Raw genomic sequence first — 72,089 nt, forward strand, 5'->3', positions numbered from 1 at the left:
TATCTGGAGGCCATTTCTGTTCTTTCGGCTCTTGAAAGAGGGTGTGCTCTTGGATGGAGTAAGATAATCCGTGAATTGAATTCCCAAGTGGTTGTGGATATGTTGAAAAGATAGAGGATGGATGATGTTGATTGGCATCTAGTTGTGGTGGGTCAATAAATTATTAGCTTAGGATATTCTTTGGAATTTGTCTCCTTTCATTATGCTCCCCGAGAGTGGAATAGAGCTACTAATTGTTTGGCCAAGTGGGCCTCCATTGGATTGGATGGTTGGAATGTTGGAGATTGGGGTCAATTGCCCCTAGAGTATATTTAGGATTTGAGTAGGATTGTCAGGGAGGATATGGCAGGTTAAAGGTGATCCTTTAGGGGGCACTCTTTGTGGGTGTCTTAGGTCTTATTATTTCTTATGGGCTTGTTTTCTCTTAGCTTTGTACTCGTATTTCTAAATTAATAAATTTTTACCCCTTTTCCTTAAAAAAAATAGAAGGATTAGGATAAAATAATTAAATAAATAAAATATCTATTTAATTAGGCTAGGACAATTTTAGGTGTCTACATTTTGCCCCTCTTCGAGACAATGCAATTTATCATGTTGTTTCAAAGAAAAATAATAATTCACTGATACAGAAGGTTACCCTTAGTAAGGATGATGACATTCCCCTTTGAGAGATTAGGTGAAAATTTCACAAAATATTCAAACAATCTCTTGACAAAAACAAAGTAAACATAGGTGTGTTGGCAAACAGATCAAAAATTAATATTTGAGACTAAAAATTAATATTTGAGACCAACTAATCAAAACACAACAAAAGAGAATATACAAAGATGAAAGCATGATATTAATTCTCAATATCATGGAGAAGCATGTTGGCTGATTACTTGATCATGATGAACTGGTATTTGGTGTAATGACATCTCTATGAGGCATTATGTCAAACAATTACCACGTACTTGTAGAAGTTGAGAAAGCCAACTTCACAGACCCCGAAGATCACCTGCATGCAAATAACCTGTCACAGAAAGAAGAGATGGAGACAAACAAGCAAGGGTGCTCTGAAAGCTGAAAAATGTATTCATCCAAGAGAGAGATAAATTACAATGATGAATCCTTATAAAAGGATATTGTGCAACCCTAAAAGAAACCCTAATAGGTAGACATTTAATAATTAATATAATTATTAAATGTCACAAATGCAAACTAAAGTGAAATCTTAAGAGAGGAATAAAGGTAATTTAATCAACATGATTAAATTAAAACCTTTACTCTAACACCCCCCCTTAAGATGAGCAAAAGTGCAGTTACAAACATGTGCAAGAAAGCAAAGGTAACTACAATGCAAGAAAGTAAACTTGGGTCCCGGCAACAAGGCCTGATCAGGTACCCAATTACAACCAAATCTCTGTAAAGTGGAGAAATAGAGAAAACCTCATGGGAAAAACTCTACTCCAAAAAGAGATGAAAGAAATAAATGCACTAATAACATAAGGATAGGAGGTGGATAACATGATACCCCCCATAGACAACTTCTATCATATAAGTACATATACAATGGTCTCCATAGGAGAAAAAGAAAGAGACTAGAAGCCCCCCCCACAATGAAGAAACTCCTGTCGCACATATGGATGCCTGAGGTAGAATCCAAAAAGAGATCCTGAAGCGGCATATAATATTCCTCCCCTTGGGAAGAAATGGATCCAAAGGACGAAGATGAAGAAACCCTGTGAAGAGAGAAGAATCAATCTGTCTCAAGATGTGTGCCATAATAGGATGCTGAAGAATCCCTCTGTCTGAACTGAAACAAAAGATGTCAAATCCAAACTGAACTGAAGACTCAAAAACTGCAACCTCTGAATGCACAGATGATGGTGGGCTAACAGCTGGAATATGGCTGTCAACAAAGAGGAGCTGAAAATCCTCAAAGTAATCCTCCAAGTTTGCAATATAGGACTCTACAAACAAAGACGAAATGCCTGCAAGATAAGAATCCCAAGTAGCCATGTCTGAAAGATGTATGATGTCCTGCTTAGCTGAATCAATAGGAGCCAAAGAAGAGGCAATATCAAACTGATCAGGAACAAAAGGAGATGATGTTGATACAGATATAATCTCAGTCTGAAGAGTAGGAACTGTGAGACAATCCTCTGATTCATCAGAATATGTAAGGGTGTCTAAATATTGAAGTTCCTTCAAAGTAGCATGATCAAAAGGTGTGTTATCTCTCCAACCAATGGGTACAAGACAATCTGAAGCAGGATCCTTTGGGAATGGAGAAAGACTGGGGTCTCCATAGATCTCCCAAAGACGTGTCCAAAGTGAGTGAGGACAATCAATGCCCGATATAGCCCACACAGTGTCAGAATCAACACTAGACAAAATAACTCCTACTATGTGATTTCTAATGATATCCCAAGCTAGTTTTCCCTCTAAAGTTGCTGGTTCAGGTATGAGATCATACAAATAAGGCAAAATATTAAGCCACCTACAGTGTGTAAGTATGCCCTTTGCCCATGACTCATAATTACCCCGTTCTAGAAATACAACTGAAGGGTGAGTAGAAAAACCCATGACAACTCTTCAAATTAACAAATCTGAGACTAAATGACTTTAATACTGATAAAGCAGATCAAATGAAGCCATCCCATGCAAACAAATTATTTCCAAGTCTGAAACGTCCAAGTAAGTGACAGATGTGTTAAAACACAAAGTACTGAATAAAATGTACCTGGTGCAGACTCTTGAAAAATACATGATAGATCTGGAAAGAGCACAGAACCACCTTTCTGACGCCTATTCGCTTTCGAAAAACGGAGTCCGTATGCAAAAGATATGGCTCCTGGAGTGCAAAAAACTTGTTCTGACTTCGACTGGCAAAAAACACTACAAAACGGAAAAATCAGAAAAAAAGATCTTCATCTTTTAGATCGGGCTCAGAACCAGCTTTCCAACGCCTATTTTCATTCGAAAATCCGAGCTAAAATGCCCGAGTTATACCCGATTTAGTAAAACTGCTCCAAAAAAGCCCAAATAGGCCCTTTAAGCCCTCAAGGGCTTTAAAAAAATAAGCCCCTGGTCCTCTGAGCGACCAGGGGCGGGCGCAGGGGGCGGCGGCGCGGGGGCGGGCGGCGCACTGGCTGGGCGCGGGCGGCGCGCAGGCTGGCGGCAGGCGGCTGGCGGCGCGCAGGCGGCGGGTGCTGCACCGGCGGAGCGGCGGAGGATACCGCGGGCGGCGGCGGTGGCCGGGCGAGGGGCCGCTTGGAAGCGCACCGGCTGGGCTGCGCGTTTTTACACTGGCTGCGCTTTTTTTAAACAAAAAAATTGCGTTTTTTAATTTTTTTTTTTGAAAATCCGCCTCGGTTTTCGTGCCCTAGGGCCGTACGGCCTTGGGGCCAAAAAAAATTTGCCTCCTGGTGCAACTGTGTCCAAATCGGACGAATTTTATATGGAAATAGGGGTTTTTGGGCGCTACGAGCTCAACGGTGAGGTCCGTTTGGGCTCAAAGTGCACCGAAAAAAATACCTCCTATTCCAAAATAAAAAACAGAAGACAAACACAGATCTGATGCAACCAAAACCTGAAAGTCAAATCTAACCCTCGTAGCTCCAAATTCTTCAGAAGACGAACAGGAAGCAGCAGGTCTGGAGCTCTGATACCATGTAGAAGTTGAGAAAGCCAACTTCACAGACCCCGAAGATCACCTGCATGCAAATAACCTGTCACAGAAAGAAGAGATGGAGACAAACAAGCAAGGGTGCTCTGAAAGCTGAAAAATGTATTCATCCAAGAGAGAGATAAATTACAATGATGAATCCTTATAAAAGGATATTGTGCAACCCTAAAAGAAACCCTAATAGGTAGACATTTAATAATTAAATATAATTATTAAATGTCACAAATGCAAACTAAAGTGAAATCTTAAGAGAGGAATAAAGGTAATTTAATCAACATGATTAAATTAAAACCTTTACTCTAACAGTACTTAGAAGATTTCTAAAGCCTTTTTACCAATTCTATTATGAGCGTATTTTTCAGTCATTGTTGGTTGTGAAATGGTGTCATCTGGAGGCATCTTTCAAATGGTTTGCATGTTGTCTATGATTCCACATTTAATGGGCATGTCGATTCGACATTTGCAGCAGCAACATCTAATAAAAATTCCCACTATTATTATGCTTTTGTAGATGTTCATACTAGGTTCGAAAGTTCCACAAATTGGCAAAGGTTATGGCATTAAATTAACATTGCCAACTACATTGACATGAAAGTTTCTGAAGTCTTAACCATCAACATATCAATTTATGTTTTTATCGCAATCTTGGCAGTCATGAGATATCATTCTACCATACGATCCATATTTGTATACAATCTTCAGGCAACAAAAGAGAACATCCACACAAAAGACACACGTATGAAGGTCAGGTAACTGAAATATGTATAGCTCTCATCCTCAAGAACAAAGTTTACACTGAGAGGGTGTGTTCCTGAGAGCTTCATTAATTTAAAGAATTTGAGAACTTCCTTGCAAAATACTTCTACAATCATCTTATTGTGAACCTTGTAATGATGTCTCTTTGAGGTGTGCTATCAAGCAAATTATGGTCCTTGTATACATGTCGACCAGATCATTCCAAACTATTCTGATAAAGTCACCCTATCAAAATGCTTTGATGGATGCCCATGATTGGTTCTAAAGCTTCCATATTGATTTGCGAGCAAAGAGGGTGCCTGGTAAGGTTGTAGAATGTGGCTTTACACTTGTTGCTTATATTTGTTTGAAAGCTTCGAAAGCTTTTTCAACAAAACATTGTGTGTTTATCCTGCAATCGTTGCATTACACGAGATGACATCTCTTTGAAGCATTTTAACAAACAGTTCGAGTGCGTTGTCTATGCTACCACATTCTCACTTTATGCATGAAGGATGCTAGCAGGATCATAGGTTTTGGCTTCGCACTTGAGACCATATTTCTTTTCGACATTTGGTCAAACAATTGACATGGAACAAGGGTGGTTGTAGGTACTAGAACATAAGTTGGTGAATCTTTGTCTTTGTTGCCTCCGCTCTAGCTTGCTCTGCTACTTATGCAATCGCAACTCGCTCATTTTTTTAAAACCTTCCTACCGACGCATACATTGTCCAGTGAAAAAGGTTAGGAATGCTCCAAAATGGAGCATTTCTAACCTTTACATGTAACTCATAAAGCAGGCCCACACAAGGTTAGAAAGGAATGTTAGGGTTCAATGATTAAATGATTAAGATAGAAATAGAATTATAAGAAATGATGAAATATTAGTTCAGAAGAAATGCGATCAGATTAATTAAATAATTAATCTCTTTCTTCTTTGAAATAAAGCGATAAACTACATTGTCTCAAAGAGTGGCAAAATGTAGACACCTAAAATTGTTTTAGCCTTATTAAATAAATATTTTTCTTTATTTAATTATCCCCTTTTCTTCTATTAATTAAATGAATATTTGTTTGTTTAATTAATTTATTGAACCTTTTCTAAGCCCTTTTTTAATCCTAGTTTAAATAAATATTTAAATTATTTATTTAAATTTCCTTTTTTCTCAAATTAAATAAATATTTATTTATTTAATTTATGTGTCCCTTCCTTTATTAATTAAATAGGTTCTTTAATTGCCCGTTAAGGGGCTTGGCTGGGTTAATTCGTCTTTTAAGGTGCTTGCTGATGTTGTTTGGAAAAAACCATTAGAAGGGTGGTGGAAAATCAACTTTGATGGGGCTTCCAAAGGAAACCCAGGGCCATCAGGAGTTGGCTCCATTGTTCTGGATTGGGAAGGTAGCATTTTGGCCCTGGGGGCGAAAAAGTTGGAGGAAGGGATGAATAATATGGCTGAAGCACTAGCGACTTTGACATCTATCAAATTTGGTAAGAGGTTGGGTTTCACAAGAATTCATTTGGAAGGGGACTCTCTTATCATTGTTTAGGCAATTATGAAGGGGGGAATTGATGCCTAGCACCTTCAAAATACCATTGCAAATATTGTGGAGGAGTTGACAACTTTTGAAGACTTTCAAATAAGCCACGTAAGATGATTTGGGAATTTGGAAGCAGATAAGTTCTCAAAATGAGATTTAACCTTTGATAGGGTTGGTGAAGTGCAGTTTGAAGACTTTAGGAATGTAAGTTTAGAAGGGAATGTGTGTAGGTATGCAACATCAATGAGATTGCAGAAAAATCATAATCGATGTTAAAGTAGCTTTTTGGAAAGGTGGCGACGTTGTTTTCGTACTTGGCATTAATGACAAATTTAGGTGTTTGTGGTGGTTGTTTTAATGTGAATCCATTTTGTTCTTCATTCTCGATGCTTGGGTTGAGTGTTTTGTGGAGAAAAAGACGTGAAACAATGAAGTGGAAGGTAGTTTCTTTGCAGAATAAGAAAAATGGAAGCAAATTTCATGTTGAAGACAAGGAAGCAATTATGCTCATTTCTTGACCTTGTGTCAGAAAGAAGGCTTAAATGAATGTTTCTGTACAAGGATGACAGATTGGTGAAATATGTTAAACTGACTTTAGGTGAGGGCTTTGGTGATTTAAGACACAAATATCAGACAAACATGGATGTGTATTCCTTTATAATGCCATGAGGTTTGGATTTGGAGAATTTGGTGGAAACTGTGAAGGGTGCAATGGTTGTAATTGTACCTTAGGATTACTTGGAAGAGATGAAATCACTTGAATTAGCAATTCATAGAGTTGGGTTTGATGTGCAGGAAGGCATAAAAAATACAAACCATGAAGTTTTTGAGAAAAGTATTGCCTTCGTACGGTGGTAGGAAGTGAGGTACAAAGCTCATTCCAGAGAGGAAGCTCAGCGAGGATGGGAGACATTGAAGGTTTTCGTGCAATTGATGGAGGTGGAGGTGGAGCTAAACCAAGCACGGTTGGAGGTGGGACTCATGGAATGCAGAGCTTCTCGGCTATGCAAGAGGAAGATGGTGGATCTGCAAGCCTGAATTTGGTCCCAAGAAGATGGCTTTGTTTAAAAAAATTATGCTACGAATTGTATTTTGGTTTTTTTTGGGTGGTTGTAGCCTTGTAATTGTTTAGGTTGTAACTGCCTTGATCCAGGGCAAGACTATGGGGCTCTGTTAAATACTCTGTAAATTTCGTATCTTTGAGCGGTTTTTTGAGCTCATGATGCCATTTTAAGCAGTTTGTAGGGGGATTTTTTCCTTGGGTGGTTTAGGAAAGGAATGGTTGGTTTTGAAAGTTGGATGGTTTGATGGATGAATCTATGGTTTCGTAGACTTTTGTGATGTATCTTTCTCTTTACAAGCATTAAAAAGTACTCTTATTATCGGCCAAAAAAAAAAAAGGTTCTTTAATTCATTTACCTTTTTCCCTTTTCATTTGTCTAACTGACAAGTAGCCCCTTATCCATCTTAACCACTTCCCTTTTTTATTATTTCCTCCACCTACCCTTCAATATTAGTCGGCCATATCTTTAATCCCACCTCTTAATCCTATCCCTCAATTTTTAAGATGTTCTCTATATAAGAGGCTTCATCCTCTCTCTTTTCATCAATTGAATCTTAGCGCATACTTACATTTTGCCGAATTGAATTTAGCCTACATCATCACAACGACATTCATTCTGTATTGTGCTCTTGTGCAAGCATAAAAATATGAGAGCAACATATCAAAAAAGATCAATGGAGATAGGAGAACAATGAAGATCAAGTTACCCATTTGAATGTGTGGACATATAAAAATGACCATATTCCTAAATGAATATTTTATGTTCATTTCTCTATTTAATTAAATCCAATTTAATTAAACTATCCACATTCCTCTATTTAATTAAATAAATTATTCAATTTATTTGAATTAAATTCACTATACCATTTAATGAATAAATCATTTTATTCAATTAAATCCCCCTATCTACTTTTAATTAAATTCAAATTTAATTAAATAGTTATCCTAAATTGAATAAATCTAATTTATTTAATTTCCCCAAACTTCAACCAAATTGAATGAAATTATTTAATTCAATTAAATCCTATTATCTCTCCATCCACTTGCAAAATCCCAAACCCCTTCCTAATCCCTTCTAGAATCTTCTGATCGCTTCTAATTAACCTAACCCTCCTCTAAACTTTGTCACATCCCTAAGCAAAGGGAAGTCACTTCTCAAAAACCTTAAAGTCTTTGATAACCATTAAAGGTTTTCAACCTTCAACCACTAAATCCTCAAAGTCTTTGAAAACCATTGAAGGCTTCCAACCTTCAACCACTTAATCCCCAAAGTCTCCAATAACCATTAATGGTTAATTCAAACCCTCCCACATGGTTAAAACATTTGTTTTGACTCAACCTCTACCCAACCCAAAGGTCTCATCAGGCCATTAATGCTTTGACCATGATTATTTCTTAATCATTTGCACAAAGGTTTATCCTTGGATTAACTCTTAATCCATTGGGTAATCCTAATCTAGACTTGACCCTTAGCCTTTAGATAACCATGAGGTCTTCTCGGGCCTTTAATGCCTCCAACCTCTTCTCTCAACCCAATCCTATGTTGACACTTGCCACCATTTTATTGGTGCCAATTGAGCACATGGATCCCCAACTTTCAAACATGGCCCTTGATTAAACCATTCAATCCTGACCATCCATTGCCCTGTTTGTGCTATAAATAGAGCTCTCATTCCTCCATTCTTAACAATCATCTTTCAAATTTGAAGCATTATACTTATGCTCAAATTCTTTCAAGCTTTCTCATTTCATATATGCTCCTCATTTAGCCTCTTTTAGATCAGGAATTAGACTAAATATGCATGCTAGAGTACTTTCTTTATCATTTTAGCTCAATCATAGACTAAATATAGCATGTTAGGATAGTATTCATACTAACCTTGTCATCTTATCATCTAGTGTATTGCATTTTAGAATCATACATAGCTTAATCTCCATTTCATACTAAAATCTATCAAAGGCATCTCTCGTTCTCATATTTGCCATCCCTAAACCATTTTGCTCAGTGATCTGAGAGCAAAAACATTGGTTTGAGGGACATTGTGAGATAGAGAACCATGGGACCCTCCTTGGGAAGCTGAGTAACACTACGTTACTCCATAGCTTGCATCAAGAAGCCCTGTGTGTGTGTGTGGACTAGTATTAGTAATATTTTCACATATTAAGTTTTATTCGCCCACTTTTCCCGCATACATTTCTGGCGTCCACCGTGAGGCCCGTCCCTAAATAACAAATCGATTTTTTTAATTAATGACTTTTGCAGGTCCGCGGGAAACAGGAATCGGTGCGTCGGCAACATTCCATAGCGCATCTGATCAACAGCCTAGCGCATCCAGCTCACTGTTTAGCGCGTTAGCCCTATTCTTTAGCGCGTGAAGACATTATCTTAGCGCATGACTCTTTCTAACATTTTCCTGTAGGTCTCGACGCGGGCAAATCACAGAATAACGCAGACAATCACCAGAATAGCGCATAAGATCCACAGTTCAGCGCTTATAGTCTATCATGCAGCGCGTGCAATTCAAGCATTAGTGCATCAAATTCAAAATTTTCCTACAGGTCTCAGCAAACCCACAGAACAGCGCTTCGAACTTGCAGAATAGCGCATTCATTGAACAGTGTAGCGCAGAGGAAAATAGTTGTAGCACATCCTGTCTCTATTGTAGCGCGTAAAAGCCATTCTGTAGTGCATAACAGACAGAGGAAAATTTTAAAATTGTAACTGAAAAAGAAATTTTAGACTTGTGGAAGTCCACCAAATCAGCTAACAATTTTTTTGTTTGCTTGCAGGACTTTGATAATTTCTTGCAGGTGGAGCGGAGACGCTTTTCTTTTGTAAATCGATTTCTTTTGTTGACCTCAAAATCGAACATTTGCTTTGTTGACCATTTCCCTTTCATAAATTAGAAAATCATTGATTTGCCCGGATAAAATGAACATCATGTTTTGTGGAGCAACATCTCCACATAGATTTTAGCAAAATCACTGATTTGAAAGGATAAAATACAATTGATTGCTCTGTCTCGAAGTGGTAGGAATATGCTCTCCTCTTAACTGGGTGATCAAAAATCCAGCCCACTCTTACAGCTTTCATTATTTTAAGCATCCTTTAGCAGGCCTGCCTTCCCGAGGAGTTGCAATCAACTCTTAAAGCCGTTTATGGCCGGTGTGAAGGGAACAACCTAAGTGGGGAACGACTTTGATGCCAAGAATTCCAACCCACTATAATCAAATGTGGAAAGTGATGAAAGTCCTTTTCAACGGTTGCGCGCAGTGATTAGCCTTCTCCTAGTATCCTAGAGATACGTAAAGCCTTTGTTCTAAAGGTTGGGAAGCCTCCTGAGGGAGTTTATCACTGACGGCCGAACGAGAAGCCTGATTATGAACCATAGAATTAGAAGCTTTGAACCGAGTCAGTAACCAAACATTTGTAACATCATAGTGCAAGGGTGGGGAAGAATCCGCCCCCAAGATTACTCACCATATATCTCCCAAGATAACTACTCAACTGTGAAGCAATTCACTTTGAGTTAACTTCTGGCAAAAGGCAAAAAAACGAGTGCCCCCTAGGGGGTGACACGGCTGTTTGAGCTGACGGAGTATCGAGACTAGTGGGCTATGATGTTATTTATGACCCTTGAATAAAGAGTCTTTTTGAAGTGTATTACTTGTATCCAAACCTATTAAAACATTGGGGATTTGAACACATCCTCGTAGAACATACACTTTTTGTTAGATTAGGCAAAATGGTTGTACTTTTTGTGTCATGCTTACATTTATTACTTTAGAAAATCATCCATCGCACTTGAAAAATTTTCAACAAAAATCAAAAATCTCAAGAAAACACCCAAACCAAAAAATCAGGGCAGTCTAGCGCATAAGAACAACATCTTAGCGCGTGGAAGACTTTTGCCAGCGCATCCAAGCCTCAAATTAGCGCGTGGAGTTAAAACAGTAGCGTTTTTCCATTAGGCACACCAGTATACAACACAGTCTAGCGTTTCGCAGCAACCTCTTAGCACGTGACAACCAAGTATTAGCGCATAAAACAAAACAGCGTCTAAAGCCCAGTGTAGCGCGTGACTTTTTCAAAAAAAATTCAATAACCATTTTCAACAATCCTACTTTCAGCACGTGGTAGCAACAACTTAGCGCGTAGCATACATACATTAGCGCATTCACTCAAACAGTTAGCGCGTATCAAGCCCAATGTAGCGCGTAGCTTTTTCAAACAAAATCCACAACAAATTTCATTGGTCCTAACTTTAGCGCGTGGAAGAAACATCTTAGCGCTTAGAAACCATATTTTAGCGCATTTATTCCAACAGTTAGCGCATTTAAATCTCAGTCTAGCGCGTAGATTTTTCACCAGTTAAACAAAAAATTTCCAAAAACCAAACTTTAGCACGTATCTTGGGGCAGATTAGCGCGTGGGCTCATTCCTTTAGCGCATCCGGTAAATTCAGTAGCACATGTAAACTCTGTTTTAGCGCATGATCTAAGGCCGAAAAATAGAGAGTCCAAAACTGAAAATTTTTGAAAATTTCAAAAACATTTTAGAAGACTTTTTTTCATCAAAAATCATCTTTTATCAAACCAGAGTGACAAAAACAAACTATTAAAAACTTTTCTCAAGCTAAATTTGTGTTAAACAAAGTTGTTCGAATCCTAAACAAATCACACAATAGAGGATGTCTCTCCTATCATAATCCAAAAAAATTTCATCATCAGTGTCATCAAAATCCTTTACCATCTTATGGATTTCTATCTCAAAACACTTGTTTAAAATTCTCAAATCGTCAAATCCAGTTTCCAGATCGGGAAGCTTTTATCCATATCATTTGACACACTTTATCATGAAAGGGCAGCCTTCACTTTGATAAAGTAAGATTTGAAATTTCCAAAACAAGAATCAACTGAATCCAAACCAATCAAAGAAAATCATTGATCACTCTTGCATGACTAATCCCCTTATTCTGAGAAGAAAGAACCTCTATCGTAACATCACGTTAAAGAAACGACAACCTAGTTTTTCCAAATTCATCAAGAGAAATAAGTTTTTATACATCAATCGTCAACTCTTCAAATCTCATCGGGTATTCCTTCATCACGTCAAACATTATATCCAAAACAAATCTAGCGAATTTGACAAGGAACCCTTGAAGACAAGAGCATAATGTCAAAAGTTTGCTTTTAATCAAACCATAAACCACGGCGGAAAAATCAATCCAACATTCTTACCCGACGAGTGCATCACATATAACACATCTCGACCAGAACCACCAACGCCCGAACAACACATCGAGGAGGCTTTTGTCCCTTTCATCACTGAAAGTTTCTACTAAAATGCCTGTCACTCGCTCTCAATGAGACAAACAAAGCGAGACACCCGTTGAGTCCAGTATGAATTGAAGATTATCAAATCCTTTTGAAGTTCCACCCATAGAAGAACCTGAAATTACTGAAGCCCTTCTTAGAGAATGTCAAGTAAATCCCGCCTTCCAAAAACTTGTCGAAAAGCTCATGGAAAATGACAAGGAAAAATATCTGTTGATGCTCACAAGTAAGGGCGTTAAACTTCCTGAAGATTTCGACCCAAATATTTTTCAAACCGGATCTCGGCAATATGCATATCAAGAACAAAACAGAGAAGAATAAACTCGCATACCTGAACAACATAACTTTGAACAACACATTCTAGAACAACGCATACCAGAAATGCATATACCTGAACTAGAAACACCAGAGCAACATATACCATTTACCACGCCTTTTCAACTAAGAACCAATACAAGGCAAGAACTTTTTCCCCGGCAAGACAATGCACCTTTGATTGCTCTTACTCAACAAATGCAAATGTTGCAAAGGCAAATACAGGATATGCAACAGGGGACAACAGTGCAGTACTCTTTAAACAAAATCTGTCCTTATCCATTTGACAGAAGCTTGAACATGGTGCCTTTTCCTCCAAACTCGGACGTTCCCAAATTTGATAAATATGATGGGAAAAGTGATCCCCGGGATTATGTTTGAGAATTTTGCACACTGAGCCTTGAATTTGCTCATGATGACACCTATTTGATGAGATTATTCCCCAGAAGCTTGGGAGGGCAAACCATGGAATGGTTATCCAAAATTTTGCCACCTGTCAGATCATTTGATGAGTTGGTTAACAAATTCATCACCCACTATTCCTACAACGTCCAACATGCCATAACCATGCTAGATGTTTGTAACACCAAATAAAAGAACAATGAAACATTCATGGCATTCCTTCAATGCTGGAGACGCATGGTCTCTAGATATCCTCGAGATATTCCTAAAAAAGAGAAAATGGAAATCTTCATTGATAACTTGAATGGCGAAATGAGTTACAGACTAAAACTTCAATGCACACCATCTTTCGCTAAATTAATTGAAAATGGCATTCAAGTAGAGGAAGCATGTGTCAAAAAGGGAACACTTAAATTCTACAAGGAAGGAACAAACTCATCAAACTACAATAACCAAAACAACGCCAACTTTGACAAATCTCGATTTTGGACTCGAAACAAGAACGAAGGCAACAACGAATCACATGATCCCAAATCTAAACAACCAGTGCTTGCATTATCTGAAAATCCTCAGAACACGAAAAATCCTAAAAATGCTACTCCCAGTGCTAACACATATGCGCCAAACACTGATCAAGGACAATTCAACACAAACAACACCAACGATAATCAAGGTAAAAACATAAATCCAGGACCTAACAACAATCCACGCAACAACATGAACAATTTCCAAAAGCGTATCTTCACACCACTGGACAATCACTAGAATCTGCATTCAGAGAACTTTTGGCAAATAAAATTCTTTCTTTACCGCCACTCAACAATTATGAACCCCCAATCAAACCACCTTGGTGGAATGATTCACACTATTGTGATTTCCATCGCAACAAGGGTCATAGAACAAACGAATGCATGAGATTGAAACATATAATATAGGACATGATTGATTGAGGTGACTTAACGGTCGATGGTCTCAAAACAAATGGTGATCATAGAGCCTTTAAAAATCCTCTCCCAAATTACAACAAAGATGGAGCATCTACTTCAAATGATACGCGCGGAGCTCGTATTAATCACGTCTACAATAACACTATCAACCATATATCAGCTGAAGATCATCAAATCAATGTCATCACTATCCGAGATCAGCGTGATCATGAATCTGTCAATGTAACAACCCGCACTCAGAAATATGTCTTGAAGGGACATACTACACCTACAACCGCCACACCAAAAATCCAATATGACTTGGTTAGCCAACTACGCAAGACTCCAGCTCAGATATCTATCCTGGAATTATTAAAACTATCACCCAAGCACAAAGACATATTGGAGCAAGCATTATTGGAAACAAATGTACCTCAAAATCTGGATACAGACAGATTTCAAGCCATGGTCGCCCATATGACAGGACCTCATAACCTTACCTTCTCAGAGCATGACAATGCTTCCTTGATCCATCCACATAATACTCCTCTCCATATTGAAGTCATTGTTTGCAAACACCGAGTCAAAAGAGTCCTAATAGATGGAGGAGCCGGCCTTAATATATGTACTTTAAAGCTTATCCGTGCATTAGGCTTCTCAGAAGAATCTATCGATCCTTGCAAAAAGATTACCATAAAAGCATATGATGATGAGGAAAGGTCCTCTAAAGGCACAGTGATATTACCTATTCAAGTAGGCCCAGTACAAAAGGATACTATTTGTCAAGTCTTAGATATTGATCTAACCTACAATATTTTGTTAGGACGACCCTGGATACATGAAATGCAAGCAGTACCTTCTACATATCACTAGTGTGTCAAGTTTCCTTATGATGGACAAGAAATCTCCATATCTGCTGATCACAATCCATTTCAACATTGCGATACAATGGGGGCAGCCCAAGACAGTTTGGTTCCTCATAATAGAGAAAAGCAGCAATCTTCAACATCAGATCCACAAACAGCAAAATCCAACTCCTTATGGGGAGACTTCAAGTAGAAAACGCAAATCAAAGACCAAGGCATGGGAGACTACTCTTTGGAGCCTTTATGTTTGGCAAAATTGCCGACCTCACCTAGATCACATGGTTTGCCTACTACATCAACACAACTGGCTACTCAGCCCATCACTAAATTTGATGGTACCTTCATCCAATTGGGTACTCTAGCACATGAATCAGAAGACAAGGATGTTCTTAGCTGGTTATACAAAGATGAAGAAGAAAATCATAGAGCAGCTGCTCTGGACATTATTCTACCAACACACATGTATGGAAAAGGCTACTTAATCATGAAGCAAATGGGATATGGCAGTAAAGGACCTATGGACAAATGCAAAGAAGGAGTCACTGAACCTATAGATCTTCCTTCACAACCTAGCAGAAACAAAGCAGGATTGGGTTCTAAACTCACGTTCCTATTGAAGCGGCTGCCTCACCTACCTATCAAACCTCAATGGAAAGTAAAGACACCATATAAAGAAGAATCCTGGCAGGAAGCACTTTTTGAATCAACAGAAACAATCCGCAAGGCACGGGAACGTCAAGATTAGAAGTTACATCAGGAAAAGCTTCTAAGTCACAAGAAGGCCCTATCTGCAGCAGTAGCTCATATTCAAACACCAATATCTCAAGAACAAATCAGGTCATCTCCAGATACCTTTATTTCTCCCCGAGAAAGTACAGTCTATGAATAAATCCAACAAGTAAAAGACGGATCTGATACAGAATCTACAAAAACCATTAAAATGGTATCCATCATCAAAGATTTGTTTTCACCATACAACACACCTGTTTATAGCACAGATAGAATCTGGGATGATGCCTATGAGACAGATTCCAATGAATATGAATGGGGTACCTGCTCCAATGCTACTACTGATATCCTGGATGATACTGATTCTATATCCCTTTCTCAGGAAGAACATAATGCAGAGGATAGACCTCTTGAATTTGGACCGCAACATATCTATGACGCTCAGGAAAGTGAATAGAAACATTATGAACAAGTCTATGTGGAAGATGATACCATCGAGGACCTCGACGAAATCTTAAATTTCTTTAAACCCAAGACCCATCACGATGAAAACTCTATCCTAACACTTACGGTAGCCGAACTTGATCCACCCAATGATTCCTTACCACTTGTCTTTCCTGACCTCATCGACTGGGACGAACCTGAAACAAATGATATACCTATTTTCCCAGATGATGCATCTATTGTCCATTACCTATGTACCATAAATCCGGAAACAGGCTCTACCAGTGAACGAAATAATGATATCTGTCAATTAGGGAGTGCCAAGTCTCTCAGTCGCAAAAATGCACCAAATAAAGAATCTAATGCTGAAAACCAGTCAATGGCAGCTCTAGATCATAAAAAAGTAAAAATAAAGGACGCATCGGAGGGTGAAAACCTTTTTGAGGTACCTAACGATAGGAGACTTGACACTCTTCCTGAACACTTTCATGAGCGATCGCCCATATTGATTGAGCCCACTCAATTAATCAACATTGGTACTACAAAAGCAGCCAGAAATATACATCTTGCAGAATCTCTGATAGAGGAAGAAAGATCGACATTCATCATCTTCTTTAAAAAATAGCAAATCAACTTTGCTTGGTCATATGTTGATATGCCCGGAGTAGATCCACACTTAATTATGCATCATCTATCCATCTCTACAGGAGTTAAGCCAATCAAGCAAAAGCTACGACAGATAAATCCACAGGTGGCATTCATGGTCAAAACTGAACTAAAGAAATTATTAGACGTCGGATTCATCCGACCCATTGACTATGCAGAGTGGATATCCAATATCGTTCCAGTATCAAAACCGGATGGTAGTATCAGAATATGCACTAACTTCAGAGACGTTAACAAAGCTTGTCCAAAAGATGACTTTCCTCTGCCAAGTATCGACATAATTGTAGATCTCACAGCAGGCCATGTAATGCTCTCACTAATGGATGGTTTCTTAGGCTATAACCAAATCAAGATAGCTCTTGAAGATCAAGATAAAACAACATTCACCTGTCCTTGGGGGACGTACTGTTGGAATGTTATGCCTTTCGGCTTAAAGAATGCAGGGGCCACTTATCAAAGAGCAATGACCACAATATTCCATGACATGATGCACACATTTATGGAAGATTATGTGGATGACTTACTAGCTAAATCCTTCACCAGAGCAGAACATCTTGGCATCCTAACAAAGATTTTTGATCGATTGGAGAAATTCCAAGTCAGGCTTAACCTTAAGAAGTGTGTCTTCGGGGTTACATCAGACAAGTTACTAGGCTACATAGTCTCAGCTAAGGGTATTGAAGTTGATCCAACAAAGGTACAAGCCATTATGGACATGCCACCACCACAGAATATCAGTCAACTCAGATCTCTACAAGGACGACTTCAATCAATCAGGCGATTCATCGCTCAGCTAGCAGACAAAAGTCTACCATTTAACCATTTGCTCCACAAAAATGTACCATTCAAATGGGAGGCTAAGTGTGCAGAATCTTTTTATCAAATCAAACAGTACCTGATGAATCCACTAGTTCTAGTACCACCAGTCGCTGGAAAGCCACTTATTCTATATATCTCAACAACAGATATTTCACTGGGGGCATTATTGGCACAAGAAGATCAACAAGGAAAGGAACACACCATATATTACATCAGTAGAACATTGAATGGCTATGAGCTCAACTATACCTTTATTGAAAAGGCTTGCCTAACAGTGGTATTTGCATCTTAGAAGTTCCGACATTACATGCTAGCACACACCATTAAGCTAGTTGCGAAAATTGATCCTCTCAAATAGCTACTCAGCAAGGCAGCTCTTACAGGCCGATTGGCTAAATGGGTCATGATTCTCAGTGAATTCGACATCCAATACACAGAAAGATGAGCCATCAAAGGACAAGCAATTGCAGATCAGTTGGCCGACGCACCGCTACTAGGCAAACAAACCATGGAGATCGAATTTCCAGATAGGGACGTTCTTGCTCTTTCTACTAAACAATGGACCCTATACTTTGACGGATCCTACACTCAACATGGTTCAGGTGTCAACATTCTGTTCATCACTCCTGAAGGACACACTATGCCAAAATCATACAGACTTATGTTTCCATGCACAAATAATGTGGCTGAATATGAAGCACTGGTCATAGGCATCAAAATGGCCGTAGAATGGAAAATCACAGAGTTAAAAGTCTATGGAGACTCACAACTGGTCATTAATCAAATCAATAACAACTATCAGACAAAGGACGACAAGCTACTACCTTACAAACGAATGGTGGATGACTTCAAACAGTATTTTGTGCACATCACCTTCGAGCAAATACCAAGGTTGAACAACAAAGCAGCTGATGCAATGGCTACAATCGCTTCGCTACTACAAATTCCTGAGCAATAGAGTCGTTATGAGTTCCTGGTAGAGCAACTAATCTCCCCCGCCTATGACCACTCTGAATCCCATGTTATCTATGCCTTGACTGGTTCAGATTCTCCGTTATATGGACCAATATACGACTACCTCAAGCATAATATCTTACCCATTGACCAATCCCGTAACCAAAAACGTAACTTTATTCGACAAGCTGCCCGTTACATCCTTACCGCTGATACTTTATATCATCGAGGTCTCGATGGTACTCTTCTTCGTTGTCTTGATCATAATGATTCCGATTTGGCTTTACACGAGCTTCATGAAGGTATTTGTGGCACACATTCAAGTGGCACTACTCTTGCTAAAAAGCTTCTAAGGATGGGATACTACTGGCCTACAATGGAGAAAGATTCATATCACTTTGCCAAGAAATGTCCTAAATGCCAAATCCATGGTAATCTAATACATGCACCAGCACAGGAACTGCAGCCATTTACAACATCCCGACCCTTTTGCCAGTGGGGATTGGACCTAGTTGACAAAATTCATCCGTCCTCTTCAAATGGACACAAATTCATTATAACAGCAACATAATACTTTACCAAATGGATAGAAGCAGTTCCCATGACCACGGTGACCGGGAAACAAATTGCCTCTTTTATCCTCAATTATCTGATCTGCAGATATGGTATTCCAAATTCAATCATCACAGATAATGGACGGCCCTTCAAAAATCAAGATGTCCAAGAACTATGTGACAAATTCAAAATCCAACATAGGTTCTCTACACCATATTACCCACAAGGAAATGGACAAGCGGAAGCATCTAACAAGACAATATTGAAAATCCTCAAGAAAACGGTGAATGATGCAGGCAAAGATTGGCATGTACAACTCAATCCAGCACTTTGGGCATACAGGACCAGCATTCGCACACCTACAGGAGCAACACCATATTCATTGGTATATGGATCTGAGGCTATTTTACCCCTGGAAGTAGAGATCCCATCTCTCAGAGTCTCTTTGAAAGGCTTAATCCCAGATGAAGAGTATCGAGTTAATCGTCTACAAGAACTTGAGCTATTGGATGAATGACGCCAACATGCTTATACTCATCTCAAAGCATATCAACAATGCATGTGCAGGAGCTACAATCACAAGGTCATTCCCCGCAACTTCAAGGTTGGTGACCTGGTCCTTAAAAGAAAATCCAAGAAATCAGCAAGATCGAGAAAAGAAAGGGAAATTTGAACCTACCTGGTTAGGTCCCTATGTTATCATGTCCGTTTATGGATCAGGTGCTTATCAGTTAACCAATTCTGAAGGAGATGTGCTCGATGACCCAACTAACAGCATCCATCTGAAAAGGTACTATACTTAAAGTAGCCTAGTACACGGAAAAAACCAAAAACAAACAAAAAAACCCCAAAAAAGAAAACAGTAAAGTACAATAAAAACAAAGGGTGAAAACCTAGTAAACAGGCGCCCTTGTGAAAGAACGGCTCCTCTATCTATTTCCATACCATGTTGTCCATACAAACACTATCGGCCATCGCCCGACACTTAGCAAATATCCATTCAGGACATACTTAGCATAGTCAATATCCCGATTTCTCTATAAATATCCTCCTACCACTAAAACACCATGGCTTGGAATCACTGTATGTATTCGCATCAAGAGGCACACTCAGCAAGGGGCATGTAAATCGTATCAATATTGCAAACATTCAAGACATCAAGACTAAATGCAAAACTCACCAGCATGACATCCAACAAACAACTACGCTTCATTGCCAAACAAAAACTACACAAAACACAAAAAACTACTAAGGATGGATGGATGATTTTTTGAAGTACTGAATGTTGCACTATAGCATAAAATCTTAAACTAGTTTTGCATTTTGAACTTTGTGCATTATTGGATTCTCTTCCTTGTCTCACTAAATGCTTCACAGCTAGAGATCGTGGGAAACTTCCAATATTTTCTTTGTTTTCTGTCTGGGAGGCGATCACTTGTACTGTGTGAATACATGCCTCGAGACATGATACGTCCAATATCACTGAAGGCTTGATTCCACTTCACACATACAAATGATCAAATCTTGTCTGTTTACGCAATACGCACTCAGGTCGTCCTGGTTCAATTATACCTTGACGCTTGTGCTATCTTGCAAAATCAAATATCATGTAAATTTTTCTCAGGTCATTATGGTTCAATTATACCATTATGCTTGTATAAATTTTCAACATATCCTAAACAAATCAATGCTCAGTGATGATCTTTACAAAGAAAGCAAAAATATGGTTATATTGGATGGCAAATACAGAATGAGGGATGCTCCAAAAATAATTAGTTGCATATCATTCTACAAATAGTTGCACATCATTTTACAATTAGTTGCATACACATCATTCCATATCATTTAAAATCATTTACATATTACGATACATTTAGCAGCATATTAAAAACATACATCTCATTTTCAAGATACATCTTACAGCATATAAAAAGCATACATCCTGCATCATAACATTACATCATATATTTAAGCATTGCATCATCACATCAAATAAATGCATCCATATCAACACATCACATGATCAAAAATGGTGCCGTATATATATCTCAAAACTGATCAAAATGTACAAAATGTGTCCACACACTGTGTCCAGTACAACAAATAACAAACTGCTCAAAAATACAACAGAGACCCTGTCTCTCAAGTATGACTATCTCCTGACGGAGATGGTCTTGCTCCAGCTGCACCCGCCCCTAGATCTCGAGGAGGGTCCTGTCTCGCTCCAGATACACTCGCCCCTGGATCTCCCGGAGGGTCCTGTCTCACCGGCCCCGTCACACCTCGGCTCTCAGATCGTGTCCCAGCAGTTCGAGATCGACTCGATCTCGACTGTGCAAAGCTCTCCACTTGTCGATCTCTGGGTACTGCAGCCTCATAATGCCGCCTATAATACTCAACCTCCTGCACTCTCTGCGTCAGCTCTCTCAGGGTGTCTCTCATCGGACCACCCGCCGCTGCTCTCTGCACACTCGCCAAGGCCTCCTCCGCTCGTCCTCGCCGCTCTATCTCAGTATCTCTCTCAGTGGTCAACTGAGAAATCTGCCGCTGATAGGTCAAAATCTGCGTCTGCAGCTGCTGAACGGTAATCTGCAGGGTCCGGATCTGTGCATCCTCCACATGACCTGGCACTCGAACCCGCAGTGGTACCTATGCTGGAGGAACCCCTCCCACTCGCCCTGTCCTCGGTACTGGAGGTGGGAGTATATCTACCCTCCTCCTCTATGCTGGTCTAACCATCTCCTCCTCACCCCCCACTGCAGCCAGCACCTCCGTCACTCTCCCCTCTCTCCCGGCTCTGATAGCCAATCCTCCTCTCCCCCTCTCAATCCTCCCCTGCCGTACCGCTCTCTCCACACCTCTACCTCCCCGCCTCCCTCTAGCTCCTCTACCTCCTCCATCCTCTCCATTATCTCCATCATCTCCCCCGTCTCCCTCCTCCCCATCCGAGTCAAACGCTGGCCTCATCTCCTCTAGATCTAAGATCCTCTCCACTGCCCGCGCAGCAAACAGACGGGCGAACTCATCTGTCATCCCGGTGTCCTGAATCTCTGGGGCATAGTCCCAGATCTGCCCAGCTATCCCCACAAACTCCTCCATGGCCACCGCACTGTCAATAGTTGGCCCCCAATCGGCCACATCCTGCTGCCTCTGTGCATACAGGCACGCTCCCTAAGGAATCCCCTGCTGGCGTCCGAACTGTCGCAAAACTCGGGTCACCACAAACCGCTCAATAACGAACAGGGTCCTCCCAATCAAATATCGGGTCATAAAAACAAAGGGCATCTCCAGCCCATCCTCCGCCCATACCTCACAACCTATATACGGTCTCCAGGTGACCGTATCTATATCATCGAAAACCCTCCTCCAATGCTCTAGCTTGCCCAGCTTACACTGGACAATTAGACCTCTATAACCGTAGGCATATGCTGCACCTACGGGCCTGTCTCTGTCTGCCAGTGGCCTAGCTACTAGAATGTGCTCCTAGCACCATACCTGTAATAGGGTCACTCCTGCTGACAAGCTACTGTAACCGAGGTATACTACCTCGTGTAAACTCCTGTATAAGTGCGCCAGCATCGCTGACCCCATGCAAACCTCCTGCCCTGCGTCACCATCTCCTCCAAAACCAGTCCCCATCCCACCGAGAATCCCTTTGACTTGCGATCAGGACAAAGGAATCCCCCAATAAATCTTGCCAATACAGATGGCAGCGGTGCATAACCCAAATCCAAAAACTCCTGCCAGGGAATCTCGTACCCATAAACTGTGTCATCCTGGAAAATCTGGTGCAGTGCCTCTGTACCACCCTCCTCTAACTACTCATAGGGAAGTAGTGCCCCTACTACAGGAATTCGCAAAATCCGGTAGCAATCCTCTGGTGTCACTGTCATCTCTCCTGTAAGAAGTGAGGTCAATCTACATCTCTCTATGATATCCAAATCTGCCTGTGATAGTCTCGGTATCAACGTCCACGGTCTCGGGAATCTCTCCCTCAACTGAACAACCCCCAATCGCTCCTGTCAAAACAAACAAAACATATCCAATATCAGTTTCCACATCCACACAAAGATATCAAAATCAAACTTACATCAACAACATGAAACAATTTGCTCATCTACATCAAGTTCAAAAACCTATCATTTCATATCAACTTGTAACACAACTCAAGTTCTCAAAAACTATATCAAAACTTGTAAAACAACTCAAGTACCAAAATCACATAAACTTGTAAAACAACTCAAGTTTCCCACCCATATCAGCTTGTAAAACAACTCAAGTTTCCAACCCATATTGGCTTGTAACACAACTCAGGCTTTCACATACATTGAACTTGAAACTGAACACGCAACTACATCATTTTTGATCAACACAACAGATTGATATCTATACATAACTTGGAAAATTGCACATCAAAACAAGTTATACATATACTCATCTTGGATATATTCATCAAAACACGACAGACAAACAAAACAAAATTTTCAAATCAGCCAACACTGCAAAATTTTTTCTGATGCGCTAAAACAGATCTTCAATGCGCTAACACACCCCCACGCGCTAGGCTGTTTCTCCTACGCGCTAATCTACCTGTTTTATGCGCTAGACTCTGTCTATGCGCTACTCTTTTCCTTCGTTGCGCTACCTGACCCATCCTATGCGCTAGACTCTGTTCACGCGCTAATCTATCCCTCCTAAGCGCTACCCTTTTAGCCCTATGCGCTAGGTTAGTCCTACGCTCTAAACCCCCTTCCCTATGTGACCCTCTGCGGTCCTTATGCGCTAGGTCAAACCTATGCGCTACCCCATTGACGCGACGCGCTACCTCATACCTCACATGCGCTATTTTCCTTGCACGTGCTAACCTAAAAGTTTCATGCGCTAACCTACAATTTTCGGACGCAACTCCTAAATTTAAACTTGATGCGCTACTTCACACTTCGCATGCGCTACTGTGGACCTTAGACGCGCTAAAACGTAACACCTGAACTTTGAAATTCAAAAAATGACCAAAAACGACAAAACAAAAAATCAAAAAGGGGTCAAAAACGTTGACTTACTGGTGGTCCACGTGCTACAGGCCTCCAGTACCTCCGAACGCGCTCGAAACGATGTCTGTGATAGGGAATCGACATTTTCTCTCCAGAGCAAATTCTCTTTCTTCACAATCAACAAAGCACAAATAAACCTAAATCAATCCCTAAATCTCTTTTATAGGAGGAAAATGAAATTAGGGTTAGCCGTAGGGACCTGTAATATGGTCGCGGTCTCCCCTATACCAAAACAGTTGTAACTTATCGAGAGATGAATCAATCTGCACACTTTTTACTTGCACGAAATCATACACATCATATGAACTTCATCAAATTAAATCAAAAATTTTCAAAATTGATTCATCTCCCGAGGGGGCATCACACATCGAATCTGGGGCACGACTTGCAAATCAAAAGAGCGACACAAAAATTGCATTTGATCATAAAATCACAAAAACACATCATTTTCTTTGAAATAACATGTGCACACACGTCACTTCAAAGAGAGGCAAAATGTAGACATATAAAAATGACCATATTCCTAAATGAATATTTTATGTTCATTTCTCTATTTAATTAAATTCAATTTAATTAAACTATCCACATTCCTCTATTTAATTAAATAAATTATTCAATTTATTTGAATTAAATTCACTATACCATTTAATGAATAAATCATTTTATTCAATTAAATCCCCCTATCTACTTTTAATTAAATTCAAATTTAATTAAATAGTTATCCTAAATTGAATAAATCTAATTTATTTAATTTCCCCAAACTTCAACCAAATTGAATGAAATTATTTAATTCAATTAAATCCTATTATCTCTCCATCCACTTGCAAAATCCCAAACCCCTTCCTAATCCCTTCTAGAATCTTCTGATCGCTTCTAATTAACCTAACCCTCCTCTAAACTTTGTCACATCCCTAAGCAAAGGGAAGTCACTTCTCAAAAACCTTAAAGTCTTTGATAACCATTAAAGGTTTTCAACCTTCAACTACTAAATCCTCAAAGTCTTTGAAAACCATTGAAGGCTTCCAACCTTCAACCACTTAATCCCCAAAGTCTCCAATAACCATTAATGGTTAATTCAAACCCTCCCACATGGTTAAAACATTTGTTTTGACTCAACCTCTACCCAACCCAAAGGTCTCATCAAGCCATTAATGCTTTGACCATGATTATTTCTTAATCATTTGCACAAAGGTTTATCCTTGGATTAACTCTTAATCCATTGGGTAATCCTAATCTAGACTTGACCCTTAGCCTTTAGATAACCATGAGGTCTTCTCGGGCCTTTAATGCCTCCAACCTCTTCTCTCAACCCAATCCTATGTTGACACTTGCCACCATTTTATTGGTGCCAATTGAGCACATGGATCCCCAACTTTCAAACCTGGCCCTTGATTAAACCATTCAATCCTGACCATCCATTGCCCTGTTTGTGCTATAAATAGAGCTCTCATTCCTCCATTCTTAACAATCATCTTTCAAATTTGAAGCATTATACTTATGCTCAAATTCTTTCAAGCTTTCTCATTTCATATATGCTCCTCATTTAGCCTCTTTTAGATCAGGAATTAGACTAAATATGCATGCTAGAGTACTTTCTTTATCATTTTAGCTCAATCATAGACTAAATATAGCATGTTAGGATAGTATTCATACTAACCTCGTCATCTTATCATCTAGTGTATTGCATTTTAGAATCATACATAGCTTAATCTCCATTTCATACTAAAATCTATCAAAGGCATCTCTCGTTCTCATATTTGCCATCCCTAAACCATTTTGCTCAGTGATCTGAGAGCAAAAACATTGGTTTGAGGGACATTGTGAGATAGAGAACCATGGGACCCTCCTTGGGAAGCTGAGTAACACTACGTTACTCCATAGCTTGCATCAAGAAGTCTTGTGTGTGTGTGGACTAGTATTAGTAATATTTTCACATATTAAGTTTTATTCGCCCACTTTTCCCGCATACAGAATGTATGAAGGTATCATTTGATTTATTTTATGATTTTGCATGTTTAATGGTTCTTCATTGATGTGTTGTTAAATTTCATTATAGATCTAAGGATTTATGGTTGGAACTAGGGTTTGCAATATTTAGGGTTCAAATTCGATATATAAAATAACAACATAGAGACTTAAGCCAACAAGGGTTTTAGACTTTAGATAAACCGTTAAGGATATAACCATCAAATTTTTAGAAAATTAAAACAATTTAATAGGGTCAATTCAAAGCAATATCATTGTGAAGGCACAAGAGTATCAAAGACACTAACTCATTGTAGTGTCAATACCCTCCTTTCAAGGTTATTCCCTTAATAATTTTCTAAAAGATTGAAAGAGCCACACTACTCCCATCTAATTGAAGTTATCAAAAGTCATCTTGCTCACCCAAACAAGAGAGGACACAACAAATGAATGCATCTAAATCATGCAAATTAACTACTTTCAAAGAGAGTTGAACCAAATAGACTAACTAGAGTTCAAGCTCACTTAGAAACAAATTGAAAAATTAAGAGGGACTAGAAAACTACTAAAAATCTTAAATCAAAAGAGGTCCCCATTTTTCTTGTGCAACTATGAGGTGTGTGTGCACGATACCTTAAGATCGATCCCACATCTAAAAATTTGACCCTTGAAATTCTAAAATTTAAATTCAAAATTGGTCAACTCGTACCCACTTCACTAGCCATTATGAATTGGATAAATAAACATTTATGTGATTTATTTTCATTTCTTCACATTAAAAGGCATTTAATTGCATTAATTCATCAGCCAAAAGCATTAACAATTACCATTTCCATTAATGTACAAAAACATGCTAGAATCACTTAGATGGGTACTCTAAAAGGAATTAGAATTTGCATAGTCATTCTAGAACACTTCATGCCTAAAGATCACTATCTTTAATCATTTTTTTGACCATAAAAGTTGGTCCTAATAATGGAGTTAGTCTAGGAGATCATGACCCTTGCAATTTGGTAATCTCTCCTAGGTGTTATAAACACCATTAGTCTAAGACATTCAACAACACATAAAGAATCAAGGAATCAAGAAATAAGGGGCACATAAATAGCAAGATCAAATCCACATGTGTGGTAATGATCCAAACTCGTAAATTTGACTAGGAAATGATGAAAGTTTAGCACAAAAATTTAAATAGAGAACACATCCAATATACCTATTTTTCTATACCAAACAACCAAAATTTACATCACATCTAATTTATTCTATTAAATTGATTACAAAACTAAGCATATTTCTCCTTCACATTTACTTTTCATTACTTACATTTCATTATAAATTATCTACACCACAGTTACTTTTTCATTACTTACATTTCATTATAAATTATCTACACCACAGTTACTGTTCATTAATCTAATTTAATTAATCAATTACATCAAAAAATAAAGAAGAAAACTTTATTCTTCTTTGCCATAAGATAAAAACAATACTCCCTTGAAAATACCACTCCCATCCATTGTCTTTCCATAAAGAGAAAAAAAGAAAACTTCTTCAATACATCTGATATCTTTTTTAATTAGATTCGCATAGATGTTTTAACGGATTGTATGTTTTTTCTTCAGTTTCTATTTCCACAAGATTTTAACCATATACTAAACATTATCGATGAAAAGCCCATGCTCTTGTATGGTTCTCTTGGAGATTTGTTTAGTACAAACGTAAAAAATTAAAAAATCATTTTGACACCCCATCCCCCATGTTTGTCTTATTGCCCACACTAATTACAACTGTGGACGTGGAAATCAAAGACATTTCGCTTTCGACGAAACAATACCAACTTCGACCAAGTTGCTATTATCGACATTTTTGTCACAAGCTCTTGACTGGTAGCAATCATGGCCGCACCATTTCCTCCGAGATATCGTCGATCACATCTACTTGTACTTCGAAACTGCCATCAACGTTGTTAGTAAGAGCAGGTCCTGTACATTTAATGCCCAACAACAAACAGTGCGTGTTGGAGGAAAGAGGCTCGAATTCATGCAAGGCTTGCAAAAGAGTGAGTCGAAAATGGGGAGATTGCAGGCGTTGCTGGAGATGGATGAGAATGTTATGGCAAAAACAGAACACCATCATCATCCAATTCCTCCTGCTTCTGCTTCTTCTTTTCCCGATAATAAGCCAGAGCCGCGTTGGAACGGACAGGGCCTGGAGTTCCAAGATTTGTCATACACTGTTACCAAGAAAATCAAGAAGGACGGCACAAATATTTCCAGGGAAGTCGACCTGCTGCATGAGATTACCGGCCAGGCTCTGCGAGGACAGGTCTCGGCCGTCATGGGTCCCAGTGGAGCCGGTAAATCTACCTTTCTTGACGCTCTTGCCGGTCGAATCGCCTCTGGCAGCCTCCGAGGATCGGTCAGCGTCGATGGCAGACCGGTAAGCGCCATGACCTTTTATGGTTGATTATCTTATAATTATTGAGTGTGATTCGAAATGTGCAATGAAAAATATATATATGTGATTTAATCTAAAAATTTGTTCAATAACATGTGTCTTAAGTTTAAAGTTTGCTTCAAAAGTCACAGATTTGGGAGTGTTTCATGTACTTTTTGAATTTGGTTGAGATTTGTGTTCCCTTGCATTTTGATTGAAGTTAGGTTTGATCATAGAGGTTTATAGTTTTTTTCTTTTCTTTAAATTCGAAAATAATGGTCGGGGTGTCCAATCAAAGGCTATTTATCCAATGTGGAAAGAAGTTATTAGAGAATTGACAAAGCAGATCACATATTTTGTATGACTTCAAATTTTTTTAGATGATTATGTTATTGTTGTGTAGATCTTTTGAGAATTAACCTCGTAGAGCTGGTAGTTGAGTTGAGCTTAAAACCCACATCTCTAGGTTTTATAATTTCTCCCCAAAAAAATTAACAGGATTGTTTTTAAAAGTAGTGTTACTATTGAAATAATTTCATCAAAATCATTACTGTAATTTTTTTATTTTCTTTTTTTTATAAGTCATAGCCAAAGCGGTATTTTTTAACTTTTCCCTAGAGCTAAGAACTAGTCAAGTAGACTTAAACCCAAGACTTCCCATGTAGGAGGCTCGCAGCTAACCATTGTGTTGTGGAGTCATCTCCCAATAATTTTTCATTTTTATAATAATATGATTATGTAATTTTATCAAAAATCATTCTTCTATAATAAATTTTGATTTATTTTAGGGTCATCGTTTGGTTAAATATCTTATATATATGTTAATTAAGGCATATACTTAAAAATATTCTAATTATGTAAGACAAAAAAGATTAATTAATATTATAATGTTGTGATCTTGTAGATATTATGACAAACAAAACAAGAGAAACGTTGACTTTTTAATAAAGAATACAATTATGAGAAGAAAAAAGAAAATAATATGTTACAAGTAACCAAGCTAATATTATGGAGATCTTTCATGGACATTACTAATCTCTCTTTGTTGATCTTTCTATAAATGACCCGTGTGTTCCTAACTTGAAAGACATTATGCAAAACTATATTTCTAAAAAATGATCATGACTATAACCAATTCATTAACAAGCTTTTAACTATTAAGAAAATTTTCAAAGTTCCTTCTAACATGACTGGTGATCTACCCATGAATTTCTATAAAGCTTTTTGATCTTAATATTAGAAAGAAATTCCATTTATTTTACATAAAAGGACTTAAATTAACATTTTTAGTCTTATTATTAATCAAAGTCTCAATCATCACATTCCTAGAAAAAAATGATCTATCATGTTGCTAAATTATACATCATTTAGATGCAATAATGTTATAGTTAATTTACAATTATAGGCAATATTGTGATTAATATTGACTTGAAACTAGCATATAGTTCAATCGAGATAACTCTTATCATGATATATGTGTGTTTTTTGTGCAGGTGAGTACAAGCTACATGAAAATGATATCGGCATACGTAATGCAGGACGACCAACTTTTTCCTATGCTCACCGTCTACGAAACATTCCTGTTTGCCGCCGAGATTCGTCTCCCTCCTTCTGTGAGCTCTGCTGAGAAACGAGAGAGAGTTGAAGAGCTGGTTGATGAACTTGGTTTGAAGGTCTGGATAATTGACTCATATCATTGTTATTATATATACTGGTCTACTATATTGGATAGACATTAATTTTATGACAATTTGATAGAGTTTTATGTTATTTTTAGATTAATGTGTAAGTGTTTTATCAATATTTCAGATTACATTTTATGATTTATTATCAAAATAAAAGAAAGTTTCTTTCATGTTGATGATTAACCATAATATGTGATTTAAAATATTGATCAATCTAATCCAAAAACATTGTAGAAATCTTATATCATTAATTGTTCGACAGAGTGCAATGCACACGTACATCGGAGACGAAGGCAGGCGCGGAGTGTCCGGGGGAGAAAGGAGGAGAGTGTCGATAGGGGTGGACATAATTCACAAGCCCTCTTTGTTATTCCTCGACGAGCCCACCTCTGGACTCGACTCTACCAGCGCCTTCAGCGTCGTCGAAAAAGTGAAGGACATTGCAAAGAAGGGCAGCATTGTCATCATGACAATCCACCAGCCTTCCTTTAGGATTCAAATGCTTCTCGACCGCCTCATCATTCTTTCAAGGTATTACCAAAAAAACATAAGGAATGCTTCTAGTTCTATCTAGTTAAAATAGAGCAGATCTAGTTTTGAATGATCAAGAATTAATTATTGATCGTGAAAGTGAAAATTTGACATCATTAACAATTACTAATTGTTTCCGAATATGATACAGGGGACATCTGTTGTACATGGGCGGTCCGAATAACGTTCAGGAGTACCTGTCAGGATTTGGAAGGGAGGTACCTGAGGGGGAGAATACCATAGAATACATGTTGGACGTCATAAAAGAGTACGAGGGATCGACTGTGGGATTGGATCCACTTCTTGCCTACCAAAGAGATGGAACCAAACCTAGCGAAGCTGCCAAGACACCACAACCGAGAACACCAGCCCGCAGAAGCACAAGGGCATCGCATGCAAAGAATACCATGCAAGGAGGGTTGAAGACAACGCAGCCAAAAGTTCCAGAGCAAGGAGGGCCCAAGATAACCCAACAAAAAGTGCCAGAGCGAGGAGGGGCCAAGACATCCCAACCAAAAGTACCACCAAAACTCATCATCCCAGACGATTCAGAAGAAGATTCAGACCACTCTCTAGAACGCAAATCATACCTGCACAGTGGTAGGCCACCTCGCTTGGCCTCGGACTTCTACAAGGGCTTCTCGAATGCGGTATGGCGCACGCCTGGGCATGCACCCAACTGGTCGACACCAGGTAGGACACCCGGTAGGACACCGGGCGTAACTCCAAGGCGAACACCACGCACAACCTCGAAGCGATCTACAACCACTCCAGGGCGATCGACCACAACCCCAAGGCGATCTGCAACCCCGGGGCGGTCCGCAATGTGGTCCGCCACCTCATGGCGGACACCCACCCAGACTCCTAACCAAACCCCGTTCTCGAGCTACATGCTCAAGACCCCTCAAGAGTCACCCATCTCAAAACAACACCCAACTGCAGTACCGGTCTTCTCCGTACAAAAGCAACCTCAGGATGAGTTCATAAGCATGAGCGACCTAGGCGAAGATGATGATGATTATTATGATGATGGTGATGACTATTATGACGATGATGATGGCCTCGACCACGGCTCCAAGTTCGCCAACCCGTGGGTCCGGGAAGTAGCCGTGCTGTCATGGCGCAACCTCCTGAACGTGATTCGAACCCCGGAACTCTTCCTCTCTAGAGAGATAGTCTTGACCGTCATGGCCCTAGTCCTCGCCACTCTCTTCCAAAACCTCAACCCTGAAAAATTCAACCCTGAAAACCTCAACCAAAAAAATGGCATAAAGAACGTGAACCACATTCTCTCCTTCTATATATTCGCAGTCTGCCTGCTTTTCTTCTCATCCAACGATGCAGTCCCTACCTTCATACAAGAGCGCTTTATATTCATCAGGGAAACCTCTCACAACGCATACAGAGCCTCCTCCTACGTCATATCCTCCTTTCTTGTATACCTGCCTTTCTTCGCAGTCCAGGCTGTTACATTTGCGGCGCTTACATATAAGGTCTGGTTGAATCTACAAGGAAACTTTTTCTACTACTGGATGACTCTCTTTGTTTCACTTGTCTCCACCAACGCCTATGTCATGCTGGTTAGCGCCACGGTTCCAAGCTATATCACAGGATATGCGGTTGTTATTGCAACGACCGCCATTTTCTTTCTGAACTGTGGTTTCTTCCTCAAGAAATCGGCTATCCCAGGATACTGGATATGGATACACTACATCTCCGCCATAAAGTACCCATTTGAGGCTCTACTGCTGAACCAGTTTAATGGAGACAAGTGCTACAACTATGGCCCACCCGTTCCTCAGCCGGGACCTCTTGGCCAGATTAAACATAAGATCCCGCTTCCACAGAACATGACTGATAAAACATGTGGGTTGTTCGGTGACGATGTGCTTTACACCATGGACATTGGTCAGAAGAATTTTTGGATCGACATTCTCATTCTTTTTGCCTGGGGTGTTCTCTACCGCTTTATGTTCTATCTAGTGCTCCGTTTCTGGAGCAGGAACGAGAGAAAATAGGTGCTCTATGCTTTGCCTGTGCCTGCTAATGCCTGCTCGTTTAAACTTGAGGATCACATTCTAGCCGTTGGTGTTGCATTCCAATGGGGGATCATCCTAATTTGGTTCAGTTCTTGTTTTGAATTTATGTGTTTATGAAACAAGTGTTTTTTTGAATTTCTATTTAATTGATGTTTAAGATATTTTATCAATGAGGAGGTATTTATGCAAGGGAGAAAAGTGCATCTTTTGCTTCTTATTTTTTCAATCATTCTGGATTCATTTCAATCCATTGTCTTCAATAAATAGTCCAGTGTATTTTTATGTAAGAATTGGTATGGATATCTTCGAGTCTTTGTTTTTTTAGTGGTTTGGATCTGTTTCTGAGATCTATTATTTTTTTTTATCATAGTACAAAATGATTGGTACAACATTTAACTTAGCTCAAAATTGTAAGTGGAGGATTGATTCTTAATTTATTAAAACACATTTTAATCACGGACTCAAGTTGACTTGCCTTCTACTAGTTGTTTTCTATTGACTCAAGCTAATATGGTTTCTATGTGGTTGAGTGTATAAACATGTAAATTAGCTAATAATATTAAAGTGTATCTAAACATGCAAATTATGTATTTACACATGTTGTTATTCATCATTTTAGACCCATTTTGATAATATAGTAGTCTACTATTTAATGGTGTACTTGTATGTAAGAATTAGTATGGATAACTTATATGACTTTGAGTCTTTGTTTTATAGTGGTTTGGACTCAACCCTCAAATCTATTATTTTTCAATCTCAGTACAAAACTAAAGGTATAATATTAAACCTGGTCCAAAATTGCAAGTGGAGGATTGACTTGTAATTTACTAAATTAAATTTTAGTCATGGACTCAAGTTGATTGCCTCCAATTAGTTGTTTCCTATTGACTCACACTAATATGATTCCTATGTGGTTGAGTGTGTAAACATGTGAATTGGCTAATAAAATTGAAGAGTATTGCACACGCAAATGAATTCCAAAGCAAGAATTTCATATCCACATTTGAACGCACAAAATGCTTTGAGTATAAACTATTATATTAAATAATAGTGATAAGTTATATATGGTGACAAATATGCAACAAGCATGTTAGTTAGTTCTTCTCTTTGTATACTTTGCATGTTGTTGGTGTTTACATAAAACTAGGCCTTCCCAATATGTTGATAAGTGTTGTGATTGTATGGCGTGCTCAATTGTAAGGATAGGATGATGATAATTGTTGAACTTATATGATGATAGTTATTTGGCATGAACATATGGTATGGACATTGAGTCATTGACCATGTTTCAAATGTGTATGTTAGTATTTCATATGGATTTTAATGCTCCACATGATGTGCTTGTGTGGTTCACAAAATGTCAACATGTGCATCCATGTGCACAACTATAATATGCAAGTGAGCAATACTATGTACATTTTTTGTATTTTTTTCAATCCTTTCAAATTCATTTTGATTCATTGGCTTTAATATAGTAGTCTACTGTTAAATGTAATTTTATGTAAGAGCTGATATGGATATCTTACATGACTTTGAGTTCTTATTTTCTAATGGTTTGGATCTGACTCACAAATCTATCATTCTCAATCTGGAATGTACAAAACTATAGGTACAATATTGAACGTGGTCTAAAATTGCAAGTCAAAGATTGACCCCTAATTTACTAAATCAAATTTTAATCATGGGCTCAAGTTGTTTCCTATTGACTCAAGCTAATATAATTCAGGTAGTTGGCTGAGTGTGTAGACATGCAAATTAGCTAATAATATTGAAGTGTATAGAACATGTAAATGATGTATTTACTGTTAGGATAACCGGTGAACAACTGAGAGTGGGGGGGGGGGGGGGGTGAACTAGTTGTTAACAGATTATATCAATTAATCCACTTAATAACCTTTAATCAAATTAAGTATTGGTAAAGCAGAAATAGATGTTGGTAGGAACAGGTACCGGTAAACAATACAACTTAACAATTAAACAAATAATCAATGCAATGCAACCATACCACATAACACCATGATTTGTACGTAGAAAACTCGGAAAGGGAAAAACCATGGTGGGAAGCCTACCCACAGTCAGATGATACTTCTGTAGAAAGTATGTGATACAATGAGGGGCCTGCACATACAGGAAGGCACACTGCCTAGAGCGCACTGCTCATTACAAAAGAGTCTCATTGACTACAGAGAGGTTATAACCACCTCAAGGTAAATGGACAACAATCCAGAGTAATGAACTGCCAGAGATAACATCTACCATGCCTGATTACAGTCCCGATTAAGCTCAATACCGGAGGCCTTTAACCTCTTCCTTAATCCCAATTCGATCACCTATGATCGATCAAGTCTCCTTCACATATGATATTGCATTTCAAGACCACGACATTTATTCCCCATTCCCTTGATCTAAAATGAGATCTTACATCATTTTATACTACCCCTAAGGCCTAAACCAATTAGGTCGGCCACCTAAAAGATATTACAATAAGATCATTACATAAATCCATATTACAATGATATGCCATGTCGTCTTAAGACCAAAAAAATAATAACCAATCCATAGAAGATCCCGAAACATCCTAGTAACATGTAGAGTACACGTTAACATAATACCGGTCCATAACCTAGATAGGTACCAGACCTATTTTGGGTCCACCATGCCAAAGCAATGTCTTCAAGCAGTTGAAGCATGATCAAAGAACATCTTCAACATCCTAAAATCCGCACCAACACCACTTATGCATCCTGTCAAGATTCCTTAGTGAAAGCTCTGCCGGTTAAACCTTAAACCAATGCCGGTAAGGGTTTACAAGAGTGTATGATAGCATCCGATTACCAAGTCAATGCCAATTGACCAAAACATGCTCCAAGAACATGTAACACATAAAATCAAACATACTCCATTGATCCAAACATGCCAAAAGTGTCCAACAGATAGTCTCTTCTGTCGGTAACACTAGATCTTCTACCGGTAACCAAAACCTGTCTGTTGGTAATCAAAACCCGTCTGTTGGTAACCAACCATAATAGCTAGTATTGACATCTATCGTACATGTGAAGTGTGATACTTGCAACTTCAACACAAAACACTCAATAAATCATTACAAGCATGGTTAGCAAATAATAAGCGAACAAATATGAACCATGACAAAGCGACCTATTGCCTCCTAAGAGATGCGAGTATGGATTTGCTCTCAGATCTGGATAAGCAATCCCAGTGACTTGACTACATTTAGATGGATGATTTGAAATGATAATGATATGAAAAGATGAGATTGATTATGCTAGATTGATCCAAGAGACTAGTTAAGCTAATGATATGCATGATTAAGCTATGATGATGATGCAATTAAGCTAGAAAAGAGATTGATTAAGCTACATGATTCAACAATTATGCTAGAAAATGATCAAATTAAACTAAATCTAAGATGCAATTGCTTTAAACAACAATTCTCAAATGATATGCCTATAGTAACAATGCATAAGATGAAAATGAGATGGGATAAATTAAAAACCGGTTGTTTTGGTTTCACATTGTTGTTATCCACTATTCCATCGTTGATGACATTACGATTTCTATTCCAAAACTTTGGCTTATCATTGTGGTTGATATTAGTGTTGTTAGGAGGATGAACTTTGTCTTTGTATATTTTCAATTCACCTTTCTTTATCATGGCTTCCTCCATTCTGATTTCATTATCAATCATTTTTCTGAAACTTTGATTTACTTGCATTTTTAGATGATAAATCATTTGATCATTTAGGTTGTCGATGAATATGTCCATTTTTCATACTCTGGCACTGTACGAGGATATCATGAAGCTAACCGTCTCCATCATTGTAAAAAAGTCATGAAAGGTTCTCCAGTCTTTTGTTTGGCATTACATAGGTCTAGCATTGTTACTTCATGTTGTATGTTGTAAGAGTATTGTGAAACAAACTTATCCACCAATTTTGAGAATGATCTAATTCCAGGTGGAAGTTTGGAGAACCATTCCATAGCTAGTCTAGTCAATCTTTTTAGAAATAATCTCATCAAGTAGGTATCCTCATGTGTGAACACCATACTCATTGTGCAAAATTCTCGTATATGATCTTGAGGGTCAATGCTTCCATCATATTTTTCGTATCTAGGAGTTTCAAAACCTATAGGAAATGGTATCATGTTTAGATTTCTGTCGAATGGACAAGGACAGATTTCTTGAAGTGAGTATCTTCTAACATTTCCTCTCTGCATATCTTGAATTTGTGTTTGCAGTGTTTGTATTTGTTGCATGAGAGTTGTGATAGGATTATCAACATGATTTGTTCTTGCATAACCCTGATTTTGCATTCTAGGAGGATCTGGATCTCTTCTTGTATCATCTCTACCCCTTCTTGTATCTTCATTGGATTGAATGTTGTTCAAAATTTCTACTTCATCTCTTTTGGGCATGTAAGTTTCCTTGTTAGTTCTGGTGTTACTAGGAATTGACGTGTCATTCATTTTGGGACCAAAAATATCCTCATATTGTTCATTATTAGGGGGAGGGTCACTTTTCTTTTATGTCAATTTGTTCACATCAAAATCTTGGGGGAGTGTAGCACCAATTCTTGCTAACATCAGGAAGTATTTTTCTTTGTCTCCCTCCAATATTTTCTCCATAAATTTATCGAATTGGGGATCTTTTTTGATGTCTTTGACATGTTGTTCTATTATTTCTACTTCAACTTGTATTTCGTCTTCATGTTCCATGGTTCTATGTTCTTCAGTTATTTCTAATGTTTCGATTTCTGTCTCTTCGATCTTTCGTCTCTGAGCTCTGGTTAAAACAGGCATACATGTGTGTTAGATATTATGCTAGGATTCAATTGTCTAGAAGTTGTTTTGATAAGTGATCAACTTGTCAATGTAAATGTGATAGAGCGGTATGACACGAAAAGATGGTTCAAGTATTTAAAAGTTTGCAAGTTTTTCAATCTTCGGTTTTGGAGTACAATGATGATGATTTGATAAAAACCAAGTCCAATAGGAATGATATATCCTACGATGTGGGACAATATTATCCTGACCAAACGTTGTAGTTTCATGATAAAGGATGATAGATCCCGATGAGAAACTATGTTTTGGGTGATCAGTTTATCAAAGAGGGTGATGATGCACTTTGAGATGTTTAGATCTTGAACTTGTTGAGGATGAGTACTTGAAAATCTTGAGGTGTTTAGCTTTAGAATCCAATTTTGACAAATGATAACTTGACCAAGAGAACAAAGAAGACAATCTAAGCACAAAATGATAGATAACAGGTGTTTATGATCACTGTAAATTGACCGAGCAAATAGGATAGACCCAAAAAAGATGCGCAAGAAGACAACTCTGGACCAATAGAGACAAAAATTCATATGACAGTTTAAGCAGCTTTAGACGACAATACATACATGCCCATACGACAAATCAGGAATTTCATATGACAATGCAGAAGTTCGTACGACAATTCCCACTAAGCAAAATGATAAACTAGAGACCTCGTACGAAAAAACTTTCTAAACCATACGACAAACAAGAAGGCTCGTATGATAAAACACAAGCTCATATGACTCAAGACAGAACAAAGGTAAAAAATGTTGTTTGGATAGATTTTTGATCATTGAAGTTTGATGTTTTGCTTATGTTTTCCAGTTTTAAATGTCTGATTTTCTGTTTTAGGTATGAAGACACAACAAACACGCGATATGATAAGTGACCTCAAGAACATTACTACCTAAGGAAGTTGGCTGAGAGAGAAAACCTTTGCTTGTAAACTTAGGTACACACCCAATAGCTAATCAAAATACGACCGTTGAGTCTCACGCAATGGATTCTCAACACCGTATTATCCGACTCCAAATGCTAATGGGGGCATGATATGGCAAGTGTCTTGGGAGAGTTACTATCTCTCTTGCACAAAGATTATCACCCTTTCAGAGGTGAATTGGGTAGCTTCTAATTTAACCAGAACTAGTAAGGGATCTGTTCGACGTGTCGGGGTATAAACTCAATTAAGAGGTCTCCCAGCCTTGAAAACCAAGGTTTGATATACTCGAAGGTACAAAGGAGAGCTATTCCCGAGCACTGTCGTTGACTTGATTTTCATCAAATCACATTTATTTTATAGTGGGTTGGAGTACTTGGCGCTAGCCGTTCCCACTTGGGTCATTCCCCTCTCACCGGCCTTAATGGTTAAGAGTTATTAGCTCCTTGGGAGTGTAGGCCCGCTAAAGATATACACTAATGAAAGAAAAGGATGAGTCTAGCTTTTTGATCACCTAAGAAAGGTGAGAGCATACTCGCCTATCATCAAAACACATAATACATGATTGTTCATTTCCATTAGCAAAATCAAGTGTGCCTAGAAAACTTAAAGAAATAAAGTTTGGTTGAGTCCTCCTAGGCAACCTGCAAAATAGATGCATTAGTAGTCATGATGCTTGGATGAAATGAAGCTTTGACAAGCGTAATCTTCGACAATCATCCTGCAAAAACTAGTTAGGTTGCCGAAAAACTCACAAATAGACTAGGGTTAGCATTAGTAATAATCAAATTGAAGCATGAAAACCCTAAAATGCAAACTGCTTTGAAAACACAGAAGCATAATTTCGTATGATACTATTTACCTGACCGTACGAGTGTCTTTTCGTGACCGAACAAGGGAAAAATGGAGCTCATACGATAATTCAGAATCCTTAAAAGCTCATACGAGTCAGAACAAATTCTCATCTGAGTGCACAAAGGAGCTCGTACAAGGCTGAAAAGGGACTCGTATGAGATTCTGATTCTGACCTGGCTAGAAATGAAGATTTGATGATGCTTGAGAGACCAAAAATGAGATTTTTGGCCCCATGGTGGGCGCCAAAGTGTCGTGCCTGTGATGTGCGATACCTGCAGCTGCAACACAAAATAATCAATAGATCATTACAAGCATGGTTAGCAAATAATAAGCAAACAAAGATGAACCATGACAAAGCGACCTATCGCCTCCTAAGAGATGCGAGTATGGATTTGCTCTCAGATCTGGATAAGCAATCCCAGTGACTTGACTACACCTAGATGGAGGATTTGAAATGATAATGATATGCAAAGATGAGATTGATTATGCTAGATTGATCCAAGAGACTAATTAAGCTAATGATATGCATGATTAAGCTATGATGATGATGCAATTAAGCTAGAAAAGAGATTGATTAAGCTACATGATTCAACAATTATGCTAGAAAATGATCAAATTAAACTAAATCTAAGATGCAATTGCTTAAAACAATAATGCTCAAATGATACACCTATAGTAACAATGTATAAGATGAAATGAGATGGGATTCTTGTTGCTCCAAAATGAGGGATATTTATAGGATTTCCAAGGCCAGGGGTGAGGTGGCAGGAATCAATGGTCAAGATTGAGTCTAAAGATATCAAGGGTGAAATTGGAGGAGGTTGGAGAAGAGGTTGGAGGAAGAGACACTTGTCATCTCTATGGTGACAAGTGTCAAGGAGCTTTGCTCATAAGAGGGCAAGTGTCCAAGAGAGGAGACATGTGGCCAAAGTGCCATGTGTCTCAAGAAGAAAATATCCACACCATAGGAGGTTAGGATAAGGAGGTTAGAATGTGCAAGATAGGATAGGGTTAGGAAAACCCAAGGTTAGGTGGAATGGTTGAGGTTAGTGGGATGGTTAGGTTAGGTGGTTAGAAGTTAGGAGGCATGTGGGTAATTTGAATTTAAAAATTCAAATAATAGGAAAAGACTAATTAATTCTCAACAACTCATAAATTGATTTGTTTTAATTAATTAGAGGATTAGAAGAATTGATTGAAATGGGGTGGAAGATTAATTAATTTGAATTAATTAATCAAAGGGAACTATGGAAGTGAACCTATTAAATAAATCCTTAGATTTATTAATAAGTAGATGGGTAAGTGCAAGGTAATGGGTCACAAATTGGCGGAATTCCATGTGTTGGAAACTACGCTCTTAGAAATGGGGGCTCATTTTTGCTTCGGGCCCCCGAGGCAAAAAGAAACGGGGGCTCGAGACAAAACTAAACGGGCCCCTGTTTTGTTCTCAAACGGGGGCCCTCTTGAAAACGAAACGGGGTCTCATTTTTAAAAACGGGTTTTAAATCCAATTTTACCCTTTTTTTTTTGGCGCATTTTGTCATTTTGGACAATAATGGTAATTTTAGGAATGGGCCCCTGTTTCGTTAACGGGGGCCCGTTCTGTGGAAGTTAATTCCAAAACCCACCACTTACCTCGGGATTAGGTCTAGGATAGGCCTGGGATGGCCACATCTGAGACATGGACATGCAAATTCAAATCTCCATGAATGAAAGCACAAATATGAACTTTTGAAATAGTTTACATGCCTCTAATTAGAGAATTTTTATACGAAATTAAAACTCATTTCAGATTATACTGTCTAGATTTTAAATATGTAAATGTTTTTAAAAATTAATTATTTTAACTATTTTTTATTTAATCTATACTAAATCGGGTCCATAAGCTTAAAATATTAACTAATTTTGTTAATTTAATAAATTTTGAAAAAGAAAGTAAGTAAAAAGCATGAGCATGGAGCGGAGGAGGAGGAGACTAGGGCTTCGACCGAGGGAGTTTCAGGGTTTTCGACCACAGGAAGATGGCTTTCAGGACCAAAGATTTGCAGATCAGGGAACACGATAGAACTTTACACAATCACGACCTGGAAAAAGACCTTGGCAAAAGCCGAGCAAGGCTTGGGAGGATCATGATAGGTTTTTTCATTCCCATAAGCAATGGGGGGAGGCAGTGTCAGCGCGAGACTCAAAATATTTGAGAAGAGAGAATCTCAGAGCCCAAGGGCATCACAATAAGGAGTATGGACCGAAAACAATATGGAAGCATTGCCAAGAGAAAGAATGGCGACTGAGAAGAAATGCTCAGAAGCCGAGGAAGTCCTCAGAACGAAAAGAGGGTATGAGAACGGAGAAAGTGTCTTTGATGATAGATAACAAAACCTGGAATGACTTTGTGACCTTTTTCCGGGAGAGGGGATTATTTGTAAAATGTTTTGGGGATTGGCCTTCGATGGGAAAGATGAAAGGTTGGTGCACTGAAAATTGGAAATGCAAAATTGAACTCAAAACCCTTCCAAATGGGCTTTTCTTGGTAATCACAGAAGATAGTAAGGATAAGCAAGGAATTTTAAATAATGGACCCTTTTTCATGGGAGGAAGGGGTTTGTATGTTAGGGATTGGGAGCCTAACTTCAACCCAATTTTGGCTCCAATTGAAGAGGTACCTATTTGGCTCAGATTATATAACCTACCCAAAGAATACTGGAATGAAGAGTTATTCCAAACTTTAGGTACCAAACTGGGTTTCTACATCAAAGCGGATGAGGCTATTGAGTCCAAAGACTTTAGCATGTATGCATGAATATGTATTGGATGGAAACCCCAGTACCCACTTACAGAACAAGTGGAGATCATAATAAATGCAGGACAATGGATCCAAAAAATTGAGGTGGAAGAATCTAATGAAATTTGCAAGCATTGTAAAAAAGAAGGACATTTGGAGGAAACTTGCTTAATAGGCCCTAAAGGGAAAACTGTGGAGACAACAATAGAAGATGAGGTGACCTACTATGCGAACAAGGATAGTACAAGAAAGGAGACGAGGTCCAACAAGGATATGATCTAAGCTATGCAAAACCCTTTTATGCAAGGGGAGGTCTTGACAGCTCTCAATAATACCACCCAGGAGGTGGAAGAGACTATAACAAAAGTTGCTCTTATCAACAAACATAGGGAGGCCGCAGGTTGGGTAGAAGATGCCATTGCAAGAGTCGAGAAAGCAGTTGATATTCTATATGAGGTTAACACTGGGCCTCTCCTCTTGCGGAAATAGGAGTCAGTTTGGAGACTCTACAACACTCGGAGAAGGATAATGACTCGAGGTCTGATAAGGAGGAAACCAAAGACAATAGAGACTCTGATGGAGTCGATGAGGAAGATGAATGGGGATGGATGGATGAGGAAGACATTATGGAAACCAGAACAATAGAGCAAACGAAGCCTGTATGTACCAAGGTACGGATAGGGGAAAAGAGATCGAGAGGCAGAAAGTCAAATTAGTTCAAGATTGCAATGGCTGGTAGTGCCAAAGGCCAAAGTAAATTGACAGTAGGGAAGGGCGTCACCCTTCCTGAAGGACAATGAAAATCATAACCTAGAATGTCAGGGGTTGTAATGCCCCTGACAAACGTCGATTGATCAAACGAGGGTTGGATCAATTAAGGCCAGATGTAGTTTTCTTACAAGAGACAAAGATGAACAAAGTGGAAGCGAAGACACTCATGGGATCATGGAAGTAGTGGACGGGGGTCTTTGTAAATTCAGAGGGAGCTTCGGGAGGACTGGGTATCCTTTGGAATGCAAATAATCACAAGGTGAAGGAATTTTCTGCCTCCAATATGTGGCAGGTATGTAAGGTTCACTCCTACCCTCTAAATGTTGATTTCACATTAATTAATGTCTATGGACCATCAAAATCCAAATTTCAAAGAAATTTTTGGAGATCCCTATCCTCCCTCATTCGAGATCTGGATGGGAGCGTTTTGATTATTGGGGGTGATTTCAATGCTATATTGGAACTGAGTGATAAATTGGAGGGCAAGGGAGGACTCTCTGCGAACCAAGTAAATTTTCAAAATTTTGTGGCGAACAATGGTCTCAAGGAAATCAAATCTAAGGAAGGACAGTTTACATGGTCTAATCGAAGGATCTTGGGACAACAGGTTGCAGAGAAGCTGGACCATTTTTTCTTGGGTGGGCCCTGGGTGGAAACCAATCTCCTTTTCGCCTCAAATATCCATCCAATGGCTGCTTCAGATCATCTACCAGTTGAGCTCACTATAGCCTTTGATGGCCCCCCCATCAGATGCCCTTTCAAATTTGAAAAAATGTGGTTGAGGGATAAAAGCCTGAGGGATTTAATCAATGAATGGTGGTCAGGGGCTCCAGAGATGTGTAGACTAAGGCCTTTGTTTTTGTTAAGAAGTTGCAGTTTGTTAAGTAAAAAATTAAAGAGTGGAACTGAATCAAGTTTGACAATAATTTTGCTAATAAAAGAGATTTGGAGGATAGGCTAGCAATTTTGCAAGAAGATATAATACAAAAGGGGATGACATCCGAGATGTTCCGATAGGAGCGAGAACTCAAAGAACAATATAGTGAAGTGCTAGCTCGAGAGGAGATTTACTGGAGACAAAAGTCGAGAGAGTGCTGGCTATAGGAAGGGGACAAAAATACAAAGTTTTTTCATAACTTGGTTAAGGCAAGAAGATCCAGGAACAAAATCACAACCATCTACAACAATGAGAATGTCTTATTAGACAATGTGGAGGATATTAATAAAGAGGCAGTTGAGTTATTTTTGGCATTACTATCCAAGGATAACGGATACAATCTGGAGCACCAACAAAATGGTTTAAGTGTTATCCCGGAGCTAATAACAGCTGTGCAAAATCAGGCACTGATGAAACCCATTCAATTTGAGGAGGTTCGAAGTGCAATTTTCAGTATGGAAGGTGATAAAGCACCAGGGCCGGATGGTTTCCCGACCTTTTTCTACCAAAATTTCTGGGAGATTGTAGGAAATGAGGTTTGGGCAGTAGTGGAGGAATCTCGAGGTAGGGCGAATGTTGCAAAGGAGCTTAACTGCACACTTATTGCCCTTATACCCAAGGTGGAGCACCCTGCTAATTTTAATGAATTCAGGTCAATTTCTTTGTGCAACACCATTTACAAAGTGATAATTAAAGTGATCTCAAATAGAATAAAACCTCTGTTGAGTCTTATTATTTCAGAAGAATAGAGCGGCTTTGTCCCAGGCAGGTCAATCATGGAAGGAATAATAATTACCCATGAGGCCATCCACAGAGTCCGTTAAGCAAAAGTGGATCGAATGATGATTAAATTAGATATTAGAAAAGCTTATGACATGGTAGATAGGGAATTTCTTCTCCAGGTCTTGCAGAGGTTTGGCTTCTCCAAAGAATGGATTAGCTGGATACAGGCTTGTATAGGGGGGGTGTGGACTTCTATATTGGTCAATGGTAGCCCACAAGGCTTCTTTCAAACCACATGGGATCTTAGACAAGGAGACCCTTTATCGCCTTTCCTATTCATTATATTAGCAGAAGTCCTGGGAAGACTAATTCGATCACAACAACAACGAGGAAGATGGAAAGGGATTAAAATCATGGAAGGGATGAAGCCAGTTACTCATCAGCAATTTGTGGATGATACCCTACTGTGTGGACAGTCTTCACTTCAAGAGGCTCGAGTGATTAGAAAGACTATAGATGTTTTCTGCAGAGCAAGTGGTCAGTAGGTTAACTGGACCAAATTGGAAGCTATTTTCTTTAATACAGAGGTTGATAGACAGCAAGTAATTTCCAATATCCTAGGGGTCAGAATGGGTACCCTTCCTGGAAAGTTTCTGGGTGCCCCCTTATTTGGTGGGAAGAACGACCCTACCCTGTGGAACAACCTTATTGATGCTTGTGCAAACCGCCTTGAAGGTTGGAAGAGTAAATGGCTTACTCTCTAGGCAGATCATGCTACTCAAAGCAGTCCTCTCTGCCCTCCCCATATTCTCCACGATAGCCCTCAAGATTTCGGAGAAGGTGATAAAATGTATAAACAAGGGGATGAGAAATTTTTTGTGGAATTGCAAAGAAACAAATGAAAAAATTCCTTTGGTTGTGTGGGATAAAGTCTGCCAAGACAAATTGGCAGGGGGAGTAGGACTGAGAAACTGGAAACTTTTAAATGAGCAATGGGGGCAAAAGTGATTTGGCAGATCTACGTTCAGTTGAACCAGAAATGGGTACAAATTTTAAAACACAAGTATCTAGATCAGATGAGAAGGGAACGAATATTCACAATCACCACCTTACCAAAAGGCTTAGCCATATGGAATTTTATTACCTCATGCAGACATGTCATCATTGAACACATCACTTGGGAAATAGGTAATGGGAAAATGGCCAATTTCTGGACAGATTCATGGGAAGGAAGACTAGTTCTTTTAGATAGACAAGATATTGAGAATATTAAACAAGTTACTAGAATCCAGTGGGGAGAAAAGGTAGGAGATTTTCTCTTGAAAAGCAGGGTCCAGGGGGTAGATATGTGTGAATGGAAAGATGTAGAAAATCTGCCATTACCAACAAATCAAAAAGAGTTGTTAAAGGGGATCATGCAGGAGTACACCCCTATGCTGTCTACAAAGGAAGACACTATGAGATGGTGTGGATCAAAATCAGGGCAGTACTCGGTGAAGATTGGTTACATCATTCTTGACAAATTGGAAGAAAGAAAGGAATGGCCAACAAAACTTATGTGGAGCTCCCCAATTCTACCAAAAGTAGGAGTCTTCACATGGCTGACTCTGAAAAAGCGCATCCTGACAGGGGAAAGACTACGCAGACTAGGCTTCTTGGGCTCGTTTAGATGCATAATGTGCAAGAAGGCAGAGGAATCCCTGGATCACTTGCTTCTACAGTGTGAGGAAGCGCAAACGGTTTGGAGCTTCCTTTAAGGGAAGCTAGGATGGATGGCTCCTCTACCTAATACAATCCTTGACCTTTTCTCTAGCTGGAATATACCGAGCAGTAGATTAGTTTTTTCCAGTCTATGGATAGTGGCGCCATCCCTGGTAATATGGGAGATTTGGAAGGAAAGAAACAGAAGGCTATTCCAAGAGAAAGAAGAGTCAAGGGAGAGTTTGCTATTAAGAGTTGAAAGAGCGATAGCTGAATCAGTCTCAGCGGAAGCTAGAAACCATAACCTGGCAAAACACCCCTATACTAGTGAGGACAGAATGATTCAAACCAATAGGCCATTTGTGAATTGCCAACCCATTAATGGGTCTCTGAGGGTTAACCCCCCTTTAGAAAAAGAAGAGGTTAAATGGGAACCGCCAACAAAGGAGTGGATAAAAATAAACTTTGATGGGGCATCTAGGGGAAATCTAGGAACCTCAGGAGTGGGAGTAGTTGCAACAAACTATAAAGGGGTCATCCTTTTCAAGGGTGCAAGACGATTGTAGGATGGAACAAATAACGAAGCAGAGGCATAGGTGGCACTAATGGCCACTGAATTGGCTATAAATATGAAAATCCCAAAATTGCACGTGGAAGGAGACTCCCAAGTGATTATCAACGCAATAGTGAAGGGTAACACCCCCTCATGGAAATTATCCCATTGGGTGGAGATAATCCAAGAAAAACTCAACTCCTTTGAGGAGTTTCGAGTCTCCCATGTCAGGCGAGGTGCCAATGCAGTGGCGGACCTCCTCTCCAACATCGGATGTGACATGACAAGCCAAATGGCCAAGTGGTGGAAGGGAGATGGCAGTGTGTGGAAGTGGAATTAATGCAGTCCTAGAAGCATGAAAAAATCAATAAGCACGCAAGACAGCCCGTAAGGACAAGTACACCTTTTCAAAGGCACTGCAATTAATGAGGCAGTTACCGAGCGCAAAGTATCTGCTCGAGATAATGGCGGAAGATAGTAAATCTGCCGTGAAATCTTTTTCCATTTATATCATTGATTATGCAATTATGAACCGTCGCAAATGACGGCGGAGGAATTACTAATTTGGTTTATGAGAAATGTATCATCAAGAATCAGATTAATGAGGATTTTTATATCTTTTGCAGTGTAGTGTGTGGAGTTAACAATTTTTGAGCAAGTTCAATGGAGGCGAATTTTACCCTAAGAACAGAGAAGAAACCGGTTCCTTTTCTGGGAACGGTGTCAGACAAAAGAATGAAAGGACTCTTCAAATACAAGGAAGAGAAACTGTGGAGTGCAATGCGTCTAATGCTGGGGGAGGAGTTGGTGCACATTCACTTCAGGTACATGATGAATATGGAGGTTTATTCCTTGATTATGGCTTGGGCTTGCGAATTTGAACCTGAGGTGAAAAAAATTAAGCTCACAATGACAAAGCTGATTGACGGGGACTATTTGATCAACCTCAACTCCATTTTGGAGTGGGTGTTCCCTCAGCCTGGAATCCGCATTTGGGAAGGATATGTCGAGGAGATATTACCTTTTGTTCGAGGGCCGGAGAATCGAATAAAGGAGCAATGCAGAGAGCGAGCTCGTATAGGCTGGGAAGCCATGAAGCTCTGCGTCAAACTAATAAGAATAGATGAGCTACCGAAAGCCCTCAAGGTGGTGGCGCACATGGAGGTGGGGAGAGAACTGCGAGACTGGTTTGAGGAAGGGCGGGTGGTCCAGTTCTTAGCAAGTCTAGAGGGAGACCCAGACTTTGGGAATTTGGATTGCATACTGAAGATGAAGACTGAAGCAGCCAAAGGAAAAGCTCTGGAAAACATTGTAGATGAGGAGGAGAAGCAGACGAACCAGAGCGATACCGATTGAGTGGATATGGTGCTAAAAATCCATTTTGCTTTTTGCTATTTGCTGGGTTTTAAAATAAAAAACAATATTTTATGGATGACTATAATATCTAGTGCAGAAACGCACAGTACTGGTTTTTATTTCCGTTTTAGCTTGAATGCTCTTCATAGTAGGCTAGGACTGTTAGTTTTTTGGGCTAATGTTGAAATCTGTATGGCCTCGGATTATTGTAGCTCTTTTTCTTGGAAATCAATATATAACAAAAATTACCGAAAAAAAAAAAAAAATTTGAAAAAAAAATTATATGTCATCAATCTACACAAAATTATTTTCTATTTAAAAAAATCAAAATTTTTTAAGTTTACGTCAAATTATGTTGGCCGTACGTGCCAAATTTTAAAAAAGATAATTATGGTCATTAAAAAACTAATTAAAAAAAAAATAAAAAAATATGTTCATCAATCTTTAGTGTGTTACAAATCATTTCCCAAAACAGTTTGAGAAAATAATTTTAATTGTGTCAAAAAGTGTGGGTCATACACATGCATGGTATGGTCCCGAAACATCCATTTTTAAAACATAGTTTTTAGAACTCCATTCAAAAAGTTATTTTTTATTATGTGGGTATTAAAATAAATTACATATTTGGAAAGTAGACTCAGAGGGATATCTTTTATATTCCTGACTTTTTCCAAGATTCAATCTCCAAGTGTTTCAAAATTTAAGCTCAAATGAGACAAAACCTAAAAAATCAGGGAAAACACTTCCACTTTTTGGTCAAAAAGTGGACTCATCTTCTTGCACTAACCCAGATGAAAAGGAGAATTTAATCAAATTGCCTAATGAATTCAATTAAATTAGGAAGGGGGATTAATTAAATATTTGCTTATTTAATTAATTATCTTCAGACCATTTTTAGGTGTATACAATATCAATGACAAAACATCAATGCAACACATAATCAATTCATCCATAATGCCAACAATCTCCCCCTTTGGCATCGATGGCAACACTAGATGTGAAAAACATCTAAGTACCAAGAAATGCCAAACAAGTCTCCCCCTGTGGAAGACAACCAACAATATTTTGAACTCTCCCCGTGTGAATGATATCTCTGTAAAGTTTTGAATTTATTTTTCACATCACTATCTCTCCCCCTTTGACATCAATGCCAGAAATCCGACACAAATATAAAAAAAAGAATGTAATTCCTTGAATCTCAAAGCTGACTACTCCCCCTGAGTATTAGCACCACTCATCAGTGCCAGAATGAATAATATCTCTGATAATACATGTTGGACTGATGACAAACTGCATCAATCAAGTCTCTGTCAGAGGGACAGAAACCCCTAACCTGTCTCTCAAATACTCAAATGATTTCTTAGACAGAGGTTTAGTGAATATATCTGTAATCTACTCTTTAGTGTTCACATAAACCAATTTGACTTCATTTCCTTCTACCTCATCCTTCAGAAAGCTATACTTTATTGATATATGCTTAGTCTTAGAGTGAAATACTAGATTCTTAGACATGTCAATAGCTGCAGAGTTATCATAGTAGATAACTACCGGTTCACTACAATTTACCTTGATATCCTTCAACATTTGCTTCATCCACAAGACTTGAGTGCAATTAGTTATTGCTGCAACATATTTTGCTTCTGCAGTAGATAAAGAAATGCATGACTGTTTTTTGCTGATCCATGAAACCAGTTTCTTTCCAAGAAAGAAAGCTCCACCAAAAGTGCTCTTCCTGTCACCAGTATCTCCTTCCCAATTTGAGTCAGTATATGCACATAAAGTGAAAACATCATCTCTAGAATACCATAAGCCATATTCTATTGTTCCTTGCAAATACCAGAATATCCTCTTTACTACACATTCATGATTTTCTTTAGGATTACTTTGATATCTTGAAACAATACTTACTGCATTCATAATATCTAATCTAGTCTGAGTTAAATATAGCAAGCCACCAATCATAGACTTATACCTTGTCGGATTTACCAGTGTAGAAGTATCCTTGATAGGTAATTTCTCACTTGTCACCATAGGCGTACTTACCGGTTTAGAATTATCCATACCAAACTTCTTCAACAATTCCCTTGGATACTTAGTTTGACAGATAAAAATGCCTTTGTCCGTTTGAGTAATCTGCAAACCTATGAAAAATTTCATCTCATCAATCATGGACATTTCAAATTCATTCTTCATGTTGTTAGCAAATTCCATGCACAATTTATCTTCTCCTCCAAAAATGATATCATCAACAAATACTTCAATAATCAGAATATCATCATCAATAATTTAATAATATAAATTATTATCAGCACTACCTTTAGTAAAACCACTTGAGCTTCAAAAGATATTTATCCAACCTTGCATACCAAGCTCTAGGAGCTTGTTTCAATCCATATAAAGCTTTCTTCAATCTGCAAACCATATCTTTATCATCTGTCAGTGAAAATCCATCAGGTTGCTCAATGTATACTTCTTCCTCAAGTTCACCAATAAAAAATGCACATTTAACATCCATTTGATAAACCTTATAGTTCTTATAAGTTGCATAGGCAAGAAATAGTCTAACAACTTCAATTCTGGCTATAGGTGCAAATGTCTCACCATAATCAATTCCTTTCATTTGAGAATATCCTTTACAAACCAATCTAGCCTTGTTTCTTACAAATTGACCATCCTCATTTAGTTTATTCCTAAAAACCCATTTAGTTCCAATTTCATTCTTATTTTCATGCTAGGGAACTAAAGTCCAAGTCTCATTCTTCTCTATTTGATTTAATTCATCTTTCATAGCCTTTAACCAATGTTCATCTTTACAAGCTTCAATAACAGATGTCGGTTCAATTAGAGAAATAAGACATGCCTCTTCATTTGCCAGTCTTCTTCTTGTCATAACTCCCTTGTTCCTATCTCCAATGATTTGATCTTCAGAGTGATTTAACCTTACATACCTTGCTATATTCTGAACTTCAGGTTCACTACTCTGATCATCAGTCACAGTTGAATTTTCTGATTGTGTCGGTGTAACTGTTTCAGTTTCCTGTACCGGTTCAGGCATTGCTAGTTCAATTATGATCATTTCCACTGCCGATTCCCTGTCATATGATATAGATTGATTTCTGTACTTCTCATCCACTTTTACATTAGCAATCTCCATAATTTTCTGCAATCTTTTGTTATAACATCTATATGCTTTGCTTTGAATTGAATAACCTAGAAATATCCCTTCATCACATCTAGGATCAAACTTTCCGATTGAATCATCTCTTTTGATATACCATTTACTTCCAAAAATACTGAAATATTTAACAGTAGGTGTATGTCCAAACCATAATTCATAAGGGCTCTTACCGGTTTCACCTTGTTAGTGAATGGATTTGTCTTTTCTTAACATGATCAATTTTAAACTCTGTCGCCTTCTTTAAAAGACAAGTGTTTCACTAAACAGTTGGGTAAGTGTTGTATAAACCACTTCCCTCTGAATTTTTCATAGGTACAACTCCCTATTTCAGTTATTCAAGGAATGATTTTAATTAATTTAATTTGAGTAGTAGCTTTTAACCCGAAAGCATGTAAGGCTTCCTACCTCATTCTTGGATGAGAGGCCAATATTTCACACATGTTTCTAAAAAGAAGAAAACAATCTTTCCTATCTTTTTCAATAGAAGAGATGAAAGTAGCTGAATCAAAGTTTAGTACACCATTTCCACAGGTTTAATTAAGAATGAACAGATTAAAGAAACCAAATCTGTCCTCAAACACAAATCTTTTCTAAAAGAAAACAAACACTCAAAGAAAGGAATACCAGAAGAATACTAATTTTCTGCAATGGAAAGATCGTTACTGTTAATTGATTAGATAAGCATATGCAAAGATATGTGTCTACATAGATTCAAAACCCACAGATTTTCCTTCTCCCAAGAACAGTATGATCTTTGTATATATATATATTCTTATGCGACAAAGGCACGATAATACATGTATAAATCTTTTTCCATTTCAGATTTAGCAGTCTGATTCTTCCTTCTACAAAAACAAAAAAAACACAAAATAGAGGAAAAAACAAAAACTAACCAAAATTGGTCACCAAATCTAACCCCTACTCTATCTATCTTTCCTTCATTTATAGTTTTTAGAACAGGGGAGGTCTCCCTGAAAACTCGACCTCCCCCCTAAACAGTTATGAAACCAACATGATGTATTCTGGGACAGATGTCCTGAAGTCTTTGCATAAACATGAGAAATTACAAAAATAAAGGAAACCGGGCCTGAACCAATGCATTATGTCTCTTTTCCATCATCATCATCCTCTCCGCTTTCGCGGGCATCATGGGTAGTTGTGAGTTCTTGAATAATAGATTGGTTCGGTACTTTCATCGCGTTGAGCTTTGCCTTCGCTGCCTCCTTATTCCATCGGTGCTTCACCATCTTTTCGGTGTGTTTCAGCAACTGATCATTTCCAATAAAATTCATGGACTCAATCCTAACCACCCTTGTTATATCTTCCGGGGTGAAATTACCCTTGGCCTTGATTTTCTCCATGTTTATCCAGAAAGCCCTGATTGCATCCTATGTGTTCAACTCACAAATTCCCAACTGCCAATCATGGTCAGGGTTAACCACCTTGTTATCTTTAACTATACTGCACTGGAGATCTTGGAGCTCATAAACAAAGGTCTTAGCGTCAGAGATCACAGACTTGAAGGTAAGCACTCGCCACATTATGGTTTTCTTCAGCACAAAGATCTGACATTCATCCGCTACCAGTTTGATTGAGTGTTCCGCCAAAAACTTGGCAACTCCATATTCTTCTATTTTGGCAAACAAGGGCAAGATATTCTGCCATTTGTGTTCCTCCTTCTCCCACGGTACAAGCTGATTTTGAACTTTGGCGATAAGACTCTATATCTCATCGCATAACCTCCAGGAGTCAGTGATGTACTTCTCCCCGTCCTTGATTATTCCCTCAATCCATTTCTCTACTGCTTCTGCAATACTCTTGGCCCGTTGAACTTGGCTCATTAACTTTTTATTTTTTGGCGAAGTTGGGTCGAAGTTCTCTGTAGCATGAGATATTGGGAGTGCCCCAAAGCAACCAATACTGTCGATGAACTGGGCAAGAACATTTATGTGTCACTTTAGCTCTCTCTTTTCTCGCCCATCTTTCTCCGATCTGGTGAGCATTTTCTTTGCCGAAACCTGGAAGAAATGATTGTCTGTGTCTCTACTCATATTTCCCAGTTCCACCTTTGTGATCTCAAAATCATCGAGGCTAGCCTCCTTGTTTTCGTCCTTGGGTTTGCACGAGGCGATTTCAGCAACCCATTTTCTAGTTCCCTCATCATTGTCCAAGTGAGCGACGGTCTTGAACCTTTTCGGCTTAGGACTCTTCTCTGTGTACTTAACAACCATTTCCTGAATCGGAATAGTCACAGGAAGAAAACTCCGCTTTTTGTTCACCGAAGTGGTCAACCACTTAGGGGTTGCACTGGAGCTGGTCATTCCTTCGATCACTTTGGAAGGTGGCGTCATAGCCACAGTCACCGTATGAGAATCTAGGGCATTAGCAACATCGCTATCCAAGTCTTTAACTTCAAATATCTGGGCATCGAGAATCATATCTTTCCCCCTGTATCTTTTGCTTGATCCATCTTTCTTTGAGTGACACTTCGGGACCGGGTATGCCGAGGAGTACAGAAATCCAAAGCTGAATTAGACCTATGTCTAAGCTGGGGTGGCTTGTTATCCTTACCTGCACGAATAGGCATAGAAGCATTGCTAGAAAGACGCTTTGGTGAACGTAGAGGGTCCTTATTACTTCTCGCATAATTAGACTTAACGCCTAATTTCACCGCTTTCTTATTGGCCACCCATGCCACGGTCCTTTCCAAAACTCCTTTGGTCCTTAATTGTATATCATCTTTCTCTTCCTCATCCCAGTTAATTGGAGGCATTTCAACTTCTGCACAGCCCCTTGGTATCCAACTTTATCTGCAATGAAACAACTTGTTTTAACACCAACCTCATGTTTCCCCTTTTGAACACCTCGAGTTCATCAGTACAATCTTCCTAGAAATCTTCTAGTTGAGGCATTGGGAGGTATGGCATTAGACCAAGACTTCAGGAAAAACCTTTATTATCGAAACCTTTCCTTTCAGGATACAAGGAAAAATTGAAATTCTTGAGGTCTGCTCCAATACTCAAAGCGTTAGACATCGAACTGCAGGACAACACACCCAATTGGATGGGAGAATGACCCTCCCATTTATCCCTGGGTTGTGCCTTTTTGATTACAGAGATCAGTTGTCTACATATCTCCGCCAAAACAAAGCAATCTGAACAAAAGTGAGGGATCTTGAAGGGCTCCTCTTTAAAGCCGCCTACCCTTATGTAACAGAAGCATGGAAACTGGATATAAAAACTACCAAACCTCTTTATCAATGCCTGTGCATCCTCGGAGATCCTTTTGGCTTTCATATTCTTCAATTCATGATACAAATCACCCAGAAAATCATTGTGCACCCTTCTGAAATCCTGTAAGGCCTTATCCTTTTGCAGCATGGGATAGAACTCATATATGGAAACATCCTCCTCAGTGAGCTGTTTCGGTATTCCAACCAACTCCTTAACACATGCCAAACAATACAAGAGATACGAAGACATAAAGAAGTTCTGTTTGAACTGTTTAGCCATACTCAGTTGTTCTCTCATTGAATCAGCAATCAATTCAGCCCAATCCAAATACTTCTTCCCTTCCAAAACCAGCTGCACATAGCAATAAATCCAGTCGTCGAAGCTATAAGCTTCAGCAGAACCTCTGGCCTGGTGCAACAAAAGCATAACATCATGAATGTGAGGCAACATGTGATTCTTATTAGGATTCTTGGGTAACCTGGAACCACCTCTTTGGGGAATCTTCAACCAGAATTTTGCTACATTGTTATGGTGTCCGGTTATGTCTGCGTTGAACTCGGTGATTGACTGAGCAGGGGGAAAGTTGGAGAACTGGTAATCAGGTATCTTGAAGACCAAGGAAATTACTTCACGATTTATGGCAAGAAGGGTTTCACCATTATCTCTCCTAATGGTCTCAGACACTGGGTTGTATCTAGCGATACATTCCCGAATCAATTTTGGGCAAGGAATGGCTGGGGGAAAAGCTGCCGCTTCTATGAGACCGCTACTCAAAATGTCCACACCAAAAGATTTGTCAATTCCCTTGAACACCCTCTCTTTAGACACCTCAAGATTTTCCCCTTTTAGGTCGGTATCGCTAACTATGGGCTCAGTGGATGCCAGGCTAAAAACATTCCCAAAAAAATGTAGTGTGGACTTCATAATTCAAAGCAATAAGCCTAAACCGGTTGCAGCAAAACTTTCTATGAGAGAGAAAATGTAAGCAAAAACTACTGGAGAGAGCAAGAAAAGGACTCACCTTCACAGTTGAACAACTAGACGACAACTACGAGCAAACAAGACTCCTATCCAGGAAAAACAAAAACGCATCAGCGAGGAACAAATGTAGAGCACTAATAATCCTTCATACCTTATTAGTGAGGGTAATGATACGGAAACATTAAATGCAATAATTTCAATTTTTAGTCTAAGTGTGTTAAGTTTGTGGATTGGACATCGCACGCATGCATTGAATGCATGGCGGTGTTTTTGAAGTAACCGTCAGTTCCCGAAATGATTACTTACTTCGAAAAGCCAGGAATCGACATCACTTAAAACATGGTTCAGCTTCCACATATTTGGTAATGAATGCACCATGAAATCATTAAAACTCATGGGACCCACCAACTTCGTACACATATGAACACCCTAAACAAACTTCATGGGCGTTCAAGTAGTTCAAGATGTACGCCGTGCTCAAGGAAAATCTTGCCGAGAAAACTAATTATACCAAGTTGCTGACCACTTGTGCTATATTGAACATGTTGAACACATTTGAACCTCTTGAACTTGGTTCAATGAGTTCAAAATCCGGAGAGAAATAAAGTAACATATCACCAAACAAGAAACTTTTAGAGAGTCGCTGCAAGACACTTGAAGAAAATATTAGTATGAAAAACCTCCCTAAACACCTAGGAACCTATGGAACCTAAATGAACCTGTTGAACCTGGTTCAAGATGGTTCAACGTGTTCACAGAGTTTAACCAATTACCTAAACTTGACATTTGTGATTGAAAAAGGATTTACAAACATACTAAGTACTTGAACCGAGGTGTCACAAGAAAGATAAGGACTCTGAATGGAAATTTTATAGGATGACTCGCTCTTGTCATGAGGAATAAATGATGCAGTAACATTGGCTCTAACCGGGGATTGTATTTTACAAAGGAAAATGCAAAGAACTCCCAAACTCTGGTTTTGCATGACCAAAAACAAAAAGGGGAAAGAAAGAAGAAGGAGACTCACAACTAATGAACAGCTAAGCTATTATATACAAAAACTCTTGACCACAGGACTTACAATTTGTAGAGTTTGAGATTTTGCCCGTTGTAGGTATAGGGCATAACCGCTCCATCGGCGTAGCTGAGTCTGAAAGCATTTTGTCCCACCGCTTCACAAATCTTGAAAGGGCCTTTCCATCATGAATCAAACTTGCTGTGAGCAGCCTTTGGCTCTTTCCTTTTATCCCATAACAACACTTCATCTCCTATTAGGAAACCTCTTGGGCGAGCCCTCATGTCAAAAATCCTCTTCAATTGGCTCTGATGCACTATGATTCTGTCCACCAGCAACTCCCTCTCTTCCTCCAACTTCATCAGGTACATAACTCTTTTCTCTAAAGCATTCTGAAAGAAAGAATCTTCCACTACTGTCTGCAGCTTGGCTGCTGATAACTCCAGAGGTAAAGAAAGTTTTTCGCCAACCCCATACACAAGTTCAAAAGGTGCCATTCCAATGGCCCTCTTGGGTGTGGTTCTATCTGCCCACAAAACTTCATATACCTTCTTATGCCAATTTTGAGCATTTTCATCGACCAACTTTTTCATGATGGCTATCAGGTTCTTGTTGCTAGACTCTGCCAGTCCATTACCCTGTGGAAAGTAATCAGAGGAATGCAAGAGAGTAATCTGATGCTCATAGCAAAACATAGTTAACTCCTCATAAGAGAAATATGATGCGTTATCTACAACAATCTTTTGGGAACCCCAAAATGAACTAGGATGTAATCCTTGAGAAAACTACACCCAACTTTTGAGTTTGCCTTTTTGGTGGGAATGGCTTCCACCCACTTGGTAAAGTAGTCAGTTGCTATCAAAATGTACATATGACCAGCACTGGAATGAGGGTTTATTGGCCCTATGAAATCAATGCCCCACTGTTTGAAAGGTTCATCTATAACCACATGCCTTAAAGGTAGGGCCGCTAAATGTGGCTTCCCAGAAAAGAGTTGGCATTTCTCACACTCCTTAACATAAATATATGCATCCTTAAGCATGACTGGCCAATAAAAACAATTCCTCAAAAATTTGAAAGCAGTGACAGACGATGAGAAGTGTCCTCCACAGGCTTCACCATGGTAAATCTCCAGAAGTTTTTGGTGTTGAGGTTTATCTACACACCTTAAGTATGTTCCATCTAAACCTTTTTTGTACAAAACATCCCACCAAATTACATACTTAGTGTAGACGTCTAAAAATGGTCAACGCTTGCGGAGTCATACTTTAACATCTGCACATTGCCTTATTTTAGGGTTTTTTGCGTCGCATTAACATTTCTTCTATGTTGTGCACTTGGTCTTTATCATTTGCGAGCATCGAGTCCTTCTTCTACATTCCTCATTTTTCTTGCTTTCGAATTTGGTCTTGTCGATAGCAATCTTCAGTCATGATTTTGGTCGATCTTATCCTGTCGCATCAATGTGCGTGCTCATTTGTCATATTTTGGACATCGTCAATCCTAATCAATGATAGAATTAGGGTTTTGTCCTCTTATTAATCTTGTCATCTTGCAATTGATTCATCATCGATCCTCGTTCTTGTCAATCTTGTCATCTTGCGATCGATTCGTCATCGATCCTCGTCCTTGTTAATCTTGTCATCTTGCGATCAATTTGTCATCGATCCTCGTCCTTGTCAATCTTGTCATTTTGCAATCGATTCGTCATCGATCCTTTTCCTGACCAATCTTGTCATTTTGCGATTGATTTGTCATCGATCCTTGTCCTTTTCAATCGTGTCAATTTGGATCAATTAGTCATTGTTCCTCGTCAATTGGCGCCTATCAATTTGATCTCTTTATCAATCTTGGTCAATTTGTCAACCAATCTCAATCGTTTATCAGCATTGGTCCTTTGTCAGTCAGAATCATGATCAAATTGACCCTACATCAATTATCTTTTGTCAAGACCTAATTGTCATCCTTGCATTTCTAATTCATCTTCTAGGGTTTTATGATTTATTCATTTAATCTTGTTTGTCATTTTCCCTCAAGGTTAAATAATTTATTTATTTATCCTAAGTCTTCTTGTCACAATTAAATATTTATTTAATTGGCTAATTAATTCCCCCTCTTTTTGTGAATTAATTAATGAATGAAAAATTATTAATTAATTCACCTAATTTACTAATTTCTCCTAATTCTTAATTTCTTTTTTCTCCTATTTTCTTCAATTTTTCTAATATTTCCTCTAAATTCATCCCCTAATTTTCTCCTATGTTTATGCTTCCATTTGTTGCAATCATGGAGGCTATTTTCTCTCTTCCCTAATTTCATGGGAATGACATAGCAATCTTGTCAATTTTGTCATAATTTGTCAATCAATCAATTTTGCATAGCAATCTTGTCAATTTTGTCATAATTTGTCAATCAATCAATTTTGCATGTCAATCTTGTCATAATTTGTCATATTTGTCATCCTTGATTTGAAATTTCCTTTCAAATCTCTTCATGCTAATCTTGTCATCTCTCCAATTTGTCTATAAATTGGATGAGTTTTTTCAATCAAAGGATCAAATCAATCACATTTTCAAGATAATCTAATCACATTTTCAGAGAATCAATCACGCTTCTAGTATCCTTACACTGCCATTTCATCTTGTCAATCTTGCTTTTATACTATGCTTTTGCATTTGTAGGTGAGATCCACAAACAAAGTAAATTGAAGGAGAAAGAAGGACAATGGAGAATTATGGAGGAGATATTCGCGTTTGTAATGGTTTGCATTCGGTTTGATTATCTTGTCTTCATATCTCTTTGAATGTTTTTAGGATTTCCTATCATTGCAATCTAGTTTTTGTGGTTGAGCTAGTTTAAAGTTGCTTTTGATGTATTCCAAATTCCTATCTACACTTAGCAGCTTTTAACTTAAGATTCCTTTGCTCTTTTGCTGACAAATGACTTGGGTAGCTGCCATAAGTCAAGTAATAAGCCACATCAGAGAACCAGGTATCCTGCAATCCAACAAAAAGAGTTAATGGCAATTCTGTTTCTGTTTCCATCTCATTTTCTGTTATTAATTTGCATAAGCCTTGTCCTTTGACTGTCTTCGTAGGGCGGATATCTAAATCATATTCTTGAATTTTTGTTACCCAAGTTGCTCTTTTATTGAGTCTGACCTCCTGCTAAGTTAAAATGCTTTTCACCGCAGAATCTGGAACAAAAACCAAAGAGTGAGAGTGCAGAATATAATACCAAAACTGCTTCACAGCCTTGACTACAACAAAGGCGTGTTTCTCTAGGAGTGAGTACTCAAGCTCATGCTTCTTGAGCGGAATACTCATGAACACTATAGGTGCTTCGACCCCAGATTCATCCAACTGTAACAATATTCCAGACATTGTATGCTTTGATGCATAGCAATACAAAATGAAGTCTTTTGTGAAATCTGGGTTAATGAGAGCAGGTGCATTTGCAACTGAACCTTTGATTTTTTCGAAAGCTTCTTTGGCCTCTTCAGTCCATTTGAAAGGATGTTGTTCACTTAACAAGCTGATGACGTGTTTTGTAGTTTCTGCAAACTCTGGAACGAATCTCCTTAAGAAATTCACTTGACCAAAGAACGACCTTACTCCAGTCCGGTTTGAAGGTGAATTGATATGTTGAATTGCATTAACCCTCTCAGGGTCAATCATGACTCCTTCCTTTGAGACAATATGTCCTAGCAACTTGCCCTCTGTGACACAGAAAACTGATTTCTTTGGGTTCAGGGAGATTCCGTGCTCTCGACAACGCTGCAGAACTGCCCTTAGATCCTTGGGATGGTTCTTCCTCTCCTTAGAAAATACCGTTAGGTCATCTAGGTAAACAACAATAATTCTATCTCGAAAATCCTTAAAAGAGGAATCCATAGCTCTTTGAAAGGTGGCTTTGACATTTATTAAACCAAAAGGCATACGATTATATGTGAATGTTCCCCACAGAGTGATGAATGCCGTCTTGTGTTGTTCATGCTCTGCAACACTAATTTGATTATAACCAGAAAAACCATCTAACATCGACATCATCTCTGACCCGGATACTATCTGCAGAATGTGATCCATATTGGGTAAAGCGTAGTTGTCCTTCAAACTTGCCTGATTCAAATTACGAAAATCGACACAAATACGAATCTCCCCATTCTTCTTCCTTACGGGGACAATGTTGGCTACCTAGGTAGAATGATGAATTGGATATATGATTTTGGCCTTAAGCATTTTATCAACCTCTTTAAAAATTACATCCGCCATTATGGGGTTGAAATTCCTCAACTTTTGTCTGAAAGGAGAGATGCCTGGCTTCAATGGAATCTGATGCTGAAAATGCCCGTCTCTAAACTCCTTCAGGTCATCGTAGGACCAAGTGAAAACATCAATGTATTGTTTCAGCAGTGTGCCAAGTATTCGCTTTTCTTCCGTAGAACAACACTTGCCAATTGTTATCTCTTTTGGGTTAGACTCATCGCCCAAATTTATTTTCTCGCAACTTCCTTTCCCATCATCCTTGGAGACTTTCTTACCTATGAATGCATCATCTTTGGTGAAAAACCTCTCCAGAGTCACTAGCCCTTTCGAAATTTTGTTGCCTTTGAGCTGGATAAAACTATTCGTGGGATCAACATCGGGGTCTGGACTAAACTCCTTGTAGTTATTTTCAAAACCTTCAAAATATGACTGGGAGAATGACTGAACACATTCCAAAAAATATTTGATGTGAGCACCCGCATCAAACACTTGCCAATGATTTACATTATCAGGGACACTAGGCCTGTAAATCATTTCAATCCTATATGCATTATCCTTAAAGTCTGGATGCGGTAACAAAAGTGAAGCTGAAAAGGCCAACGAATCTGCCCTACTATTTTTTTCCCTCAGAATGGCTTCGATCGAGAAAGCATCAAAGAATTTTAACTCATCCCAAACCCTATTTCCATAATGTCTCAATCTATCATTCTTAACTGTAAAAACATTTCTCACCTGTCTGACGATCAACTCTACATCACCTTTAACTTTGAGCAATTTTATACCTTTACATCTGGCCTCATTTAATCCTAATAATAATGCCTCATACTCTACAGTATTATTAGTATTCTTAAAATCCAACTTGAAAGAAAATGGAAAAATATTACCAGTGGGTGACAACAAAACTACCCCTACGCCAGAGCCGGAGTTAGCGCAACTTCCATCAAATTCCATCTGCCACAACCCACCAAGTTCGTCAACAGCTTCTTTCGGTTCCCTTTCGCCAGGTGCAAGGATGAGATAGTTTCCAAACTCGCATTCTTGAAACAAAATCTGGGCTTTGGGGTTATCCGAAGGAAAAACAGTGTACTTATTTTTCGGCTAAGGTTCAAGCTTGATTTTTTGTTTTCCAAGAGGAATAATAGCTTCCGACCAATCTATCTTGATTTCACCTCCAAGGTCTTTACAAAAAGTTCTACTCAAGAACATCCCATAGCTTGTGGGAATGTCAGCAACCAGGATAGTTAATTTTACTCTTTTATCAGGGCATGCTGCTAGCACTGCCTGGACGTCTTTTACCTGTCCAATAAGAGGAACCTATTTCCCATCCATCGAAAAGCATCTCCCAAATGTTTTCGTGAGAGTCAAACCTAGAGAGCTAGCCACAAGTGAAGGCATTATGTTGTCTGATGCTCCTGAATCTATTATGCAATTGCTAAGCTTCTGATCATTCAGGAGAAGGGATATATAGAAAGGTTCAGGTTTCAGAAACTCAACCTCAAGCCCATTTTTAGCATCATGAAAAGCACAGGGATCAGCCAAGTTAGCTAATGGGCACGGGGCAGATGAAGATTTTTCAGCAGCAATCAAATCACTATTCTCCACACATCCGGGCACCAAGGACTCCGAAGAAGAGTCTCCCTTAACATATTTGACCAGCTTATCTAGTTCTTTTGGATTCAGTTTCAAATACTCAGTAGTGCGAAGTTGAACAGTAGAAGCTTTATAAAACTCAATGATGTCAAAGGAGGAAGAGGAAGAGCTATTGTTATCTTCATGATTCTTTTGCAAAATCCTAACCTCAGGGGTCTTTGAAAAGCTATTATTTAGGAGATCTTTACCTTTGAAATTGCCTCCAGAAGGGTTCACAAAAGAAGAAGACTGGGAAGTTCATTGATTCCTTGTTAGAATCGCACATGCAGGACCTTCAAGGGTTGCTAAAATGTTACTACCTCTTTCCGAATCTGACTCATATTCGAGGTAGAATGTTCCAGAGTCGCTAGGTACCTCTTGAATTTTTTCTGCTTCAGTGAACTCACCTAATTCATCTTTTGTGTTTTGCATCTGAACATGTCTTATCATATCGGGACAAGAACCCCCATCGTGATCTGTGGTAAGATGGAATGAACACATGACACCCTTGTCAGGGGGTGCCTCTATTTGTAATCTTTGTGGAGCAGTAGGTAATTGCAACGGTTGTCCATAGTTATACTGATTTGGAGTTTTCCTGCTTATATCCTGATAAGGCTGCGGATAGGAACTTCCAGGCTTTGGTATCTGCCTCTTCAAAGCAATCATATCATTGACAAGCTGCTGAACAACTGGGTCAATGGAAGAGGTAGATGCCTGAGGTTGACCCTGAGGGGTTTGTACATCTTTCCTCCATTTCCCGGCTGTTATCAGATCATCTTCAAGCTGTATAGCTTCATTTTGTGCAGTCTCTAGATCAGCCGGCCTACTTCTTCTAAGGTGAAAACCCACGTCAGGAGGCATGAAATTTATGAAGAAACATTGTTGATTATCTGCGGTTGGCCTTTTGGCTTGAGGAATTTTATGGATAATCTTATTATACTTGGCTACATAGTCCCTCATTGGCTCATGAATTTCCTTTTTCATTTGTGTGAGCTGAGCCAGTAGCAAATGTTCATCATCAACACTTTTGAACCTTTTCTCAAAAGCGGTTTTCATTGTTTGCCAGTTAGTTATGGATCCTGCTCGCAGATGACTAAACCAATCCGCTGCCCCCTCAGTAAGAGTTTGGGCAAAAAGCCTAACGGCCATGTCTTCATATTGGACTGCCAGAATCCCAGTGGCTACATTAAAAGAATTCAAGTGCTCTTCAACTGAGACTTTTCTGTCTCCATTATATTTAGGTAGGACATCCCTTGCCCCTTTTGGAAGTGGATTATGAGTTGCGAGAGCAAGAGGTCCAACAACAGAACCCCATGGTTGGGCCATAATGAACACATGATAAATGGTTACTAGAGGAGGAGCTTGAACTCCAATAAGCATTAGTGCTTGCCAAGGGTTTGAAGAAGAAGGTATAGGAGTAACTCTGACAGGAGAGGAAGGTCTACTTTTAGCATTTCTTTTGGGAGTAAAGTTTGTGGTGAATGACAACCCTTGTAATTCTTCAAAACAATTATGAATTATTCCTTCTCTCCTTTGCGATCTAGTATATGGACGAGAATCCAGTGTTATCACCCTTAGGAAACCTAAGCTCTTTTAAGAAAATGTCAATCTCAACGTTTTTCTTGAATTATAGAACTGAGTCTTTGACAAAACAAACTCTATGAATTTTGCTGATTATAGGTTCAATTTTGTCATGTCCCTGGCATGCTAGTCTACTGAATGTTTGGTTTTCTTCTATTTCTCCCCAGCAGAGTCGCCCAAAATCTGTTAGTGAACGGATTTGTCTTTTCTTAACATGATCAATTTTAAACTCTGTCACCTTCTTTAAAAGACAAGTGTTTCACTAAACAGTTGGGTAAGTATTGTATAAACCACTTCCCTCTGAATTTTCCGTAGGTACAACTCCCTATTTCAGTTATTCAAGGAATGATTTTAATTAATTTAATTTGAGTAGTAGCTTTTAACCTAAAAGCATGTAAGGCTGCCTACCTCATTCTTGGATGAGAGACCAATATTTCACACATGTTTCTAAAAAGAAGAAAACAATCTTTCCTATCTTTTTCAATACAAGAGATGAAAGTAATTGAATCAAAGTTCAGTACACCATTTCCACAGGTTTAATTAAGAATGAACAGATTAAAGAAACCAAATCTGTCCTCAAACATGAATCTTTTCTAAAAGAAAACAAACACTCAAAGGAAGGAATACCAGAAGAATAGTAATTTTCTGCAATGGAAAGATCGTTACTATTATTTGATTAGATAAGCACATGCAAAGATATGTGTCTACACAGATTCAAAACCCACAAATTTTCCTTCTCCCAAGAACAATGTGATCTTTGTATATATATATTCTTATGCGACAAAGGCACGATAATACATGTATAAATCTTTTTCCATTTCAGATTTAGCAGTCTGATTCTTCCTTCTGCAAAAACAGAAAAAACACAAAATAGAGGGGAAAACAAAAACTAACCAAAATTGGTCACCAAATCTAACCCCTACTCTATCTGTCTTTCCTTCATTTATAGTTTTTAGAATAGGGGAGGTCTCCCTGAAAACTTGACCTCCCCCCAAAATAGTTATGAAACCAACATGATGTATTCTGGGACAGATGTCCCAAAGTCTTTGCATAAACATGAGAAATTACAAAAATAAAGGAAACCGGGCCTGAACCAATGTATTATGTCACTTTTCCATCATCATCATCCTCTCCGCTTTCGTGGGCGTCATGGGCGGTTGTGAGTTCTTGAATAATAGATTGGTTCGATACTTTCATCGCGTTGAGCTTTGCCTTCGCCGCCTCCTTATTCCACCGGTGCCTCACCATCTTTTCGGCGTGTTTCGACAACTAATCATTTCCAATAAAAGTCATGGACTCAATCCTAGCCACCCTTGTTATATCTTCTGGGGTGAAATCACCCTTGGCCTTGATTTTCTCCATGTTTATCCGGAAAGCCCCTGATTGCATCTTGTGTGTTCAACCCGCAAATTCCCAATTGCGAATCATGGTCAGGGTTAACCACCTTGTTATCTTTAACTATACTACACTGGAGATCTTGGAGCTCGTAAACAGAGGTCTTAGCGTCGGAGATCACAGACTTGAAGGTAAGCACTCGCCACACTATGGTTTTTTTCAGCACAAAGGGTTGACATTCATTCGCTACCAATTTGATTGAGTGTTCCGCCAAAAACCTGGCAAATCCATATTCTTCTATTTTGGGAAACAAGGGCAAGATATTCTGCCATTTGTGTTCCTCCTTCTCCCACGGTACAAGCTGATTTTGAACTTCGGCAATAAGACTCTGTATCTCATCGCATAACCTCTGGGAGTCAGTGATGTACTTCTCCCCGTCCTTGATTATTCCTTCAATCCATTTCTCTAGGGCTTCTGTAATACTCTTGGCTCGTTGAACTTGGCTCATTAACTTTTTATTTTTTGGCGAAGTTGGGTCAAAGTTCTCTGTAGCATGAGATATTGGGAGTGCCCCAAAGCAACCAATACTGTCGATGAACTGGGCAAGAACATTTATGTGTCGCTTTAGCTCTCTCTTTTCTCACCCATTTTTCTCCGATCTGGTGAGCATTTTCTTTGCCGACACCTGGAAGAAATGATTGTCCGTGTCTCTACTCATATTTCCCAGTTCTACGTTCGTGATCTCAAAATCATCGGGGCTAGCCTCCTTGTTTTTGTCCTTGGGTTTGTACGAGGTGATTTTAGCAACCCATTTTCTAGTTCCCTCATCATTGTCCAGGCGGGCAATGGTCTTGAACCTTTTCGGCTTAGGACTCTTCTCTGTGTACTTGACCATTTCCTGAATCAGAATAGTCACGGGAAGAAAACTCCGCTTTTTGTTCACCAAAGTGGTCAACCACTTAGGGGTTGCACTGGAGCTGGTCATTCCTTCGATCACTTTGGAAGGTGGCGTCATAGCCACAGTCACCGTATGAGAATCCAGGGCATTAGCAACATCGCTATCCAAGTCTTCAACTTTAAATATCTGGGCATCGAGAATCGTATCTTTCACCCCTGTATCCTTTGCTTGATCCATCTTTCTTTGAGCGGCACTTCGGGACTGGGTATGCCGAGGAGTACAGAAATCCAAAGCTAAATTAGACCTATGTCTAAGCTGGGGCGGCTTGTTATCCTTACCTGCACGAACAGGCATAGAAGCATTGTTAGAAAGACGCTTTGGTGAATGTAGAGGGTCCTTATTACTTCTTGCATAATTAGACTTAACGCCTAATTTCACTGCTTTCTTATTGGCCACCCATGCTACGGTCCTTTCCAAAACTCCTTTGGTCCTTAATTGTATATCATCTTTCTCTTCCTCATCCCAGTTAATTGGAGGCATTTCAACTTCTGCACAGGCTAAGTATCCTGGTTCGAATAGCTCTAGATAGTCCTCTTCGAGCCCCTTAGTATCCAACTTTATCTGCAATGAAACAATTTGTTTTAACACCAACCTCATGTTTCCCCTTTTGAACACCTCGAGTTCATCAGTACAATCTTCCTAGAAATCTTCTAGTTGAGGCACTGGGAGGTATGGCATTAGACCAAGACTTCAGGAAAAACCTTTATTATCGAAACCTTTCCTTTTAGGATACAAGGAAAAATTGAAATTCCTGAGGTCTGCTCCAATACTCAAAGCGTCAGACATCAAACTGCAGGACAACACACCCAATTGGATGGGAGAATGACCCTCCCATTTATCCCTGGGTTATGCCTTTTTGATTACAGAGATCAGTTGTCTACATATCTCCGCCAAAACAAAGCAATCTGAACAAAAGTGAGGGATCTTGAAGGGCTCCTCTTTAAAGCTGCCTACCCTTATGTAACAGAAGCATGGAAACTGGATATAAAAACTACCAAACCTCTTTATCAATGCCTGTGCATCCTCAGAGATCCTTTTGGCTTTCATATTCTTCAATTCATGATACAAATCACCCAGAAAATCATTGTGCACCCTTCTGAAATCCTGTAAGGCCTTATCCTTTTGCAGCATGGGATAGAACTCATATACGGAAACATCCTCCTCAGTGAGCTGTTTCGGTATTCCAACCAACTCCTTAACACATGCCAAACAATACAAGAGATACGAAGACATAAAGAAGTTCTGTTTGAACTATTTAGCCATACTCAGTTGTTCTCTCATTGAATCAGCAATCAATTCAGCCCAATCCAAATACTTCTTCCCTTCCAAAACCAGCTGCACATAGCAATAAATCCAGTCGTCGAAGCTATAAGCTTCAACAGAACCTCTGGCCTGGTGCAACAAAAGCATAACATCATGAATGTGAGGCAACATGTGATTCTTATTAGGATTCTTGGGTAACCTGGAACCACCTCTTTAAGGAACCTTCAACCAGAATTTTGCTACATTGTTACGGTGTCCGGTTCTGTCCGTGTTGAACACGGTGATTGACTGAGCAGGGGAAAAGTTGGAGAACTAGTAATCAGGTATCTTGAAGACTGAGGAAATTACTTCATGATTTATGGCAAGAAGGGTTTCACCATTGTCTCTCCTAATGGTCTTAGACACTGGGTTGTATCTAGCAATACATTCCCGAATCAATTTTGGGCAAGGAATAGTTGGCGGAAAAGCTGTCGCTTCTATGAGACCGCTACTCAAAATCTCCACACCAAAAGATTTGTCAATTCCCTTGAACAACCTCTCTTTCAACACCTCAATATTTTCCCCTTTTAGGTCGGTATCGCTAACTATGGGCTCAGTGGATGCCAGGCTAAAAACATTCCCAAACAAATGTAGTGTGGACTTCATAATTCAAAGCAATAAACCTAAACCGGTTTCAACAAAACTTTCTATGAGAGAGAAAATGCAAGCAAAAACTACTGGAGAGAGCAAGAAAAGGACTCACCTTCACAGTTGAACAACCAGACAACGACTAGCAGCAAACAAGACTCCTATCCAGGAAAAACAAAAATGCAGCAGTGAGGAACAAATGTAGAGCACTAATAATCCTTCATACCTTATTAGTGAGGGCAATGATATGAAAACATTAAATGCAATAATTCCAATTTTTCAGTCTGAGTGTGTTAAGTTTGTGGATTGGACATCACACACATGCATTGAATGCATGACAGCATTTTTGAAGTAACCGCCAGTTCCCAAAATGATTACTTACTTCGAAAAGCCAGGAATCGATGTCACTTAAAACATGGTTCAGCTTCCACATATTTAGTAATGAATGCACCATCAAATCATTAAAACCCGTGGGACCCACCAACTTCGTATACATATGAACACCCTAAACAAACTTCATGGGCGTTCAAGTAGTTCAAGATGTACGTCGTGCTCAAGGAAAATCTTGTCGAGAAAACTAATTATACCAAGCTGCTGACCACTTGTGCTATATTGAACATGTTGAACACATTTGAACCTCTTGAACTTGGTTTAATGAGTTTAAAACCCGGAGAGAAATAAAGTAACATATCATCGAACAAGAAACTTTTAGAGAACCGCTGCAAGACACTTGAAGAAAATATTAGTATGAAAAACCTCCCTGAACGCCTAGGAACCTATGGAACCTAAATGAACCTATTGAACCTAGTTCAAGATGGTTCAACGTGTTCACAGAGTTCAACCAATTACCTAAACTTGACATTTGTGATTGAAAAATGATTTACAGACGTACTAAGGACTTGAACCGAGGTGTCACAAGAAAGATAAGGACTCTGAATGGAAATTTTATAGGATGAATCGCTCTTGTCATGAGGAATAAATGACATAGTAACACACCTTTGATGTGAACTCCATTGAATGTATAGACTGTTGTACTCACTGCTTCTCTCCAGTAGATGTGAGACAATTTGGCTTCCATCATCATAGATCTTGCTGCATCCAAAATAGTCCTGTTCTTTCTTTCCACTACTCCATTCTGCTGAGGAGTCCAAGGTGCAGATAACCGTCTCCTAATTCCATTTGTCTCATAATAATTGTTAAATTCATAAGAAGTGAACTCACTGCCTTGATATGATCTTAGACATTTGATTTTCAATCGAGTTTTTGTTTCAACCTTTGCTTTAAAGATCTTGAATTTCTCAAAGGCTTCAGACTTCTCCCTAAGAAAAGTCACCCACATCATCCTAGAATAGTCATCAACAATCAACATGAAATACCTACCACCTTGAAAGCTTCTAGTCCTTGCAGGACCACATAAGTCAATGTGAATCAAATCAAGTACAACATTAGATTTATCTTGTATGCTCTTAAAAGAAGATCTAACTTGCTTTTCCATTTGACATTCCTTACATACCGGATTATGAGGCTTCATAATCTTAGGTATATCTCTAAATGCCTTATTTGAACTAATCTTAACAATACAATCAAATTAACATGACACAACCTCTTATGCCATAACCAACTCTCATCAATATGAGCAATCAAACATGTCTTATTACTAGTGTTCGAGTGAAATATATTACCTCCAGTCTGAATACTGGTTGCAATTTCCAAACCAGTTTTGTTAATGATTTTGCATTTTATATCTTTAAACTGAAGTTGGAAACCCTTGTCTACCAATTGACCAACACTCAAAATATTATGCTTTAAACCTTCTACATAATAGACATTGTCAGTATTATGCTTACCATCCAGAGAAACAGTACCTCTACCTTTGACCATACATGCTTTGTCATCTCCAAATCTGACTTTATCGCCATTGTATTCTTGTAGGGACAATTTTTTTATTTTATCTCCAGTCATATGATGTGAGCATCCACTATCAATTACCCATTCATCCTTATCTTCAACTTTTGCTGCCAGGGCCTTTTCTTCATTCATGATAGTTGGTTCCGGTTCATCTTCCTTTAAAGCATAGAACACCCATTCCTTTCCATTTCCGGATCCACTAGCAAAGTCTTCTGCCAGTTCATCCCCAGAGTCATCACTTACTCATTCCTCATCTGCTATGTAGCATTGTTTACTTTTCTTGAATCTATATCTATTCTGGTTAGGCTTAAATGATTTCTTAACTCTTTCCTCAAATCTTGCATTCCTTTCAGGACATCTAGATGCAAAATGACCAATCTTATTACATGCAAAACATTTAAAAGGTGCTTTTCCTTCATACTTACTTTCTGTCGGTCCTTTAGGTGTTAGGAACTGGGAAGGACAACTGAGAGGGGGGGGGGGTGAATCAGTTGTGAACCAATTGTCAATAAATTATAATCCAAAGCAAATTAATCCAACTTGAAACTTAGTGTCGATAAAACAAACTTTAATGCTAGTAAAACAGTTTAACAGTTATAGCAGTACCGGTATAACTTAATGCATGAAACAGAAAGAGAAACAACAGCCACAACACACGACATAGAGATTTTGATGTGGAAACCTTGTAAGGGGAAAAACCATGGTGGGAAACCTTACCCACAATCAGATGATACTACTACAAATAGTAAGTGTATACAAATGGGGTCTGCACATGCAGAAAGGCCAACTGCCTAGAGCTCACTGCTCAATCACAGAATAGGAGTCACACTGACTACAATTGGATGGTTAAATCCAATAACAATGTACTGCTTCAGAATAGAATTTACAATGCTGGATTCAGTACCGGTTTAAGCTCTGACCATGAGTGCCAAACACCTTCATAACCTTCCTTCAACCTTCAGATAATGTCTACGTGATTCACACAAGGATCTACTTATTTTCGCTCTTCAATATTCGCACACACTCATAATGATCTTCAATAAGATCTTACATTCATTTATACAAAACCTAAGACCTATACATGAGGTCAGCCCACTAAATATATTACAACTAAATCAATTACAAATAAGTCTTGATGCGATACAATATGTTGGCTTCAATACAATATCCAATCAATAAACCATTTCCAAAACATGCCGTGCTGATCTGGAATAAATATCATGTACTGATCCATAACCTAGACCTATCTGCCGGTAAAGGCAAATTTGTCAACCCGATTAGACCAATAAGAAAAACACCAAATCCAAACATCCAATCCATGTCTTCAACATAACCAAATGATCTCTAGATGATAACAAGTTATCATCACTGCCAGTGAACAATATATCTTTCCGGTGAAGCATATACCAATAACCATACAATGTGTTGGTTCAACAATAAACCAATATAACCATAGTGCCAAATCAACAATGTAGACCTCCAAGAAGATAAGTGTTGACATCAATGACAAAACCAATGCAACACATGACGAAGTCATCCGTAATACCAACAATAGATACTCTTCTAGCAAATAAGGCTTCAAGTTGCTCAAATTCTTCATCTTCTTTCCTCATATCTTCCAATTCTTTTGCATATAAGGCTTTCCAATCACTTTTTCCGGTAGATGATGATGATGATGCATGCAAAGCAGGTTCAGATTTTGTAGCTCCAGAAGGTCCAAATTCTTCAAGCTCAAAAGTAGATAATTTCCCAATCAGAATGTCTCTGTTAACTGAAGTGTTTGCCATTGTTCTCAACTCATTAATTGTAGTTGCTTTCATCTTGTAAGCCAGTGGAAGGGCTCTCAAGACTTTGGAAAATATTTCATCTTCACTCAGAGATTATCCACAATATTGAATTCCCATAACAATCTCATTTACTCTTTCCATAAACACACAACAA

At 38.8% G+C, this 72,089-nt stretch overlaps 2 protein-coding genes across 2 annotated transcripts; both read left to right on the forward strand.

The window, feature by feature from the left end:
• The first annotated feature begins 28,106 nt into the window (after positions 1-28,106).
• Positions 28,107-32,706, forward strand: LOC131044274 (ABC transporter G family member STR-like). Its single transcript, XM_057977564.2, has 4 exons — positions 28,107-28,475; positions 29,966-30,145; positions 30,420-30,688; positions 30,840-32,706. The coding sequence occupies exons 1-4, from the start codon at positions 28,107-28,109 to the stop codon at positions 32,704-32,706; spliced, it is 2,685 nt and encodes an 894-aa protein (XP_057833547.2).
• Positions 32,707-45,764: 13,058 nt separating this feature from the next.
• On the forward strand, positions 45,765-46,322 carry LOC131044273 (uncharacterized). The gene has a single exon (XM_057977563.2). The coding sequence runs from the start codon at positions 45,765-45,767 to the stop codon at positions 46,320-46,322; it is 558 nt and encodes a 185-aa protein (XP_057833546.2).
• The last annotated feature ends 25,767 nt before the right edge of the window (positions 46,323-72,089 follow it).

This window comes from Cryptomeria japonica, chromosome 10 (assembly GCF_030272615.1).
Source record: "Cryptomeria japonica chromosome 10, Sugi_1.0, whole genome shotgun sequence".
Taxonomy (NCBI): domain Eukaryota; kingdom Viridiplantae; phylum Streptophyta; class Pinopsida; order Cupressales; family Cupressaceae; genus Cryptomeria; species Cryptomeria japonica.

Coding starts and splice junctions, on each gene's coding strand:
- LOC131044274 (XM_057977564.2), top strand. CDS start 28,107: ATGGGGAGATTGCAGGCGTTGCTGGAGATGGATGAGAATGTTATGGCA. Junction 28,476..29,965: donor TCAGCGTCGATGGCAGACCG/GTAAGCGCCATG, acceptor TTTTTTGTGCAG/GTGAGTACAAGCTACATGAA. Junction 30,689..30,839: donor CGCCTCATCATTCTTTCAAG/GTATTACCAAAA, acceptor AATATGATACAG/GGGACATCTGTTGTACATGG.
- LOC131044273 (XM_057977563.2), top strand. CDS start 45,765: ATGGCCAATTTCTGGACAGATTCATGGGAAGGAAGACTAGTTCTTTTA.